Here is a 70,764-nt window from a genome sequence, read left to right as displayed (position 1 = left end):
CGGCATGGGAGAGTCTTGCCGTGGCGGCCGTGGGCGACCTGTTCTACTTGCACGAGCGAGGTCTTCGAACGGCAATCCTGGTCGTTGCTCTTGCCGGCACGGCATCGATTGTGGCTATTATCTCCGGCGCCATGTCGGAGGGTGTTGGCTGGGCCAGCCTCTTTGTGGCCCTGCTACCCATTGACGTGGTGTGCTTACTGCTCACCGTGTTCCTACTGCCCGAGACGCAATTTGCGCGCAAGACACAATCGACCGCCGTACTTTCAGACAATGTTGCCGAGAAGCCTGGTCTGGTAGTCCACGCCGAGATGGTCCATACGAATACCAGTGCACAATCCGCATCGTCCCCAACACATGCCCGCAAGTCTTTTGGGCAGCGGCTTCGACCCTTCTCTGACCGTCCCTTCACCCAAGAGAGTGTATTTCACCTGCTCTTGGCTGCCGTGGCCCACCTCGGCAACCCGGCCGTCTGGTGGATCCTCTTGGTTAGCGGCGTGCTCGTCTGCTTCTTTGTCGTCACTGCCTACATTCTGTCCCAGATCTTCTCTGTGCCACCCTACAACCTCGGCGTTGCTGCCAACGGTTTCTTTTATGTTGGCCCATTCATTGGTGGTCTCGCCGCTGTCAGCATCGGTCCTCTGTGTGACTGGACAGCCCGTTTCCTGGCGCGGCGGCACAACGGGATATTTGAAGCTGAATTCCGCATTCCCGTCAATATTCTGGGCCTCTTGTGCTGTGGGCTTGGATGGTTCCTCTTTGCCTGGCGGGTTGACCACGAGGTGGCGAACGGCTACTATCTGGCTTCCTTTTGCTTCGGGCTCGTGTGTTTTGGTGTCTCAGTGCCATCCACCTCGGCGGGCCTGTATATTTTGTGAGTCAAGCCAATACCACCATACCTCCATACCTCACAAAACACAGTTGTTGTTGACAGACGTCAGGGACTCATTCCCTCGACAATCCACTTCGCTTTTTGTGCTCCAGATGATGCTCAAGAATTTCATCTTCTACGGATTCTCCATGTTCATCAACACATGGGCCGCCGTTTCCGGTCCCGGCGCCGTCTTCCGCACATTCGGTATTGTGACAATCGCGCTGTTGGCTACCTGTATTCCAATGTGTAAGTGGTTTCAGAAAGTGTATGATATGATATTCATTTAATTGTTTTTCTGACGCTTCATCATTGTAGATATCCTTGGGAAGGCCAATCGCAGGTTTATGCACGGCATTTATCGTAAATACAAAATCTTCCGAGTCATGGATTAAGGGCTGCCGTTCGAAAACAATTAACAATTAAATTGGAGATACATTCCGAACAGTTGCTTCGAGAAACTGTATGCAAAGACAACAGTTGTATTCAAACTGTCGAAACAAGCCACAATTCAGATATGGATTGTTTTCATTGAGGATGCATTGACGATGCGCGCATCCAGTTCGCCACTCCTTGGTTGTAGATCCATCTGCGAGGAATTGAGGCCAGGCCATGCCTGGACTGTTACACCAAGCCCATACAGGCAGTTGGAACACCCAGTCTTTACACGCGCTCGTATCAAAAATATTCCAAATTTTCCGGACCATTTCTGAACTAAGACGTCGTCTACATAAATTTTCTGCTCATATATTTATGAGGTATGAAAATCATCCAGTATCGTGTTTGCAACGTAACTTATGCTAGCTGCACTTGGCAAGACTAGAGGGTTTCAAGATGAATGCCGGGCCCGTCATTTTTCCACAGTTTAAGCCTTCTCGCTGATCTCGGGGCCGTGCAAGGTGGCTCTCCGCTTTGCCTGCTGGCGAAATACCTCGCTGAAGCGGCCGTGGCACATGTTGTTGACGTTCTCTTTGATACCCGCCCAGTTCTCCCGGACAATGCTCATCGTCGGGCGCTCAAAGACCTCGTCAATCTCCTCGAGCGTCTTGTCCTTGGTTTCGGGCATGAACAGCAGCTGGTATATCTCACCCAGGACTGCAATTCCTCCGTAGAAACCAAGCACAAGTCCGGTCTTGCCCATGGCGATCTGCATGGCCGAGAAATTGTACGTCACGGTGAAAGACATTAGAAAAAGCAGCGCGTCAGACGTTGTCATGCCGTAACTGCGCAGGTAAGTCGGGTAGACCTCCGATGGAACAACTAAGGGACGGAGCGATGTTAGTTTGTAAGGAAGGCGCGCTAAAGTTGGAAACCAGGCGAATGGAAACTCACCCCACGTCAAACAAGCGTATGATCCGAAAAAGCCCATGTACAGGACAAGACCCGTAAAGTACAGTCCCTCGACGGCCACCAGCTGCGTGTCCAGCGAGAGCTGGTAACTAACGCCGATGAGCACCAAGCCAACGAAGAAGCCAGGAAGCGTTATAATGGCCCAGAAACGACGACCAAATGTCTCCATGAGAAAAATAGCGGGAATTGTTCCGAGCAGAAGAGCACCACCACCAACGAGAGACATGTAGTTGGCCGTCTCGGGGTCGAACCCGATCTGGTTGAGCAGAATTGACATAAAATAAAGAATAGCATTTACTCCTGTCAGCTGACCGAGGAGAATCATGATGTTGGCGTAGATGAGTGCACGGCGGGCTCTCGGGTTTCTTAGAAGAGGTGTTAACAAGTGTCATGGAAGGGGGCTGAAGATGGTCTGTGTGGAGGATGTACGTACGTAAAAAAGTCCATCCACGGAAAGCGTTTGTTCTTCGCTCCTTCCTGGACAGCGTTTTGCTCTTCGCGGACACCAGCTGTCATAACGAAGAATTCTTCTCTGGCTTCAAGTGACTCGACACCGCGAATACGCTTCCACACCTTGTAAGCGTCGAGCATGTGACCTTTGTGGATCAGATAGCGCGGACTCTCTGGTAGGAACAGCATGCTATTTAAAGTAAAAAAAAAGAGAAGAAAAAAAGAAAAGTTTAGCGACATGGGCAAAATGTGAATAGCGTGTCGCTGAAATACAGATAATCTTACCCGATGAACATGATTGTGGAAAAGACGAGCGAAGAGCCGAGGATATACCGCCAGTTTCCAGGAACGCGTACGAAAATGGCCGCCACAGCATAGCCAAGAACTTCGCCGAGAGCAATGTTGAACTGGTAGAGAGATACAAGGTTACCGCGAAGGCGACGCTCCACGGTTTCAGCCACATAGATGGGAACGGTGCCGCCCTCGAGGCCAACACCGAGACCGAGGATGACACGGGCAGCAACAATCATAGCTAAAAAGACAATGGAGGTTAGTATACTCGCCGCCAACTTTCCAGATAGGGCGACATAGGACAGACCAAAATTGATCGAACCAGCTTCCAAAGCGGCACCGACAGTGTACAGGATGATGGAAAGAATGATGGCGTTCTTCCGGCCGAGATATTCGTTGGCGGGCGACAGGAGAAGGGCACCGCCAACAGCACCCAAGGGCATGCCTGAGTTGACGAGGCTGTTCTGATGTGTATCGAGGCCCAGGTCTACGGGCAGGTAAAGGTTCGCACCCGAGATCAGACTCTGGTCCAATCCGGACAGAAGACCGCCCATACTGGCGAAAGCCACGAGCAGCCATGTGAACTTCCTCGGGTCGTCGAACGCAATGTGGAAGACGCCCGTCTCCAGCCCACCAGACTCGTCAAGAAGTCGCTCCATGTCTTCGATCATGTCATTGACCTGGGCACCGCCGCCGCGGACGACCTCCATGGCCTCGGCCAGGCGTTTCTCGTGCTCCATCGTGTAAAGGGCGAGGAGACCGGGTGCGGGAGTTGCAAAACAAAAACAGTTTGAAAATTGAACAAATGAAGATAAGATGATGAGAACCCGGAGTCACCGATATTTTGCAGATCGGGGGGGACTCGACATCTTTTATCAGCGACGCCGTGTAACGGTCGTTGGTCGGCTTCTCCACATTGTGATCGTCCTCTACTGAGTACCTTCCTGTCACGCGTCACTCTTGTCTCGCCACTGTTACCTCTTCTCCGAGAGTCTCCCTTTGCTCCCGCACTTCGCCCACGCTCTCTCACATCACTTCTCTCCACACTCCGCACTCCAACCTCCAGCGGAGTTGCTCAAGTTGGACATGCAACTGTGGAGATCGACAAAGATGCCCATTGCGACGATTATGTGGTCTTACGTCCTTTTGTGTGGATGACCTATCGAGTAAGCGTGTATTTCTTGTTCTCGGGACAACCGCATCACCCGTGGTGGCGAATTGTCTTCTTTCCCCCATTACAACTGCGTTTAGTTGCCATTCTTGCTTCTAAATAGGCTGCAATTACCGAAGCAGTGGTGGCCGTTTGACCCTCAAAAGCAAAGCAAAGCGTCGATGGGACGCGCTTTTTTCCAACTGCGATGTGTTTTAGTCCATGTGTTGTGAAGAAAAAGGACCGACTGTCTGTCGGAAGTAAGGCGTGTGTGAGAAGTGGAGAAAAAATGGAACAAAAGTTGCCAAAGTCGCCCAAGTCACCAAAGTCACCAAAGTCAAAAAGCGATCGTTGCTGGCTTCGTGGCTAAACACTTATCCACGGCAACTCCGCTGATCTACGACCCTAAACTAAGTCAAGGGATGCCGCCGCTAACAGTGCAACTACCGCCACTAGCAAACAACCCATGTGCCGCCAGTGTTTTGTTAAGTCGCTATGGGCGTTTTGAGTCACAGCGAGCAAAACAACGAGCCAACACAAAGGGCACAAAGGGACGCAAATCGTAGACAAGCAACTAGCGGAAAAGATGCCCAGAATTCTAGAAAACATCTAGTGGGATCGAGTTTGGAGAATCTGGGGTGTGCGTGCGCGTGCTTGGTCCATTGAGACGGAGTTCAACATTGCAAGCTAACACATCATTGACATTGTACAGCACTACCACCCCGACTGTGCAAGCCGCAGAGCCATATTGTATGCGTGCCTCTTTTGGTTTGTCCAGTGTTTCCGACGGCCAATAGCATTGCTTCCTCTACCTTTGCAGGTGTCTGAGCCTCGAAATATTTTGTTACAAAGATGACACAAAGGAATCACAATTTACTTCTACCGCAAAAGGAGGACAACTACAAAACGTCAACGACAATCCATCTTGGACTTCTTCATCTGAAAAAGGACAGCACACAAAGACAATAGCTGCCTTCAATGGATTGCCTTGCAAAGCTCGTGCGCGCACTGAGTGGGCTCTGTTCGGTGGGCCTAGCAATTGAAATCACTCGGTAGGCGGCCTGTACACACCAGCACCTCAGCAGTGGAGTATGTCGACGATTTATTCAACTTCCGCAGCCGGGCCACTGGACCCCGTTCCGCCGAGTGTTGCAGCGAGAAGAACAGCGAAGCACTGGATCCATTACGAAGCTCAGTTGTGTTGTGTTTCTGATTCGTGAGCAGCCCTGTATTACTCTACGTCGTAGAGGGTCTAGAGCTATGTATGTTGTAATTATTCTGTAACTACAACAGGGCATGCGGGGCCTCTTTGGTGTGAAAGCTGCGGAGCTGACGTTTCGAACTTGAGGAGTGAAGACGTCACGGACTCCTGTTCGGCGAACATCAATGTGAACATACTCCGTGCGCTGCACGGCCTGACCTGTAGGAGCAATATCGTAACTTGACTGCCAATCGAGAACCCCGACACTCGTCTGATGTCAAGGCTGTTTGAGAAGCCGGTACACTGCTGTTCACCAGCATTTGTTCTTCCCCGATGCTGAATTCCAAATCCTTATTCTTAGACGACAATTCTCAGTAGTCGTCGTTTCCGGGAGATGAACTAAACAAACCGCGCACACGCTTCCGGGTTTGTGAGTCGGGCTTTTGTGAATCAGTCGGCGTGAGAACGCCTTTAGAGAGGGCTAGTGTAGTGCGAGTAGATATTGATAGTGGCTATACTAACTTCCAAACCTGTCATTCTCTCGTTAAAGCCGTTGCTAATGTCGCCAATTTCGTTGTTGTTTTCACTGTCGGAGACACTCCCGTGTTGAGTAGTCCGTTTAGACATTGGTATCGACTGGAAATAATCGTTTAGTTCTATTTTAATCTCCTCCTCGTCGAACTCTTCGTTATGCTGTTCTTGCAAGCTATCCACAAGTGCTTGAATACGATTATGATACTCCTTTTCGAGCCTCTTTTCGACGACGTCGTCCTTATCGTAGGTTAGATTGGCGTCGTCTTCTAAAGCGACTTGGAGGGCCTTTTCTGCGTTGGCGATCCACTTGTCTCGGGCCTCTCTCATTTCTTCAGTATAATCGGGTAGCCCCTTGTAAAGACGCAGCGCCTCCTGGTCATGGAAAACATAGTCTTCGGGCGAGTGGGCTAGAATGTACTTCGTAGTGTGCCCCAGCTTTGTGGAAATCTCCGAGACCTGGCTTCGTTAAAAGAGAAGCACACATGCTGTTCGTTTCTAGGATAATGTAACAATGTCTTAGTTTGTGGAAGCAGGAGTTAGAATTGGGGTCGGGATTTCGTAGTGTAATTACTAAAGAACTTTTTGTCCTGGAAAAATTCAACCGCGCGTATGTACTACCGCGTGTGCTCTAGAATCACGTTAGAATAAGACGCAAAGCAGTAATCAAAACAAGCCAAGAAGGGATGCGATTTTCTCACCCTGGAAGACAGCGTTGCGCCTGGAAATCGGGAATGGACCTCGATTGTATTCCTTTTGGTCGGTCATCGTAACAAGATAGGTCACTCAGGGGAGTAATACATTGTTGAGGATGACAGCACTTTGAGCTGTCTTGTTGTCGAGTGGGGAGTGGCCTGGCCAGGTCGATCGATGGGTGATTGCGAAGCGCGAGTCAAAATGGCAAGGGTGGAGTTTGTATGAAGATACACTGGCCATACAAGCGAAACCAGACTGTGCCTTAGCTAGTTAGGAGCTGCCAGGGCTGTCTCCACTGTTGCGGTTACTTCCTTTTAACTAGTGTTGGAATATTTCTTTGCCAGCAGGCACTCACCCCGTCCGTTGTAATGGCTGCCAAGCGCCCCAATACGTGCTGAGGGTGCTGGATACAAGGCGTATCCTATTGTCCTCCGGATGTTAAATACAGTTGCATAGCCAAAAATGAGTGCACTATTATGTGCGTCTGTGGAATTCTCGCCAAACCCATAAAATCTTCACTTCCTTGGTTTTGTCTCTTGAGTCCTTGAATTGTGGGTCACAAGTGCTGGTCACATGTTATATCTCGTGACCCTTCTCCTTCTACAGCGTTATCATTGGGCCACCTGACACTACTGACACTGGGTAAAGCGACTTGTAAAGATATGAAGCCGGGCTGCCTCATTGCCATCCTCCCATAATAGGACATCCAAAAATGGTGCTGGTGCCGACCTTCCTGTAACGAAAACGATTGACGGGGCCGTAAAATACTTAAGGGGACTAAAGGCCCGCAAAATACTGGGTATTCTTGAATTTGACACGTTTGTTTCTCCCCTTAAATTTATCTCGTTTACAAAACATCATCGCCAATTGATAACTAATCGATCATGCCGTGTTAAGCAAAATGAAGACATGAGAGACTTGCACCACAAATATGTCGTCAAAAACAACAATGTAATCCTCACAAAAGACACGAAGTAAGAAACCAACCACTTCGTCTGTGCTTCTAGACTCCAGAAGCCACACGCTGTGACATCCAACGAGTGCCGGGACCAGCCGGGGTCGGTCCCGCCCCCGCACTTCACATGGGCTTCAGCCCTTGTCATCCTCAGTTCCTGGCTCCCAGTTTGTCAGCTATTCTTTTCTTTTTTTTCCGTTTCATTTCGGGCTTTCCCACACTACATTTTTTGTCTTGCCCTCGCTGCCCTCTCAGAGCTTGGCCCGGGAACACGTCCATACAAACTCACCTTTTAGTGGGATGGGTGCCAGTCGCCTTGGCCGCACTCACGCGCCTCTGGCACACTATGCTATAGTTCCCAACCGTTCAGCAACTTGCTTGCTACCTCATGCATAATCACAAGGAAAGCGAGTATAGATGGGATGATTCGGTGCATTTTCTCGGACGCTTTACACTTGTTGCCCTGTGTGCATCGGGCCACCATACCAAATTTGGGTGTACGTGCGAACAAGCGGCGACAGTTTGTCCGGAGCCTTGAAGTGAGAGACGTTTTATCCTATCTCAGTGTTTAACCGTCGTCACGATCTCACTCCGTTCCATGTTTTGGCTAGTAATAGCTTTTCTCCACGAGGAAGACTCATGTTACCTTATTCCAGCTATAAAATGCCCATCACGAGCCGACGATCATATTCTTCATGCCGAGGCCTCTGCGTGGATAACGATACACGTCATGAGATTTGAACGCACCCCTGTCCGATAAATACTAATGCTATATTGTCCGTGCACCATTTGCTTCCTCTTTGGGCATTTCTTTGGACTTTCCATCGCCTTATTTTCCAAGCCATCAATCCTCCACATCCTCCACAGACGGCCCTGACAGGAACCCCGTGGGGAAGTGGACTAGACATGTGAAGACGACCTAGCAACGATCTGCAAGCACAACATAACGGTCCGCCTGCCACCACGCTTTAACGTTCATTATGTGAAGCTTAAAAATGATCCCAACCCCGGTGGAGTGACGGACAGGTCAAAGAAAAACACACTCCTTGCTTGCACGCACAAAAAAGCAAAGACTACTTGCGGCAGACAACGACAAATCAACCTGAGCAACAGGGGTCTATCTGGACTAGATGACTGACGGACCGCGGAGACTTTGACAAAAAGAGTAACATGTCCACGATTAGGAAGGAGAATAAAGGCGAAGCGCCAAAAAATGATTTAAATCACTGCAAAATTAACCACAAGTGTATCCAGCTGCGGTTTGATCCCCCCTCACCAAAAAAAAAAAGGTCCAAGTGATCCCGTCGATCCCATTAGCTCCATGAGTCTAAGATTTCTCGTCTGGTTCTAAGTAAAAGAATGAGGAGGTAAATATAAAACAATACGTGGCTAGCGAAAAGTGATCATGGGCCTTGTGAGAGTCCCTGGTTTTCATGAGAATACGACTACGGCCGAACGTATAAGACGACTATTTAAGAGGCGACGATGCGCCGTTCGTGCAGCCTCACCCTGCCAAGAACAGACTAGTTGTATCCCCTTGTGCTTGTCACCAAACCTGTTTTCTATATCCCAAACTGCATCATGGCGGGTTTCACTGCACGTCTTACGCTCGTGGCGCTTGCTCTGGCTAGCACCGTGACGGCCGCTCCGCCCCCTACTCCGGCCATCAAGGAGCGTGCCGCGCAGGTTACCATGGTGCTGCCACTGGGTACCGTGATCGGTGCGTCGTCGAACGGCGTCGAGTCGTACAACGCGATCCCCTTTGCCCAGCCTCCTACTGGAAATTTGCGTCTTAAGCCCCCCGTTAAGCGGACGGCGTCCTACGGTGTGCTCGACGGCACCGGTCCTGCCGCGGCCTGCCCACAGTTTGTTGAGAGCACCAGCGGCTCGCTTCTGTCTTCGGTGATTGGTACACTGGCCAACAGTCCGTTTATACAGACGGCGACAGACCAGACTGAGGACTGTTTGACCATTGATGTCTACCGCCCTGCGGGCACGAAGGCGACTGACAAGCTGCCGGTCCTGTTTTGGATTTTTGGTGGTGGCTTCGAGGTATAGTCCACCTGCACTAAAATCAAATTGGTCTTGTTCCTCATTCCCCCAACGTTAGTGCTCTAACACGACATTTTCTGTAGCTGGGCTGGACTTCCATGTATGACGGCGCTGGTCTCGTAGCCGACAGCGTTTCCCTTGGCAAGCCCATGGTCTTTGTTGCCGTCAACTACCGTGTTGGTGGCTTTGGCTTCCTGCCGGGTGCTGAGGTCCTGGCTGATGGCGCGTCCAATCTGGGCCTGCTCGACCAGCGCATGGGACTCGAGTGGACGGCCGACAACATTGGCTATTTCGGCGGTGACTCCGGCAAGGTTACCATCTGGGGCGAATCGGCCGGTGCCATCTCGGTGGCTGACCAGATGATGCTCTACAACGGCAACAATACATACGACGGTAAGGCCCTATTCCATGGTGCCATTATGGACTCTGGCTCGATTGTGCCTGCGGACCCCGTCGACTGCCCCAAGGGCCAGGCTGTTTACAACCAGGTGGTCGCCAAGGCGGGCTGCTCGAGCTCTTCGGATACGCTGTCCTGCCTCCGCACCGCGCCCTATAATACATTCCTAAACGCCGTCAACTCCGTGCCGGGAATTTTGTCGTACAGCTCCGTCGCCCTCTCGTACCTGCCGCGTCCAGATGGTGTCGTCTTAGTTGACAGCCCCGACGTTTTAATTAGGAACAACAAGTATGCCGCCGTGCCGATGATCATTGGTGACCAGGAAGACGAGGGAACGCTCTTCTCGCTCTTCCAGAGCAACATCACCAACACCAACCAGCTGGTGACCTACTTATCCGACTACTTTTTCCACAACGCCACCACCGCCCAGATTCAGGCCCTTGTCGCCACTTACCCCGACAACGCCAGCGCAGGCTCGCCCTTCAACACTCTGCTGCTCAACGAGGTCTACCCAGAGTTCAAGCGCCTGGCCGCCATCCTCGGTGACCTTGTGTTTACCCTGACGCGGCGTGCCTTCTTGGCCGAGACCAACAACCTCAACCCGTCCGTGCCTAGCTGGTCCTACCTCGCCAGCTACGATTACGGCACCCCCGTTCTGGGCACCTTCCACGCCAGTGATCTGCTGCAAGTCTTCTACGGCATCCTGCCGAATGCCGCCAGCAAGAGCATCCACAGCTACTACTTCAACTTCCTGTACAACCAGGACCCCAACAACGCCTCCGGCGGTACCAGCAGCACTGCTAGCCGGGTCAGCCTTAACTGGCCACAATGGGGTGCGGGCAACCAGCTGGTGCAGTTCTGGGCCGCGACGTCGAACCTGTTGGCCGACAACTTCCGCAACTCCAGCTACACCTGGCTCGTTTCCAACATTGCGTCGCTGCACTTCTAAGGGAGACGACCACTGGGTATTGAAATTTGCAAACGCCAAACGCGACGTGTTCGGAAAGTGGATGAGAACAAGACCTCTTTGGTGGATTTAATGTGTTTCGGTACATTTTGTGCCCAGTTTTCACTCTCTGTTTGATTTATTCTATTGCCCCTACTGGGTGACTCAGCTGTGGGGCCGAATTATTGTAAACGCAGTGATATTATGTTGTAACTTGAGAACAATAAACCAACGAAGTAGTTATTACGGAATTGCTCTATCCTTTGTGAGGTTACAGACTGCATTGGGGACGACTCTGCCCCTGTAACGTGGCGATGTGCATCGTTGACAAGAACCTCTTAGATAATGCAGGCACTAAATTTAGAACAACTCCACGAAGAGAGGCAGCTTCTCATTTCCCTGCAGGCTCAACGGGAATGAAAGCAACAAACTTCAGTCTCAGATGCAATTGTCGTTTCAGTCCTCACTTCAACACTTGACAGCGGCTTAGGCTCGCTGCTAGCCTTTATTTTGATACATACATGGTCCTTTGAATTTCCCAAAGCAATTTTCCCACCTATTCGAGCCATTAGACTGGCCTCTCATTGGTATTAGTAGTCTTCCATCAGACCACCCTATTCCTTTTTGCCGAACAAGCCCTTGAGCCACCCCATACGGTCACGCTCGCCATCATCTCCATACCGACGCGCGCGACGTCGGACCGCCCGGCGCCCAACGCGCGAGTTCACGTCAACGAACACCATAGGCGCGGTGGGATCGTGCATCGCCGCCTGCCGTTGCATGCGCCCAATTTGCTGGCCGGCGTAGCCGCCCACGACGGCGCCTGTAATCATATCCCCGCCGCCGCCAGCAACCAAGCCACCGACGACACCGATCTGTTGACCCGCCTGCTGCATCTGGTTCTGTTGGCGGCCAGAGAGCGCCGCGACAGGGACGGCAACCATGCCCGGTGGTGGGTCGGGGTACGTTCCCGGCGCGATAAAAATCGGCGCCTTGATGTCGCTGGACGACTCCTTGGACATGTTGTGACGACGAAGAATTTGGTTTTGTGGATTGGAGTGAGTGGGTTTGGTTTCGGCCAAGGCCGATTTTGGGCCGATATTTGTTGTTGTGACGGGGGACGAAACGATGTGTAATAAAGTCGGTAGGGGGCGTCTATTGACTAACGTTCGTCGCGGGGTAAAAGTCTTGTCGAACTTGGCAGAGAACTGTAGGGCTGGCTGGCCCCTTTTTATGTCACGGGCATCCAAGCCAGCGCCTCTCCATGGGAGGCCTTGACACGATCGGGAGGACGATTGGTTGTTGTTCCCCTTGTCCTGAGTTCCCAACCGTGTCGACGGGCGTCGGAAAGCTGAAAAAATAAATGAAAGGAGAATGTCCCCCTACCCAGACAAGGCGCACAAGAGTCGCCCAAAACGACACATTGTCAAAGATACGAAGTACGAGGTTCGGGCCCGACACTCTGAGAGGCCAGACGGGATGCCCTGCCCCACTCGACTGCAAGGATTTAAAATAAGCTTCTCCATGGCTGTGCTGCATGCACCCCGGCACATAACACGCTGAACGAGGCCGTGCTCCACACCCACGCCGGACGCCTCTCTCAAAAGCCTTTAAGGCCACTCGGCGTTCGTTCAGTTCGTTTATTGATTCAGTTGCAAACAACGCATGCTGCCAGTGCAAGTGGAGTCTGCTGCATGTTGTTTAACGGACCAGCCGGTGTTCAATAGACATATCGGACTTCTTTTACTTCGTATTCATTTTCAGCATAGGTACTTCTGCGTCCCTCATCAAAAGCTGATTCCCAGGCTCAGGGTCAGGAGCGTCTTGCAGAATGAAGCCTAACTGAAATTTGCCAGCGACGACGGAACTGCCCACGCCAGACTGCGCGACTGACCCACCCGCCAAATGCAACCATGCAGTCGGGGCTGCCGCTTGCGCGATGACATTGGCTAGCATACGATACAAGCAGGATTCTGCAGCAAAGGTTGTTTCCCGTACTGCGCTGACAGGACGTGTGGCGTTCTGGCGATCGCTTATCCCCCGTGGTTTGTCACCTGGTTGGCAAGGTATTCAGTATCACGACCGTCATTTTTTCATAATTTAGCAAAAGGGTCCTGGGCAGATTAAAGATGCCTCCCATTTATGCACATATGGAGCGTTTTCCTTTTCGCTCAGTAGTGATTGTCACTGTCAACTTACATGCCAGAACCCATTTATGACTTTCCGCCTGTGAAATAGGAGAACGGCCTCATCATAGGCAGCTCCGACTGTCGTCACGGCCTTCTGCATCTCATCCACGGCGAGTACTCCATCTCAGCACCGTTGCAGCCAGCCGGCAGCGCTGTGCCCGCGGCTGGTTTCATAATTGGCCCTGTGCTGTGCTTCATCATCAGCGACCGCATCGGCCGCTGCAGCGCCATGGTTGCCACGTCTGTCATGTACCTGGTTACCATCGTCATTGAAGCGACGGCCAACTCGTATGCACAGAGTGTCGTCGGCTGGCTCCTCAACTCCATTGTCACCCAGTACTCCCCCTTTCCCCCTCCTCTCCTTCTCTTTATGATTTAGGCGGAGCATATTGCTGGATAACACTGTGTGGTTCTTGGAACGTGCCAAGCGGTTTGTACGGAATGTCGTAGCCATAGTCGTGCGGGCCGCCGATCTCGATGCCGCGCCCCGTATCTGTCCAGCGCGGCGAGCAGGCGATGCCCAGCACGACGACATGGCAACCGTAGCGGTACTCGGGGACGCCGACTGGTTTTCCAGTGTCACGATCCAGCAGCGCAATCAGGTCTGGGACGGTAGCAATTACCTTTGACGAGCCATCAGAGCCATCGCGAGCGTGCTCCGCGAGGATATTTTCGTTGACAAAGGGGATGCGAAGGGTTCCGCCCGTGGCTACAGGGGTTTCTCTGCCATCACCTTCGTCGTCATCGAAAGTGGCCGCAATGTGCAGGACACCGACGGACAAGCCCTTGTGCAGTGTCCGCTCGATGGAGGTGATCTTTCCGCGGAAGAGAATGCGTGCACTCGTTGCGCCGCCGAGCTCGCGGACCACCGTCTCAGCGGCGCGCACCGCGTCATGGCGAGCCACGGAGAGGGCAATGGCACGTCCGATGCGCCAGGCCAGAGACAGGCTGCGTTGCACGGCAAATTGGCGAACAGCAGCACCCGTCGTCGGCGCAGGCGCCAAGCCCACGAGCGAGCCCAGCTCCGACAAGGCGCCCCGCAGAGGACGGTCGACATCTTCGTCGCGTGGGGCGCGTGTCAGCAGCAGGGTGCGGCCGGTGCCCGAATCAATGGCACACGGGCAGAAATGGCCGGGCTGGTGCACGGTCAGGGTGGTCTGCCAGCACATGGGGTTGGCGCGGCCCATAAAGTCGGCATCGAGGACGGGGCGGTCAAAGAAGCGCGACGAGCCCCACAGCAGCGGCTCGAGCCCGTTGGCACCGCCAATCTCGAGCCCGACCACCGCGTCCAAGTCGTCGTGCCGCAAGTAGTCCATCAGCGCGCGGATCGCGAGCACGGTCTCATGGGCCTGCAGGCGTTCCGCGATGGCCGCGGGCGAACCCATGCGGCCGCCCCAGTAGACCCGGGCATTGTCGGCGACAGCAGACACGTCCGCGGCATCCACCACCCTCACGCGGTGGCCAGCATCTAGCAGATCATGCAGCTGCAGACGGCCGGCGCTGGGGTTGCCCCCGCCGCCACACCCGAGCACGTAGCAGCCGTCGGCCAAGTAGTCAATGTCGGCCTTGGTCAGCAGCCATTCTGCGACGCCCGTGGTCTTGTCGCGCACTACGATTGGCGTGTACGATTCGACGTCAACGGCGTCCTCCCGCGTCATGCTAGGTCCTTGCTCTTCTCTCGTTTGAAACTGGGCCTCGGTCTCTGTATAATCTTCGACGTCGACAAGGCCGGCTTGTGACGCTTGTGAGGAGGCGGTTGGTGCGGCAGCCGTCAGGTCCAAGTCGCCAATGCTCGTCACAATGAAGCGTATGCGGTTGTCGAGGTAGGGGATGGGTATGGCGTCCACCTGGGCAATATACACAGAGTCTCGCACGGCGCCCTGCGCAACGGCACGATCCACGGCCAACTGCGCTACTTCCTCCTTTATCTCGATAGAAGATTTCTCGCTGGTGCTCCGGATTGTGTCCACGGTCACGCCAATCCCAGAACACGCCGCGCCGACCGCGTTGGCCACGTCATAAAACGGCGGCCGGATTACCTCTGACGCACCAGCGATAACACCCGGGGCCAAGATGGACCCGCCACCGGTCAACAAGACGGGCAGTGGCAGCGGTGACGTTTTGACAAAATCGATGGCCTGGCTGAGCATGACACTGACGCGCTCCAGCACCGCATCTACCAGGGTTCTGTCGAGGCCGGTCACTGTAGAAGGCACGTCTGATACAGATGCAATGTGCGCCCGGCCAGCAGCGACGGCAATGTCGGTGGCTGTCGTCGTCCCGCCACCGAAGACAAGACTGCGCTCAAGATGGGCACCTACGGACGCCGGTCCAACAACTGCTGGGCCATCCGGCTTTGCCAGAGCCACCAGCGAACCGCCGCCGAGACCGATGGAATGCAGATGTGGCAGGGCGTAGTTGACGCTAACACCACCGACAGACACATATGTGGATGCCGGTCGTGGAAGACCTGACGGCAACAAGACGCCGACATCGGTGGTTGTCCCGCCCATGTCCACGACAATCGCGGCTTGTCCTGCCAGACCCACCGCATCGCCGCTGCTTTCCTCTGTCTGTGCTGATCGGGAGAGGCCAGCAAGATACGCCGCACCGCGCATGGAATTCGTGACGCCCGAGGAAAAGGTACGGATGGGAACACGCGACGCCGCGGCCACGTCCAGGACGGTACCGTCGTTCTGTGTCAGATACAGCGGGCAGTTGGCAAGGCCGACGTTGCGCAGGGCCTGCTCGAATTGCCTGATTGACCGACGGGCGAAGCGTAAGATGGCCGCATTTAGAATGGCCGCATTTTCTCGCTCGAGGAAGCCTTACGTAGGGCTGTTAGAAAACGTTAAGTGACCAGCCACCTGTACAAAAATGGGCCAAACTGACTCACCGATATTGGCAACTTCATGCGAGCAGACGACGTCCACACCCGGCAGCTCGCGTTGCAAGATCGTCCGGACTCTGTCTTCCTGACGGAATGTCTGGTCAATCGGTGCGTACACACCAGCGACGACAATGGCGCGCAGACCGTGCGCCCGGAACTGACGACTCTCTCTCACAACCTGGCTTTCGTCAATGGGCGCCTCTTCGGACCCGTCAATGTTCAGGCCGCCGTCGACATAGCCGACGTAGCCTTGCACAAGCGCCGCCAGATCCGCGGGCCAGTCGCTCAGTGGCGGGATGTCGCGCAGGAAGCTCTGGGACAGACGCAGCACGCCCACGCGCTCCAGCCGGCGGGGGTTGCGCTCAATAACGGCATTCAGAAACGCCGTGGTGCCAACTGTGACGGATGCAATGCGCGACCGATTGATCTCGGACGCCTCCAGCACGGCCTTCAACGCCGTCGCAATACCGGACGTGGCGTCATGGGTCGTGGGCGTCTTGTGGAAGGCCAGCACGCCGCGGTCTGGTGCTGCCCGTTGCGCCGGATCCAGGACGACGGCGTCCGTGTTCGTTCCTGCATGGTGAGGCAGGTTAGTCGCCTGGTCAGCCGTTTGTATTGCCGGCTACAAATGTGTGCTAGTATATTTATGAAAACAAATGACGAACCTCCTACGTCGATCCCGATGCGCACTGGGCGATTTAGTGATGCCATATTGTGCAGTACACGGGGTGGTGATTTGTATGGGAAATGTTGGGATATGTTGGGATATGTCGGGGTGTTTGTATCCCGACCATCAGCCGGCGTGGTTTCGTTTGTTTCCATCCAGAGTTTGCGTTGGGTACCGGTAAGCTGCATGTCGTGTTACCCTGTTAATCCGCGAATAAATTGCCGTTTGGGGGCAGGCGCCTCCGCGCTAGGGAGAAGACTAACGCGACGACGACGCATGCTCCCTGCTAGTCCGGTTGCCGGCTTCCGGAGCGTGTCCGGAGCATGTCCGGGGAGCCAGCACGATATTTACAGTCACAATGTCGCCATCGCAGGATTTCATTCATGATTGGCATCGATGCTGTTGAGTCCACATGGCGCCCAGGACGCGACCCGACCGCCTGGTTCCTTGCATAGCACTACCACCTTCTCGTGAACACCGGTAAATGTCGACATAGCGAAAGGTGAGAAAAAAAATGAAATAAACCGAATAGAGAATTAAAATAAATAAAATAAAAGGACAGGGGAGTGAAAATCACACGACCCGTGCCAAAACTCGATGCATCACTTGGTGCAGCATAATACATAAGCGAAACCGTGCCCGGTGTCCTTCTGCATCATTGGACGTCAGACCTCCGCCCATTTTCAATTCCTGCACCCATCCCATCACGAAACATGTCCGTCCTTCGCTCTGTCTCGCGCCGGCTTGTTCTGCACCAAGGCGACGACGACGTGCCCCCAGACCGCTGGCAGAACCGCGACCTTGTGCCGCTTCCGCCCAGCCGGCGACTCTGGCAGGACGTGGATTTTGTCAGCCTCTGGAGCACCGTCTTCCTGACTATCTATGCATGGCAAGCGTCCTCGGCGCTCATGTCGTACGGCCTCAATGTCTGGCAGTCTGTCATCTGCACTGTCATTGCCCGCGTTCTGATCTACGCCGTGATTTTGAGTCTGGGCTGGATCGGCGGCGTCTGGCACATCTCGTACACAGTGCAGTCGCGCTACACATTTGGCATCTGGGGCTCGCTGCTGCCCATTTTCCTGCGCGTTGGCGTTACATGTGGTAAGCTGCCGCGGCCCTCTTCCGTGTTTCCGTGTTCTTCCTCTGTATATCTTCAAGGCGCTATTTTGTTTTCGCATCCTCGCGACATTCACTGACGCGTGCAGTATGGTATGGCGTACAGGGCATCACAGGCGGGCTCTTGGTTAGCTGCATCCTGTCGTGCATCTTCCCGTCCTACCAGAACATGCGCAACACGCTGCCAGAATCAACGGAGATGACCACCAAGGAGTTTGTGGGCTTTGTCGTGTACAACATCATCGCCCTGCCCATCTTGTACCTGCCACCCGACAAGATGCGCAAGCCGCTGCGCGTCGCCCTCGTTGTCAGCACTATTACCATCTTCGGCCTGTCCATTGGCCTGATGGCAGCCGCACACGGTGCAGGCAGCTACGTGCGCAGCCCGGCCAGTGCAGCCTCGGGCGGCCCGCTTGGCTGGGCCTTTGTGCATGGCATCACCACCTTGCTTGGTGGCAATGCCGTCGGCATGACGAGCCAGACAGACTTCTCGCGCTTTGCACGGCGGCCGCGCAACATGATCTGGGGCCAGGCCATTGGCGTGCTCTTCTTTGGCCTTGTGGTGCCCGTCTTTGGCGTCCTCGGCACGTCTGCGGCCGGCCAGCTGTACGGCGATGTCACGGAATTGGGGCTCTGGAACCCGCCCACCATTCCGCAGATCTGGCTCAACGAGCACTACCACGAGCCCAAGATGCGTGCCGCCGCCTTTTTCGTGTCGCTGGGCCTGCTGCTCAACATCTTGGCACTCAACTCCGTCGAGAATGGCGTGTCTGGCGGCATGGACTTTGCCGGTCTATGGCCCAAGTACATCAACATTCGGCGCGGCTCCTACCTCATTGCTGCCGTCGCCGTGGCCATGAACCCGTGGTACATTCTCGCCGACGCCGCCAACTTCACGTCGGCGCTGAACAGCTTTGGCATCGTGCTCGGCCCCATCATGGGCGTCTACACTGCCGACTACTACGCCGTGCGCAAACGGTTGGTAAAACTCGGCGACCTCTACCACGACAACCCGTCGGGCATCTACTACTTTTTCCACGGCATCAACCTGCGCGCGTTTGTCGCTTGGATTGTTGGCTTTGCACCCGCCATCGGAGGCATGGCATCGGTCAACCCCCAAAACAATGTGCCCGACGGCCTCGTCAAAGTTTTCTACCTGGGCTTCCCTCTGGGCTATGCGTTGTCGTTTATTGTACACTGGGGCCTGAACGTTGTGTTCCCACCGCCCGGCTTGGGCCAGGTTGATTCGTACGACTCGGTGAGTTTTGGCCACTCTGATTCTTCCATAATTCACTCTTGCCTTTGCTACATCCACTGACATTTATTAGTACGGCACGTTTTCGACCGAAGAAGCACTTGCTCTGGGTATTGAACCTAACGACGGCAACCGGGACGAAGGGGATCCAGAGTGGACCTCCAAAGAAGCCAATGTCGCGGAGGCTGCACTTTGAGAACCCATTAGTAAAGAATGTGAAGAGCGGCACCATATAGTCATTTCCAACTAACAGTCTTTTTAACTTTGCTTTAAATGTTTGATATAAGTGTATAAATAGCATGACTAAATCGATATAAGTCTGTGCATGTAAGGTGTCTCGTATGTGCTCCGCCGCTTCCTCCAAGACGTGAGAGTAATTACTCGTTCTGTCCTAGTCCACTGAGTCTGTTCAAGACGCCGTCCAGGTTCTTGATGGCTTCGAGTGTCGGTGGGTTCGGTACTCTCTCCCGCCATGTCTCTTTGCCATTTTCGTACACAACGAGTGTTGGCCACCAAACGACCTCTGCTTCTTTCTGGACGGTCGTACCAGGCTCAACGAGTCCATTTATCTATCGAGCAGAAATAGAAGAATTAAATTACCGTCATTTTATTGTAACGTTTTGGTCCTCTTTCATCTCTTACCTTAAAGAACCGAAATTTTGCGTTGCTCGCCTTGCCTGCCAGTTTCTCGTAGTGCGGCGCAATAACCTGCATTATGTTCGGTGTAAGCAATTTTGGTCTGAGCTCTCATCGCATATACACTCCTCACCTTGCATGGCGGGCATTGTGTCGAGTAAAAGTCCAGCACGACCACGCCGGGCTTTGCAAGCTCTGCCTCGTATGCCGTCAAGTCTGCTAGCTCAGCAATCTGTGTCGTCATGGTGTCGTCTGTGTGCTCTGTGTGCTCTGTGTGCTCTGTATGTTCTTTGCTGTCGGGTAGGGAATGCCATTGATCAAAATGCAGGCGACAGAGTGGTTTCCCATCCAGCTAAACTTATTATACCGCTACAGGAGCGGACAATTTGTGTTGGCCAGCGAATGGCGACATCGCCCTTGCACATTTCGTCGGCTTCAACGGTCTTTAGCGGGGAATGCTCCGTGCTCGGGGCACTAAGTGGGACTCGTCTCTAGGCTTGCATGGCCATGTGGCGGCAGGCAATGTTGTCTCGAATAATTAACTTTACGGTTGACTGACTCTGCGCGAACGACAATGCATCCTTTGGCTCCGACCAGTTGTGGATTACGGCCCTCACAACTACTCTACAACTTACAAACGGATCATTTGACGTCTCTGCTACGATCCATACACTAGAAATGAGAAATGTAAGGGAAGAAGCTTGTGTCATACATTGTTTAGCGGATGCTGACCATTTCGAAATCCTGCATGGGCCCAAACCCGATCGAGGGTCTCGTTGAAAGCCGTCCATCTCCGCACGGCAACAAGGGTAGCTAAGTGACGCTTGAAAGACTACGGCACATAGAAACGGCATTGTATTTTTCACGTTCGATATTTCGGTCTGCAGCGACTGGAATTAATTTGGATCGTGTATTTGAACGTCCAAATCACTGCTAGACTTGGCGATATACCTCTGTTGTTGTTGCTTAAGCTAAATGGCTATCGTGGACGTCCTGCCGGGTAAGTATTTGACCACCGACTCTCGGCTTTCCTGGGATCAGAGATTCGACCTAGACACCATACGCAAAGAACAGCTACATGGCGCAGTCGACCAAAAGTCCCTCCGATACAAAGACCAAAAATATGCACAGACGCCGATAACGACACTTGGGATCGTTGTGCACAAGGAGACAGGCAATGCTGGCTTCGCAGACGCGAAATGTCCACACTGGATCGTAAGTAAACCGAACTGTAAATGGCACTTTTACAGTCGGTGAGGATAGGATGGTGCGCCTTCATGTCACGCTGGTCGGCCACGGTATGACAGGCTTCAATACGTGGACCACTAACCCAGAAGGCTCGATCTGATGCGTTGGCTGTCTCCAAGAACGGTATTACTTTGCTGGAAAAGTAGTTTTGTGGCATGACACCTCCACATAGTATCGATACACACTCGCACAGCAAGACCGCTCTGCCGTTATGAACGTCATCCAGGCCGCTTTAAGTGATATCTAGCAATATAGTCCACGCACAGTCAACAACGACCTTTTAGATATAATTATATTGCACATAATTGCACATAATCTCGCTCTGGTATTCCAAACTGTCGCAATAACTTGTGAATGGCCACCTTGTCAGCATGCCACACGTTGAGATACTGGCAGATGGCGGGGATTTCGTATCGCGTCCGAAAGGCAATCCACCATTTGCACTGCGCAGCTTTGCCATACCAGAGGCAGAGAAGCAGGAGAGCGACTGGATCGCGCTGGTGCAGCAAGACTTCGAAAGCGTCGTGCATCTTGCTGGCCACCATGAGGACTTTGCCGAGAGAGGCGTTGTCGTAGGAGAGTGACAGGAGTCGTGATAACGAATGGGCCACGACAAAGTATGGGTTGGTTTCGCGTGTCGAGTACTCGTCGATGCCACAGATCCGGGCCAGGTCCGGCAGCAAGCCCTCGTTGCCCATGCGCGGCATTGGCGCCGATTTCCCGTGCAGGTCGCCGAGCACCTGAAACATGGGCCGGAACACACTGCCCTCGCGCATCGGATTGAGCATATGCCACAGCGTCATCTTGCCGGCGCCCAACCGCAGCCACTCGAGGTCGGAGGACGGCTCCGGCGGGCCCAGCGGCCACGCATCTTCAGGTCTCCTGGCTGTCGAGGATGCAAACGTGAGGATGGACAGCATACCGGCGCCCGACCAGATCGGGTCCTTGCGGTCCTCGGTCATGGGCTGGCTGAGCCAGTCGTTGAAGAGCGACGTGCAGCGGGCGACGTGGAAGAGCTCACGACCAGCCCGTGTGCTTGACCTGCTTGGCCAGTACGGAGCGACGGACGTGCTGCTCGGCTCGTCCAAGAGATAGCGGTCGTGCACGGCGGCAACGGCGAGCGTGCCGTGCATGAGGAATGGGTGTGTAAAGCATTTTTCGAGCATGTAGTTCTCGTAGATGTCTACCATGGCTTGTCCGCCGAGCGAGTAGAGAGTCCGGTTACGGAACTTGGTAAAGAGAATACAGTCCTGTGTGTCGAGCATGTACTGCGTGTGGCCATCGTTGGCCCAGATGCCATTGCTGGGCGCACTTCGGATGGTCGGGGGCGGTCGTCGGCGAAGTTGCAGTGCGTGTTCCGTGTTGTTGGACGTGGTACTCGGCTTGTCTGCAGTTGCTGCCTCTCCTGCGTCCCCTACAATCTCAGCCAGCTGGTGCTTGCTTGGGCCGCTTCTCTTCTCGGATATGGGCTGCAGATCTGGAACCGTAAGAGTGAAATTGCACAGGACACCGTACTTGCTGCATTTCGTGCAGTGTGGCCGCGTCTCATCACACTGGGGCAGTGTTAGCGGGCTGTGGAGGGGGGTTTGATACGTAGGATAGACAATGTAACGGAGGACAATGATGACCAACCTTGACCTTGCGGAGCTTGCAGTTGCGGCAGCCAAAGCGGGATTTGCGCCGGGCAAATAAATGCGGATTTGTCCGAACTGCTACCGTCGACATTCTATGGTGCCTTGCACTTCGAGAGAGAGTGTGAAAAGCGGTACACAGTGACAGAGAACACGAGAGTATGTGCGTGTGCATGTGCGTGTGCATGTGCGTGTGCGTATGCGTGTTGTGTGCGTGGTGTACGTCGTCATGATTGAGACGGACCGCAGGGAGAGACGATGTTTTCGTAATCCGCTCAACTGGAGCACCGTCAGTCGATAATTCCGTTCTTGGTCCTCATAAGTCCGGGCCAAGACCGGGGCGGTAATTCTAAGGTTGCGGTCGGACTTCTGGCTGGACCCACCCTCTTTCCTCGTCTCGGGTCGAGCCGCACATGATTGGCCAGAACAGGATGTCGCGGACCCACCTTTGATCCGGCAATGGCATCACTAAGCTGTATTTTGTACTCTATGCGTCGCTCGGACACGGCAAGAGGCGCGACAAGCAGGACGCAGGCGATGCGCATTCACGGACAGCGGACATCCTCAAACGCCGACATGCAGAAAGCAGAAAAGTATATAACAAGGCATGCAGTCGTGGCTGGCTGAGGTATAATCTTGCCACAATCCCGTCACCTCTCTCCCATACTCTTTGCCCTCAACAACATTGTTCCTCCCAAACATATCAAGTTTCACCACCAACGTCAAAATGCGTGTGTTCGTCACTGGATCGACGGGCTTTGTCGGCTCGTCCGTCGTCAAGGAATTCCTGTCGACCGGCCACTCGGTCGTTGGCCTCACGCGCAGCGAAAAGGGTGTCGAGCAGCTCAAGGCCCTCGGCGCTGAGGCTGTGAACGGGACCATTGAGGACGTTGCTCTTCTCGAAGCGACGGCCGCCACGGTGGATGCCGCTGTCCACCTGGCGTTTGTCCACGAATTTTCCAAGTTTGCCGAGGCCTGCGCCACAGACCGGGCCGCCATCACGGCGCTCGGCAATGGCCTCGTCAAGGCGGGCGGCGGCGCGCAGCGCTCGCTCGTCGTGACGAGTGGCACCATGCTCCTTGCCTCAAGCAAGCGCGGCGAGGTGCTCACCGAGGCCAGCCCCTTCCAAACAGCCAGCCCGCTGGCAGCTGCCCGCGGCCCCTCTGAGAAGGTCTGCCTCGACTTTGCTAAGAAGGAGAACGGCGGCCTGCGCGCCAGTGTCGTTCGTCTCCCCCCGGTGACACACGGTCCCGGTGGCGTGTCCGGGTTCGCGGGTCACCTGGCGTCCGTTGCTATCAAGACCGGCAAGTCGGTGTACGTCGGTGACGGCCAAAACCGCTGGTCAGCCGGCCACCGCGACGACGCGGCGCAGCTGTACCGCCTGGCTGCCGAAAAGGCCGAGCCTGGCTCCGTCTTCCACGCGTCCGTCGAGCAGGGCGTGCTGGTCAAGGACATTGCCACGGCCATTGGCAAGCAGCTGGGTCTGCCCATCGAGAGCCTCGAGGGCGACGCGGTAGATGCACACTTTAACTGGTTTGCCATCCCCTGCAGATCCGACAATGTCGTGTCCAGCCAGGTTACGCAGGAGACGCTGGGCTGGAAGCCGACTCACGTCACGCTCATGGAGGACCTGCCTGCTATTGTTGAATTTGCCAAGACGGCTGCGGCTGCAGAGACCAAATAGACCAACGTGGGCAAAAATGTCCACTCCTTGGGCGAGTTCACATAGGAATAGCATATCACCATTATATAGTAAATCGTCCATTTCAGATATTGCACGATTGTGCGACGTACATCTACCACGGCATGTTTTGTGAATCGGCAGACATGCCCGACATGTAGTAGTCAAAGCTCCAATCGGCCGTACCGGTTCCAAATGTGCTTTCGATAGCGTTGCTGGTGTTGTTGGTGTTGAAGAATTCGAGGACCAGAGGTAGGATGGCAGGCGGATTGATAATGTCGGCACGTCCATCGTACATGTCCATTCTCCCCCCGGAAAAGGCCGCCACATCAAGTTCCAATTCGGATGCAAGAGTGGCAGCGGCTGGCTGCACGTCTGGTGCGGGTGGAATAAATAAAGGACTGCCATCGTATGGCCCAGGGAGCAGTGTATTGGGAACAGCCACGTCGGGTCGAAGAGACTGCCGCTCCAAGTGAGAAGCAGATGCATTCGTTGTATGACGCTGCATTTGCACACGGCGCAGACCGAGATCATCGTTCGGCTGTTGTGCCACGCAAGAGTTGCGCTTGCTGCCGCTGTCTCGTGGCGCTTTTGCTGACGATGTTCTCTGTGGCTCTGCCGATCCGCTGCTTTTAGATGCCACACCGCCATACAAATCCCCAATAATACCCAGCCACCGTCGCATCGTGCCTGGCGTCTGGCGCTCGTCGCGGTGCTTCCGTGCGAGATCGGCAGATTTTTGGAAGAGGCTTCGGGTCTCCGAAGCGGCGGATACTTTTCGCTGCGCCGTGTCGCATATGAGGCTCAAAACGAGAACCAAGGTGGCCGAGTACAGATAGTACACATCCAGTCCGGTCTGTGCATTGAATTGGCCGAGCTCGGCGAGTTGGAGCAGCAAGACGATGGCCTCCCGACCCGAGTCCTGGCAGGCATCCGCAATGGCCGTGGCCGAGCAGGGGCTCGAGAGAGTAAGTGCTGTGACGCTGTCGCTGGGCATGCCGCCGTCGTATCCAAACGGGGAGTCCGACCTCGGTCCTCCCTTTTGCAACGACGTGTATCGGGACAGCAACGCATGGCGCGCCACAAGGCACACGGTATAGTGGTACTGGATGTGCAGAAGCAATGTAGCACGCTGGATGCCCGGCGGCGCATATCGCACGGCGTCGATGCATAGGTGAGCCGGAAGTGCTGCGTGCCACCGCGTCAGGTCACGGAGGAGAGCGACCGCCGGCGCCAGGGGTCCGCCGTAGTTTGTCCGTACGGTCTCAGGCATGGCGTTGGCCCGTCCCAGTAAAAGCGTGAGACGGCTTGCGTGCTCGGCGTGTCCGTATCGCACCGTACTGGCCGGCGGCAGAGGCTGCACGTGCCGATTCACTACGGCGCTGGGTCGGTCATGCGACGACACCTGCAGCTGCTCAAAGGCGTACAGTGTCCACCAAATCGTTTTCCGCATGGCACGAAGAAGCGGCGGGGTGGATGCGGCCGTCGTATCGTTGTCGACGAGGCCAGGGCGATGGAGTCCAATGGCATAGCCCAGACGCAGAGCGGCACCCGTCAATGTCCAGCAGACGTCGCGTGAATTAGTGTTGTGCAGATGCAGGCTGGCGAGCAAGAGGGCTTGGATGGAGGCGAGGCTAGAGGTGAAGAGGACCGTGGGCAGAAGGGCCTCAATCTGAGCCCAGAGCCACAGCGCATCGGAGTCATCGTCCGTGCGGTTATGGGTGGTGGGAGTGGCGAGTGATACGTGCAGCCGCCCAAGAATTATGACACAGTACACGATACACAGCCAAACCCGATCAAGAGATGCCCTTCGGGGTGTCCCTGGGCCGGATTGCGTCTTTGTTTTCATGACAAAATCCAGTGTTTCCAAAAACAAGACTTCATGCAGAACTGGGAAGTCGGTGTTGACATGCTCGAAGAACGCATGGACGCTGGAAAGCACCTCAGCTGACTGCGGCCCTGACAACAGCTCCATTCCTGCTGCAACGGCTGCTGCAGCTGCTGGTTGCACTGCGCCACAGCGACCAGACGACAAACGCCGGACTCGGTTGGCTGGCGGGTGGAGATCTGTCATATCTTCCGTAGCCAATTCCGCAACAGCCTCTGGCGATGTCGTTGCGTCTCGCATGGCATGTGATGCCGCTGCCCCGTGCTGTCGCAGGAGAACGTCCTTCTTGTCGACCGGATTGGGGCCAAACAGCTGCATTTGGCCGGCATCTGCGCTGCGACCTCCACCCACCAAAGTCTGCAGGTGGATCTGGAAGTAGTATGAACTGGCCTGGCCAATGTACTGTTGCTGGCCTTGGCGGTCCTGGACGAGGGCTTCGCTGTGGCTGCTCGACGTGGACGACATGGCAGGCGACGAAGGTGGTGGCGATGTATAAAACGCGTTTGTGACTCTGCTAGGCAACGGCTGCGTTCGTCTGGGTGTTCGTCGCATCCCAGAATCTGATGGCACGCACATCGATGCATGGAGTGTGTTGGTCGTTGATGCATCGTGGTCTTGAGCAGTCGTCAGCTCTGGGCTGTGATTCCGTGACGCATCGGACGACAGCGGGATCCCCAGCTCCCTTCCCACGCAATGAAGGCTCTCGAGACTCGTAACGTCGGCCTCTGGCACCAGCCCCTTGATCAGCTCCTCCATGGCCTCCATGCGCGCACTGTACGCTTCGACAAGCACACCGGTCGCGGTGGCAGCAGCAGCGGCCGCCGCTGCTGCCGGTGGCAAACGGGGTTTGCGTGGTTTGGTGACGATGCATTCATAGCCGTACTTTTCGCAGTGGCAGCAGCGGTCCGAGTCGGCGCCCGTAATGCGGCGGCATTTGTGCTTGCGCGTCTTACAGCGGTCACAGCTGTTCTCGGTGCGCTGCCGCAGCTCGGCAGGCACACGCCGGCTCTTGCGGTTCGTCGATGTCGAGCCGACGGTGCTCATGGTGGGATGGGGCTAGGACTGCGGCACGACGCAGTCGACGTCGTCGTACTTCGCCCATCTGTTGCTTGGCATAAAGGAACGACCTGGTTCAATGGTTCCCAGTCTGTCGAATCCACCGGCCAGTCCCCTGCTTCTTCCTCAGATTGTTCATTGAAGACTTCAGAATGCAGATGTTAAGTTGGAGGTCTCTAGATTGCTTGTCCCCAGAACGGAGGCTCGGAAGACGGGATCCATATATCAACAGCCACGCGAGATAGCTTGCCTGTTTGCCGTCATCCGTTGTCTCCTCATTTATCGCATTTGGCTACTTTAGCGCATATTTAGTGGTTTTGTTACCGTTCTGCTGGGCGTTTGCCGCTGTTTGGTGATATCGCCGCGGCTTGCCTGTCATCCGCGCTCCACTTACAGCGGGGCTTAGCGCCTGGACGGCAGGCCGACAGGGCATCTAGGTGTCTTTACGGCTGAACTAAACCTCCAGCGACGGGCGGGGGAGCGTAACGTTATCAATGCTGCACCTGTTTGGTATCTGGACAAGCAAGTCAAGTCAAGGTCGGCGACACAACCGTGAGGGGATGAGGGCACAGCGATGATAATATAAAGGAGGCCGTGTCGAGTGTGTCTGGGGTAAATATGAGTAGTTGGACACGGATTCCATGCGCACAAAATTTTGGGATCCTCTACTTTTTTTTATGTTCACCACCTGAGTCTTTGTTACCTGTCGACCAGAAAATGGGCCAACCCGGAGCCATAGATATCCAGGAGCAGCCCTCCTCCGAGGACTTTCGCTCCGAGAAGCACGACAAGCCAGAACCCGCGTTCCTCAAGGCCACCAGGGACGGCATCCCGCTGCATCCACAGCCCAGCGATGACCCGGAAGACCCGCTGGTAAGAGGCCAAACACAACTCCAACTGCTTTCAGTTTGCCGGAGCCAGGGACCCGAGAAACTAACACGGCGTCTCCTTACCTGCAACGCACAGAACTGGAGCCCGCTCCGCAAACATGCCGCCCTTGTCGTGCTGGCCATGGAGTCACTGATCATCAAGTTTTCCAATACCGTCATTGTGCGTCACAGCACCCCGGATAACACTCTATTTGCCGTCTAACATGCCGTGGCTAACACACTGGTGGCTTACTTTACCCTTAGGCCCCTGGTGCCCACACGCTCGCCGCCCAGTTCGGCACAGCTGCGTCTACGGCATCGTACATTGGGTCCGCCCCGTCTGTGCTCTACGCCTTCGCCCCGTTCTTGTGGATCCCGCTCAGCCACCGCCTCGGTCGTCGCCCGGTCTTGTTGGCCAGCCACTTGGTCGCGCTGTTGGCCGCCATTGGCGTCGGCCGTGCCCAGTCGTACTCGCAGGCGCTTGGCTGCCGCATGCTGATGGGCTTTGGCGGCAGCGCGGGTCTCTGCATCAGTACTGCGGCCATTTCTGACATGTTCTTCTTGCACGAAAAAGGCACCCGTCTTGGGCTGAACGGCATGCTCTTTGTGGTTGCGCCGTACATTGGCGGTGTGGCGGGTGGTGCAATCCAGCAGAACAAACACCTTGGCTGGCGCTGGGCCATGTACATTGCCGCCATCTGCTACGCCGTGCAGCTGGTTCTGCAGTGCCTTCTCGTGCCGGAAACCATCTACGACAAGGACGTCGCTGCTGCCGAGCCCCCCGAGGCTAAAGCGACTTTGTACCGCCGCCTTGGTTTCCGCACCCCAAAGCCTGCACCGGGCGAGACATGGGCTGCCACGTTCCGCATGCCGTTCTCCATGTTCGCATACCCCGCCGTCGTTCTGCCGTGCTTCTGGGCCTCTACTTGCATCATGACCGAGGTGGCCAACACGGCCGGCCTGAGTCTCAACTTTGGCTCTGGCACGCGCTTCGACTTTTCCGTCGCCCAGGTGGGCTACTGCTTCTTCGCCGGCCTGATCGGCTCCTCCCTCGGCGAGGTCTGTGCCGGTCCGCTCTGTGACTTGACCGCCAAGCGCAGTCTGCGCAGCGGCGTCGCGTGGGTGCCCGAGAAGCTGCTCAAGCTGTTCCTGTCCGGCCTCTTCACCACGTTTGCAGGCCTGCTTGTCTACGGCTTCACCCTCGAATACGTGCAGACGTCGCAGTGGGCAGTGCCCCTCGTCGGGCTGGGCCTCTTTGTGTTTGGCCAGGAGATTGTCGTCACCGTGCTTCTTGCTTACATGACCGAGTGCTACCGGGACCGTGCGGTCGAGTGCACCATCGTCTTCCAGTTCTTCCTGAACCTCATGTGCTTCCCGCCGCCCTTTTTCACGCCGCTCTGGATCGCCAAGAAGGGCGGCGCCAAGGTACCCTACATTGTGTATGCCCTGTTGCCGGTTGCCTTCTTTCCGCTGTGCATCCTTCCGTTCATGCTCAAAGGGCAAGCTATCCGTAAAAGGGGGGGTGTCCTCGCTTTCTGGAAAAGGCGTCAGTAGGCGTTGTGGCATGTAGCATCACAGGTGATGGGTTCGTCCATTTCGACCATAATCAGTGTCACGGGTACAAATTAATAGTTGCCACAATTAAATAGACAGCAGCATTTCTCAGATACTTTAATTACAGAGGTCAACCACCTTGAAAAGTACCGCGAGAAATTACATGTTCATAACATCTTCCATTACGGTCATGACATAAAAACATATTGTAAGGCATTCTGGGATGTGGACAGTTATTCAATTCAAATATTAGTTACAAGTCGCCTCCACCCACTGACAGCTTCTCTTGGCTTTTCTTCTTTTCCCGAAACAGCTGACAAACGGATTCCATGTCAGCTGTCAAGTCGTGCTCCCAAATCCACAGGAAGCGCACGTTGAGGTTCTCGACGATCTTGCCCATGTCGTCGCCGTAACGCGGGTCCGAGCAGGCATACATGGCGCCCAGTTCTTGGCTTGTCTGCACGACGCGCTGGGCGCGTGGCCGCCGCACCGCATCGTAGGCCGCAAACGCTGCCTCGAGATCCTGCCAGCGAGCCACGCGACCGAGCACGTGCGAAAGGATGAGGGCGTCTTCGATGCTCATGCCGGCGCCCGAGGCCTGGTGCGGCGTTGTGGCGTGGGCCGAGTCGCCGAGAAGGCACAGCAGGCCATTGTAGTATGTAGATGTCTGGATGTGATGGTGGAGCGCCCACTGCACGGGCTCGGCACATTCGATGAGCTTGACGAGACGATCGTCGACATTGAGGAAATCCATGCGGATCGTCTCCAGAGGAACACGGCGGGTCCACTGTGGGTGTGTCCACGGCCCATCCACAAAGCGACACGCCACTATGTTGCATTCAGTGCCGGACGAGATGGGATACGTCATGATGTTGACACCCGGCCCGTTGAAGCACTTGGCATCACCGGCATACTCTGCGCCGAGCACGGTCTGAGCTGTGGCCATGGGCACGATCGAGCGGTAGGCGTACTTGCCGCTAAAGACGGGAGCGACTTCCTCGGGGTAGCCAGCCGGAGCCAAGACAAATCCGCGCGAGGTACCCTTCACGCCGTCACAGCCAATGACAGCCGTAGCCGTCGCCTTCGTGCCGTCTGAAAAAGACAGGACACACCGACCTTCACTTGCAAACTGCTGCATGTCCGTCACGCGCTTGTTGAACTGCACGGCATTGTCCGGGATTTTGCTGGTAAGGATGTTCAACAGGTCGCGGCGATGTGCGCTGGTCCGCTCGTAGCATTCGGCGCCAAAAGGTCGAGGTGTCCATCCGCGCGTCTCGCCGAGCCCAGGCTCCGCATACATGGCTTCCATGGCCACGTGGAGCTTCTCTTCCGACAGGTTGCCCGAGGAAATGGTGTCGTAGAGTGCCCGCAGCTCGGGGCTGATGAGATACAGGGCCCGGAGAGCGTTCGGGCCAAGACCGACGCCAGCGCCGATGACGCTGTACTGTGCGGCGGACTCGTATATGGTAAAGGCCACGTTGTTGCGGAGACAGCCCACGGCCAGGGATAGACCGCCAATGCCAGCTCCGACAATGGCAATGTGAATTGGTGGTGGTGACGGCTCCGGTGATCTTGACTCGGACGACTCGGCGGACTTGGCGTCGGAAGTTGTGGACTGCCTCGGCACAGTCTCGTTCGGCGCATATCGACGACCAACGAGCCGACGGAAACGGGACAGGACGACGCCCATTGTGATGAAGTACTATTGTGATGGTAAATGTCAGCTTGGTTGACGTCCTGTTTCTGAACTGTTGCCGTCGGTGATCCTGCCTATGGTTCATAATCGATATTGCTGGCTCGGCCAAGTGAGTTACAACTAGCCATGGGCAGCCTCGGTCTCGTAGATAAAGGCATGTTTGATAAGTCAATTAATTATCCTTTCCTGACAGCAACAAGTCTTTGCCACGGAAATACTGAACGACCATCGCAGGATACCAGGCAAGCGGCGTCTGCCCGTTCTTGGCTCTGAGCCCCGGGAGCCAGCAGTCCGCAGCGTTGGACACTATCAGTGAATTGTCTTGGCCCATCGCGGGTTCTCTGGCAACCCGCGCGACAAACTCATACTAGCCACAGGTAAGAACATCGGAACAGAGACAAAGGAGTCACGCAGCAACCTGAATCTGACACTCGTATGAGTGAGAATGCTTCACGGTGTGAAAATGATCAAAACGAGGGAAATTTGGGCGGCGAGGGGAGGTGCAAAGAAAAAAAACAGCACTTGAGGCTACGGTGCCATGTAGAATACAAAACTCGAAATGATGTTCGTGGGACATGGTCGAACTGAAGTATGCCACTGGTGTTTCATATCTTTTATTTTTTTTCTCATTAAATTCATCTTCCTCCGTATCGTTACCGTTGACAGATTTATTTGTACGATTTCATTCCGATCTAATAAGCGATTGCGTTCCTTATTTTGTTTTTATTGTTCCTTTTCCTTTTGACTAAATTTTTATTAAATGCCCTTGAATTTTTTTATTTTTATTTTTTATTTGTTTTCCTGTTCTTTATTCCATTACGATATGTTTTGTTACGTCTAGTCTTGAATTCAACTTAAATTTAAACTACCAATAAAAATTTCTCGTAATTTTTAAACCAACTGTTTAATGGTTATTCGTTTCGGTGATTTTGAAAACATGTCATGCCACAAAGATGGCCTTCGCCGAGACAACCCGACGACATCGTGGACACTTCTAGAACTGCAGCGAACCGAATCGCACAGTGTCTTGGCGATTTGGGGAGGTTCGGAGTCCAGTAAAATGCCATTTTTTCCTGGCAATCGTGCTGTTTCGCGCTGTTCGCACTGTAATTCCAGTAGACCACAGCCCTGTTTGCACTATTTCCGGCGCGTTAACCCCGCAGGTCCATGGCACGTGAACAGCGCCGATGACTTAAGCGGCCAATTTGTTGTACCTTTTGTGGCCTGCACGTCATTGCGGCGTTTGCCTCCCCACTTTGCCATCTGCTCCTGCGCTGATAAAAGCAGCTATTTAGAGCCTTTTGCTTTTGAACGGCGATTTTGCCCTCTTTCATCATCGCCATCACCACATCCATCAAGACAACCATCACAGCCACACCATGATCGTCTTACCGCCCGCCATGGGCCCGACCGCACTGCGGCGCCTAGCGCCCCAAGTCGTCAAAGCGTCGCCGTCGGCACTGGGTATGCGCGCGTTCCACCACCAGTCGGCCGTCAAGAACAGCTTCTTCACGTCGCGGACGACCATCGCCAACGCCGCGAAAAAGATCTCGACAACCACCTCCTCGACCCCCGCCGCCTCCCTCCTGACCCGCCTCGCGGGTGCCTCGCGGTCGTACTACCAGCAGACGCACCAGACGGTGGCCCAGGCGTCGCCGATGCGCAAGCTGCTGGTGGGCGGCGCCATCTTTGGCGGCACGCTGATGGCCGTCAACATGGTCTTCAACCGGGAGACGCGCGAGGACGGCGGCATGCCGCTGTTTGAGCGCGAGTACCTCAACAACACCTTTTTGCACACGGGCCTGGGCGTCGGCATCATTGCCATGTCGGCGCGCGCCATGATCCAGTCGGGCTTTGTGTTCCGCATCATGACGGCCAACCCGTGGGCGGTCGGCATCGGTGGACTGGCACTGTCGTTTGGCACCATGATCGGCACGCGCGCCATCGACCCGGATAACTACCTGCCCAAGTACGCTCTGTGGACGGCCTTCAACGCCACGCAGGCTGCCTTTGTTGCCCCCCTCCTGGCCTTCGCCCCCGGCGCTCTGCTGGCCCGTGCCGGCCTGTACACCGTCGCCATGATGGGCTCGCTGTCGATTGTCGGTGCCACGGCCAAGCAGGAGAAGTACCTGTACCTCGGCGGCCCGCTGCTGGCCGGCTGTGCCATCGTGCTGGCGTCGGGCCTGGCGCCGCTGATCATCCCGGCGACGGCGGTGCGCACGCTGGCTTTCACGGAGAACATTTGGCTCTGGGGCGGCCTGGCGGTGTTTGGCGGCTTCACGCTGTACGACGTGCAGAAGGTGCTGTACCACGCGCGGCTGGCGGAGCGCGGCGTGATCAAGCGCGACCCGGTCAACGAGAGCATCTCGCTGGAGCTGGACTTTTTGAACATTTTCGTCCGCATGGTGCAGATTCTGATGATGCAGCAGAATCGGCGGAAGTAGAGGAGAAAAAGCACAACAGCTTTCTGGCCCAGATAGAATAGCTTAGCAGTCGACAGACGCTGTACAACAATCTCAATTCATTTCATACTGACTCAAGCAAAGATACTGCGGTGATATTATGTCTATTATGTTCAATTTTCTCAGTACGTGACTCGTGAATGCCAACAAGCAACTGACTTTCTTATGTCCATCGTTCTGCCTCGCAACACGTCCGCACGTCACTTCAGCGCGGGAAACGATCGCACGTAGTGGCTCGCGCACACGTAGCCGTCCGGGTTGTTCACCAGGTACAGCTGATGGTAGTCCTCGGCATCCCACCACTGCTTCGCCGGCAGGATTTCGGTGACAATCTTGCCCTTCCACCACTGCTCGTTGGCCTGTGCCGTCACCTCGCGCGCAATCTTCTCCTGCTCGGCGTCGTGGAAAAAGATGCCGCTGCGGTACTGCGTGCCGCGGTCGTTGCCCTGCTGGTTGCGTGTGGTCGGGTCGTGCATCTTGTAGAAGAACTCGAGCAGCTGCCGGTAGCTGACTTGCGCCGGGTCGAAGGTGATTTGGGTCGCCTCGGCGTGGCCCGTGTTGCCGCTGCACACGGCGCGGTACGACGGGCTGGCAGCGTCGCCGCCAATGTAGCCGACGCGCGCATCGTACAGGCCCTTGCCCTCAAAGTGCTTGCGATACTCGTGCTCGACGCCCCAGAAGCAGCCGGCGGCGATCGTCGCCTTCTGGGCGCCTGCGGGAGCGCTGGACGCCAGCGCGGCAGCAGCGGCCGCGGCAGCAGAGGGCTCGGCGGCAGACATGTGGAAAGAGGAGCGGAAGCGGGTAGAGAGGCGGGCGAGGGACGAGGGGATCGAGAAGCCCATGAAGGTGAGTTGGTGATGGATGCGATTCGTTGAAGTGAATTGGAGTGCGCACGTTGCTTGTGCTGAAGCGAGCTCGGTCTTGATTGACTTGATGTTCAATTGCCAGCAAATCCGGGCATGTCTGGAGGATTATATACGTCGTATGTAGGAAATGTCAAATGTCAAAACGGTCCAACAAAGCCTCGACCGGTTACTACATAAGCCGAAACCGAGTGTATTCGTCATACGTTATTTGCCCCAGCAGTTCCGTGGGGTAGTTTGTAATCTTACTACAGTGGGTCTGTAAAAGTGACGCGTCTAAATCAAAAATCCCGCTAACACCAAAAAATTCTTGACGCGACAAGAAAAATATCACGATTTTCAACAACCATAGTGTTATGATCGATTCGTGGCCGAAGGCCACGAGTCCAGTGACTAGGCTTACCTAATAGGGCGCGGTGTGGTCCTTAACCACACGTTAGCGCCACGTTAATAAGAAGCCTTTCTCCTTAAATAAGAGGACTCCCTTCTTCTTAAAGGGAAGAAGGGGTAAGAATTAGTCTCTGTTATAATATACACCTACCTTCGTCCTCGAAACTAGTGTTTTTTATTAACTAATTTATTGTGAAGACTTATTTTATAACCATTTATAATATATAACGTATTTAATTATACTTTAAATATAGTTAAAGTCGAATATAGTCTTTATAAACAGACTAGAATTATAGTTTTAAAAGAATCCGGGTATTTTTATATATAAATCGTAAAAGTCGAGGACGTAAACCCGAAGTTAATTTTTAATATAGTTGTTACGTTTATACGTATTACGTGTTATAATCGATTCGTAACCGAAGGCTACGAATTAAGTAACTAAGTTTACACTTATATAATAAGACGTAGTATAACTAGTTCCTAACCACACACTAACACTACGTTAGTAAAAAACCTTTCTCCTTAAATAAAAGGACTCCCTTTTTTCTACCGGGAAAAAGGGGTAAGAATTAGTCTTTATTATAATATACACTTACTTTCGTTTTTAAAACTAATACTTTTTATTAATTAATTTATTATAAAGACTTATTTTATAATTACTTATAATAATTTTAATTCTTTTTTTACGGATACCTTTTTACAATAATTAAAAGAAAAGAAGTAATAAACCTACTTTTTACTGGGTCGAGTCGAGTTATACGTTCGTATTCGTAAAGTCTTATAAGTCTTTCGTAAGTAAACGTCGACTTTATCTCCGAAAACTTTAACTTATAATTAACGGTCGAAGACTCGACCGAATCTTCGGGTATTAAAATAGTAATAATAGTACTAATTAATAGTAGAAAGGGAGAAAAAGGTAGTAAGATTAGTACTATTACGGAAAAATAAGTAAAAAAGAAAAACGACGAAGAAAAAACGTTTAAAAAAAGGTTAGTAACGTTTAAAAGAAAACGAACTTTTAAAGAAAGAATTACGGTTTTAAAGGACGTAAAACGTTAACGAGTCTTTCGTTAAAGTAAAAAGATTAAAGATAAATTTACTACTTTTTTTTTAATTCTATTATTTAAAGAAAATTCTTTTAAACCGAATAATAGTTTAAAAGTCGACGGAGAAACCTAAAAAGGTCGTAAGTTAAAAGATTTAAAAATATAACTATTATTTAAAGTTTATAAGAATTATTTTACTTTTAAAGACTAAAAATTTTAAATTTTAAAATTAAAAATAATATTTAAAATTAAGTCGTATAAATTCTCGAATTTTTATAATCGAGTCGTTATTATTTATAATTATATAAATAAACTATTTAAAAGGTAGTAAAATTAATATATACGTAACGTTAAAGATTTTAAAAAACGTCGACGACTCGAACGTTTTTAAAATAAATTTAAAGAGTAAATAACGATACTCGTTTTTATTATAAACGACTCGTTGATATAAACTTATAAGTTATATAAAAAGGTACGTTCTTGACTTAATTAACCGTTATTTAAGTTTTTAAATTACTTACGTTTTTTAAAAGAGTAAATAACGTCTTTTTTAATAAATTTAAAAAAGAAACTTTTTACTTTAAGTTAAATAATTAACTTAAGTATACGTTAAATAAAGTTATCGATTATAAAAAAATTAACCTTCGAGACTTATACGTAAAAACCGAATTATTATTTATATAACGAGTAAGAAATCGTTTTATTAATAATACTCGTAATTCGTAAAAAAGTCGTAAACGACTCGGTAATAAATTATAAAAAAACGTATTTTAAAAAAGGAAGTGTTAATACCGTTCGAATAGTTATAAAAATCGTAAAAACGATAAAAAGAGAAATATAATAAACTTTTAACCTTTTCGTTTATAAAATAAAAAGAAGTCGTAAAAAAACCCTCGGTTATTTACTTTAAGTATAATAAAGTAGGATATTACGTAAATAACTATTTAAAAAACGTACTTATTTAAAATACTATTATTAAAAAGTCCGTTAAGTTAAAAAACCCTTAATTACCTTTTTCGAGTCTAAAAAAAAAAACGATAAAAATAAAATATAAATTATTAAGGAACGTATTAATAATATATTATAAAAGAGTCGAAGAAAAAACGACTATTACTTTAAACACTATCGTAAAGTTAAATATTATAAGTATTTAATTTATAAAACGACTTTAATTATAAAAAACGAAATATCCCGATCCGGTAACGCGTTTAATAAACACCTTCGAAACTTAAATATTTAAGATTTAAAACGTCTTTATTACTTTTACGGATTTCTATAAAAGAATTAAAAAGACGATTCGTTTTTATATCGTACTCGATAAATCGGAGAGTTTAAATATTAGTCTTATTTTATTAAGTATTATAAATTTAAAAACGTTAAATATTAATATTTTAATAAAAGTATTATAACGTTTCATATATAAAACCTTAAAGATTTATATTAAGATTTTAAAGAAGTTTACGAAAATTATACGAAACGAAACGGTGGTATATACGGTTATAACGTTTTAATAGTCCCGAGTAAACGTCTTTATAAAGACTATCCTTTCGATACGGAAAAGTAAAAGAGTCGTAAAAAAGTCGTATTACCCGTTAAATTAAAAGACTATTATAAGTGATTGTAAAATAGGTCTTTATAATGGATTAGTTAATAAAAAGTATTAGTTTCGAGGGTGAAGGTAGGTGTGTATTATAATAAAGACTAATTCTTACCCCTTCTTCCCTTTAAAAAGAAAGGAGTCCTTTTATTTAAGGAGAAAGGCTTTTCACTAACGTAACGTTAACGTGTGGTTAAGAACTAGTTATACTACGTCTTATTATATAAACCTAGTTACTTAATTCGTAACCTTCGATTACGAATCGATTATAATAATTATCCTCTTTTTTTAATAAACTAGGTTTTAGTTTTTCTTACGACTTCTTTTAATTTTTTTACTTTTACCCGAGTAAAAAGTATCGAAAGTTATAATTAGTTCTTTAATTATATACGATAGTCCGTTAATTCGTATATAAGTTATTTTATAATCTTTTATATTATATAATAGTCCGGTTTATCGATTATCGACGTAGTATAAGGTTTAAAAGTATTAAACGTATTTAAACTATTTATTATTAAACGTCGATATTTAAATAAATATTCTCGTTTTCGGTTAAATATTATTTAACGTCGTCGTTTTCGTAAAGTATATTAATAATTATATAATAAATAAGTAACGGTAAATGTTCGTAGGTTATTCTCACTTAAAACGTTTATTCGTAAATATCGTTTTTTTATAAACGTTATTTACCCTTATCGTTCCTTTTTTATATACGAGTATAAAACTAGTTACTCGATTAAGTTTTTATTATAATTTACTTTTACTCTTTTTACTTTTTACTTATTTTTAATTTAACGAACGTTTTTTAAATAAATTATTTTTTACTCGTAAAAGAATCGTAACTCGTTTTCTTTCCTTTTTTCTTTTAATACTTCGTAAAATTATCGACTATTTATCGTTTATAAATCGTTAATCGAACTTTTTTAATAACTTTTTTTTATTCGTTAATATATTATAGTTTATTCGTTCGAAAGTCGTTTTTAATTAATATTTTTTAATATACTTTTTAAAACTCTTTAACGTTATAAATACGGTAAAGATAAGTCTTTAAACGATATTATAATAAGAATTTCGTAATTTTTACCCTTTATCTTTTTATTTTTATATAATAACGTAAATAATTCGGGTTTAACCGTTTAACGTTTATCGACCGTATTAAACCGTACGTTTATTCGACGTATTACGGACTTATTTCGTTACTTACTTACTCTTTTTTACACTAATTAACTTATAATATTAAAGGTTAAAGAATACGTCCGTATTCGTATTATTACTCGGTATATTAGTATTAATTTACTTATAAGTCGTTCGATAATTATTAAACCTTTTTAACTTTAACTTAATATATTACGGTTTATTTAATAAGTAACTTTACTACCCGTAAAAGAACTTTAATTACGTCCGTTCTTTTCGGGTTTATCGTTTAACTCGTTTATAATTTTATTTATTCCGTTTTTTAAAACTACTTTTTTTATACTTCGTTTTTAAATTATAAACCTTTTAAACTTAAACCGTTTTTAACCGTTTAATAACTTTACGTTTTATAACGTAATTATAAGTCTTTTAAATATTAATCGTTTTCGGTTTATTATAACTTTTATTACTTTTATAACTCGACTATATATTATTAATAATACTACTCCCGTTTTTTTATAATATAAACCTCGTTTACGGTTTTTTAACACTTTATTTATAAAACGTCGGACTATAATACCTTTAACGATATATATTTAAATAAAAATAGTAATATAATAAATAATAAATTTAATAACGAGTCGTTAAAGATTTAAAATAACGACGACCCCGAACCGGAGTTTATTACCGACCTTTAAGTTTATACGTATATTACTTATCTTTTTAATACGGTTAATAATCTTTAAAACGTTAACCTTCGTTAAACTTTATATTATATATATAAAGTAATAACGAGATATTAACGATATAAGGTTTATTATTATTTTTATAAGAAGGTTTTTATATTACTTATAAAAAACGTTCGTATCGTTTTTTATATTATTATTAAAGTAATCGATCTTTCGTTAAAATTAAACAAGGAAACGTTTTTAATCTTATTTTATATTATAAACGAATTTATATACCGGTTAATAGTATTTATATAAGGTTATAAAAAAGTTTACCGATTAACTATTAACTTTAATAAAATAGTAAATCGGGTTATTTATAAAAGAATCGTAATAAAGTTACGGGTTACTTACGACCGTATCCTTTTTATTACTAATAATAATAAATCGAACCCCGAACGGTTTTATTTATAACTCGGGTCCGGGGATCCTTTATATTAAAAGTAATTAAAGGATCGTCGTATTTTTTTTAATTTAATCGACCGGAATACGATTAAAAAGGGCCTTTTTTTCACTTACGTAAAACGTTATAAACGTTATTTTAACCCTTTTCTTTTTTAAAACACCTTCGTTATATATCGTTCGTTTATTTTTATTAAATCGTATTAAGTATTAATAATAGTTTTTTTTTAAGTTAAACGTTACAAGTACGTAATTAAATCGTTTACGTACCGAGTTACTCTTTATATTCTTTTAATTAAGTAAACGTTTTTAATATATAACGTTTATATATCGTTATAAAGTCGTTGTTTAAATCTTTCTTTATTAAGTAAACGTTTTTAACGTATACCGTACTTACGTTTTACCGTAAAGTTATTAACCGAATTTAAATAATAATTTTATAAATCTACTTTCTTTTTTACAGAGTAATTTTTTTATACTTTTTCTTATAATTTTAAATAACCTCTTTAATATATTTTATATTTTTTTTAAACACTTACTAATTATATTTTACGGGTTATTCTACTTATTTTACTAAGTAGTAAACCTTTTTATTACGTTTCGTTTTATTTTTAACTACTTTTACTTTTTATTCCTTTTAATCCTTTTTAAGTACGAGTAACGGTATCTTTTTTACCGACTCTTTTTTTCGGGACTTTTAAAGTTTTAATAAAAAAACCGAGAATATATTATAAATACGGTTATATATTTATAATAACGTTAATTTATATATTTATAAACTAATTTCTTTAATAACTTTAAAGGGTTTAATAAATTTCGGTACTATTTTCTTTTTAACTATTTATAATTTAAGATTTTACGTCGATAATACGACGAGATCTTTTACTTTAAAAACTTTTAATTAATACTTTTTATTATAGTATTTTTATACGTTTTTTAAGTTTTTCTTTAATAATTCTTTATTTTTTTTTAAAAGTATAAATTTTCTCGATTTTATTTACGATAACTAGTACCCTTCTTTTATAAACGTCGGTTTTAACGTTAATATATATATTTAAATTATATCCGTATAATATATTAAAAAGTGTAACCTTAATAGTTACGTTAATAATATTATTAACCGTAAACTTTACGTTTTATAAAAGTAACGGTTAATTCGACTACTCGTCGTTAAAGAATACCCGTAAATAATATTTTAAGGTTTAGTTTATACGTTTAGTTTATTTATCGGTTTAAAAGTAGTATATTATTAAAAGTCTTCGACGAATTAATAACGTTATATATATTTTTAATTAAAATTAACTTATAAATACACTTCCTTTATTAAAAATAATTCTTTTAAGTATTCCGTATTAGTTTTTAATTTTAATATATATTATTCGTACTAGTCTTTCGAACGTAATAATAATTAAAATTAAAAGGAAACGACATATCTTTGTATATCGGTCGACTATTATTAAGATACTATTTACTAATTCTTTTTAATAATAAACAATAAGTAATCTTATAATAAAATTTATAAAGATTTTTTATTAAAGTCTTTATAAAATTAGTAAAAGTTATAACTTTTTATATAGTTTATATAATTTTATAACGATTCGTTAATAAATCGAACACGAATCGATAAATTTACATATATTTTTAATTATACTTAATTAATAGAATTTTCTTTTTATTATTTCTTTTATTTTAACCCTTTTAAAGTAACCCGTTAAAAGTTTATTATAATATCGGTTAAATATCTTTTAACGTATTAAACTTTTTACTAAAATATAAATATAATAATAATACTTTAATAATCCGTTTTAGTTTAGTTTTTATTAAAAGTCTCGTAACTTTCCCGTTTACGTAACGTTTCGTTTCGTTATATAAAATAAATTATTAATTTATAAAGTTAATAATAAGTCTTATAACGGAGTAAAAGAATTTATTAACGTAACCTTTTCTTATATAATTATAGACTATATTAAAGTCTTTAAAATATATTATATTATAAGTAGTTTTAGTTAAAAGTTACGAGTTAACGACGAGACTTTTAAGTTCTCCGTTTAAACCTAGTTTTTTTAAAAGCGAGTTTAAATTTATTAAACTTATAAAGGTTTTTCGTTTAACTCTCGTTATAAAAGTACGACCTTTTCCTTGTAGTTTTAATTATAAACTTATTAATACTTTTATTATAAAATTAATACTTATTATATTACCGTTAACCTTTATTATAATATAAGTAAAAGGTCTTTATAATTATAATCTTCGTCGTTAAACTTATAGTCCGGACGATACGACGACGTATCGACGAGGTTTTTTTTTCCGGTTTAATATTTAATCTTAAAATTAAATAATATTAAAAATATATATTATTTAGTTTATCGGTTATTTAACTTTTATTAACTTATAAATACTTTTAAGTTAGTATAGTCCGATAAAACTTCGACTCTTTAACGACTTTTATTTAAGTATTATCGTTAATATTTAAAACTCTTTATAATTACTATTATTTTTTAATTAAAAGTATTATAGTTTAACTTTAACCCCTTTTATTTTTTTAATTAAAAAACGATTAAGTAATATTTACTTTATTCGTTTAATTAAAATAATACCTCGAAACCACCCTTTTTTAACGTGTCCGTTTCGAGTCGGGTTTATAGTTTAAAATTAAAGTGTTTTAATAACGACGTTTTTTTAAAATATACTTTAAACTCGTCGAAAGTTTCTCGTTCGTAAGTTAAAAACGTAACTATTCCCGACTTCTTTTTATTTTATATACCTTTTAAAAGGTTATTAAGTAAAGTTATAATTTACGAATACGTAAAGATAAATCGTTTATAAAAGTTATAAAATCTTAAAAATACTTATATATTACGGTAAGACTTCGACTTTAGTCACTTTATAATAGTAATTATTCGTTCTAAGTTTATTTTAACTTTATAACGTATAAGGATAAATTTTAAGAATTTTATTTTATTTATAAAAAATTTATACTTATATAAATTAATATATAATTAAACTCGTTTAAGTCTTTTTAACACTTTATATAAATATCGTACGTACTACTCCCGGAATTAAAAGAATATTAAAACGTTATTTATATATATTATATATATAATATTAATTAACCCTTATAAAGTTATATAAATATAATATTAAAAGGTAGTAAAAGTATTAATTAAGTCGAAAAAAAGAATTATATACTCGAAGTAGTTATATTACGTACGAAACGTAGTCTTTTACTTATTACTCTTTTTAATCCGGATTTAATAATAAATATTTTTAATATTAAGTTTAAAAAAAAACTAGACTTTATTTATTCGATTTAAAATCTTAGAAATTAATAAAAGAGTATACCGGTTCTTTACGGTAACTTTGTTTAACTTACGATAGTCGACGTAAAATTATAACGTACTATCCTTTTTTAATATAAATAATATAAGTACGTCGGTTAACGACTTAAAAGGGCGGATACGTCCGTTTTATAAGTTTTTTTTTAATATAAAGTCGTAACTTTTATAATTCCCGTTTAAATAACGAGTAAATCGTTTTATATAAAGGTTACATATTCGGTAAAAGATTTATAATATAATTAGTCTACTTAAACGACGGGATAATTATCGTTTTAAATATATTAAAGATATCCGTAAAGTTTTTTAACTCGGTAGGTAATACGACTTCTTTATAAGTCTTTTACTTTTCCGTATTAAAAGAATAGTTTTTATAAAAGTATTTACCCAAGACTATTAAAAACGTTATAACCGTATACACTACCGTCTCGTTTCGTATAATTTTTATAAACTTTTTTAAAACCTTAATATAAATCTTTAAGGTTTTATACGTAAAACGTTATAATACTTTTATTAAAATATTAATATTTAACGTTTTTAAGTTTATAATACTTAATAAAATAAGGTTAATATCCGGACTCTCGGTTTATCGAGTGTAATATAAAAACGGATCGTCTTTTTAATCCTTTTATAAAAATCCGTAAAAGTAATAAGGATATTTTAAATTTTAAATATTTAAGTTTTAAAGACGTTTATTAAACGCGTTATCGGATCGGGATATCTCGTTTTTCGTAGTTAAAGTCGTCTTATAAATTAAATATTTACGATATTTAACTTTACGGTAGTGTTTAAAGTAATAATCGTTTTTTCCTCGACTCTCCCGTAATATATTACTAACGTATTTCTTAATAGTTTATATTTTATTTTTATTGTCTTTCTTTTAAACTCGAAAAAAGTAATTAAAGGTTTTTTAACTTAATAAGTTTTTTAATAATAGTATTTTAAATAAATACGTTTTTAAGTAGTTATTTATATAGTGTCCTACTTTATTATACTTAAAGTAAGTAACTAAGGGTTTTTTTACGACTCTTTTTTATTTTATAAACGAAAAGGTTAAAAACCCGTTATATTCCTCCTTTTATCGTTTTTACGATTTTTATAACCGTCCGAACGACGTTAACGTTTCTTTTTTTAAAATATATTTTTTTACGGTTTATCGTCGAGTCGTTTACGACTTTTTTACGAATTACGGACGTTATCGGTAAAGTGATTTCTTACCCGTTATATAAATAATAATTCGGTTTTTACGTATAAGTCTCGAAGGTTAATCTTTTTATAATCGATAGTTCCGTTTAACGTATATTTAAGTTAATTATTTAACTTAAAATAAAAAGTCTTTTTTTTAAATGTATTAAAAAGAAACGTTATTTACTCTTTTAAAGAACGTAAGTAGTTTAAAAACTCGAATAACGATTAATTAAATTAAAAGTGTACTTTTTTATATAACTTATAAGTTTATATCGACGGGTCGTTTACGGTTAAAACGAGTGTCGTTATTTACTCTTTAAATTTATTTTAAAAACGTTCGAGTCGTCGACGTTCTTTAAAATTTTTAACGTTACGTATATACTAGTTTTACTACCTTTTAAACGGTTTATTTATATAATTATAAGTAACGACGACTCGATTATAAAAATTCGAGAATTCGTATAATTTAACTTTAAATATTATTTTTAATTTTAAGATTTAAAATTCCCGGTCTTCGAAAGTGGAATAATTCTTATAAACTTTAAACGATAGTCGTATTTTTAAATCTTTCGACTTACGCCCCTTTTATACTTCTTTATTAACTTTTAAATTATTATTTGGTTTAAAAGAATTTTCTTTAAATAACGGGGTTAAAAAAAGGGAAACGGTAGATTTATCCTTAGTCTTTTCGTTTTAACGAAAGACTCGTTAACGTTTTATATCTTTTAAAACCGTAATCCTTTCTTTAAAAACTCGTTTCTTTTTAAACGTCGTTAACGTTTTTTTAAACGCCTTTTCTTCGTCGTTTTTCTTTTTTATTTATTCTTTCGTAATAGTATTAATCTTACTATCTTCTTCTCCCTTTTTATTATTAATCGGTACTATTATTACTACTTTAATACCCGAAGATTCGGTCGAGTCTTCGACCGTTAATTATAAGTTAAAGTTTTTAAAAATAAAGTCGACGTTTACTTACGGGAGACTCGTAAGGCCTTACGAACGTAAACGTATAACTCGGTTTAACTTAATAAAAAGTAGGTTTATCGTTTCTTTTTTTTTAACTATCGTAAAAAGGTATCCGTAAAAAAAAGAATTAAAATTATTATAAGTAATTATAAAATAAGTCTTTATAATAGATTAGTTAATAAAAAGTATTAGTTTCGAGGACGAAGGTAAATATATATTATAATAAAGACTAATTCTTACCCTTTTTTCCCTTTAAAAAGAAGGGAGTCCTTTTATTTAAGGAGAACGGTTTTTTATTAACGTAACGTTAACGTGTGGTTAAAAACTAACCATACTACGTTTTATTATATAAGCCTAGTTATTTAATTCGTGGTCTTCGGTTACGAATCGATTATAATAAAGACTTTACGAATATCTTTAATATATTTAAAGTAATAATTATCCCTTCGTTTAAGTAAACTAATTATATTATAAATCTTTTATTAAATATATAACCTTTATACGGGACGATTTACTTATTATTTAAACGGGAATTATAAAAGTTATAACTTTATATTAAAGATAACTTATAAAACGAACGTATTCGTCTTTTTATTATAAGTAATTATAAAATAAGTCTTTATAATAAATTAGTTAATAAAAAGTATTAGTTTCGAGGGTGAAGGTAGGTGTGTATTATAATAAAGACTAATTCTTACCCCTTTTTCCTTTTAAGAAGAATAGAGTCCTTTTATTTAAGGAGAAAGGCTTTTCACTAACGTAACGTTAACGTGTGGCTAAGGACTAACCACACCACGCCCTATTATATAAGTCTAGTCACTTAATTCGTAACCTTCGACTACGAATCGATTATAACACTTTTTAAGTCGTTAACCGACGTACTTATATTATTTATATTAAAAAAGGATAATATATTACAACTTTATATTAACTATCGTAAGTTAAATAAAGTTACCGTAAAAAACCGATATACTCTTTTATTAATTTTTAAAATTTTAAATTAAATAAATAAAGTTTAATTCTTTTTTAAACTCGATATTAAAAATACTTATTATTAAATCCGGATTAAAAAGGGTAATAAGTAAAAGACCGTATTTCGTACGTAATATAGTTACTTCGAGTATATAGTTCTTCCTTTCGATTTAATTAACGTTTTTACTACTTTTTAATATTATATTTATATAACTTTATAAAGGTTAATTAATATTATATATATAATATATATAAGTAACGTTTTAATATTCTTTTAATCTTAAAAGTAGTACGTACGATATTTATACGAAGTATTAAAAAGACTTAAACGAACTTAGTTATATATTAATTTATATAAGTGTAAATTTTTTATAAATAAAGTAGAATTTTTAAGATTTATCTTTATACGTTATAAAGTTAAAATAAACTTAAAGTAAATAGTTATTATTATAAAGTAATTAAAGTCGAAGTTTTACTATAATATATAAGTATTTTTAAGATTTTATAACTTTTATAAACGATTTATCTTTACGTATTCGTAAATTATAATCTTACTTAATAACCTTTTAAAAAGTATATAAAATAAAAAAAAGTCGGGAATAGTTACGTTTTCGACTTGTAAGTAAAAAGTTTTTAACGAGTTTAAAGTATATTTTAAAAAAACGTCGTTATTAAAACACTTTAATTTTAAACTATAAACCCGATTTAAAACGGACGTGTTAAAAAAGGGTGGTTTTAAGGTACTATTTTAACTAAACGAATAAAGTAGATATTATTTAATCGTTTTTTAATTAAAGAAATAAAAGGGGTTAAAGTTAAACTATAACACCCTCGATTAAAAAATAATAGTAATTATAAAAAGTTTTAAGTATTAACGATAATACTTAAATAAAAGTCGTTAAAAAGTCGAAGTTTTATCGAACTACGTTAACTTAAAGGCGTTTATAAGTTAATAAAAGTTAAATAATCGATAAATTAAATAGTGTATATTTTTAATATTATTTAATTTTAAGATTAAATATTAAACCGGGAAAAAAAACCTTATTAATACGTCGTCGTATTACTCGGACTATAAGTTTAACGATAAAAATTATAACTATAAAAACCTTTTACTTATATTATAATAAAGGTTAACGTTAACGTAATAAGTGTTAATTTTATAATAAAAGTATTAATAGGTTTATAATTAAGACTAAAAGGAAAAGGTCGCGTCTTTATAACGAGAGTTAAACGAGAAACCTTTATAAGTTTAATAGATTTAAACTCGTCTTTAAAAAAACTAGGTTCGAGTAAGGAGTTCGAGAACCTCGTCGTTAACTTACGACTTTTAATTAAAACTATTTATAATATATTTTAAAGACTTTAATATAATTTATAACTATATAAAAGAAGGTTACGTTAATAAATCCTTCCACTTTATTATAAGACTTATTATTAACCTTATAAACTAACGATTCGTTTTATATAATAAAACGAAGTGTTACGTAAGTGGGAAAGTTATAAGACTTTCGATAAAAACTAAACTAGAACGAATTATTAAGGTACCGTTATTATATTTATATTTCGGTAAAAAGTTCGGTGTGTTAAAAGATACTTAACCGATATTATAGTAAACCTTTAATAAGTTACTTTAAAAGGGTTAAAATAAAAGAAATAATAAAAAGAAAATTCTATTAATTAAGTATAATTAAAAATATATGTAAATTTATCGATTCGTGTTCGATTTATTAACGAATCGTTATAAAATTATATAAACTATATAAAGAGTTATAGTTTTTACTAATTTTATAAAGACTTTAATAAAAGATTTTTATAGATTTTATTATAAGATTACTTATCGTCTACTATTAAAAAGAACTAGTAAATAGTATTTTAATAGTAGTCGACCGATATACGAAAATATATCGTTTCCTTCTAGTTTTAACTACTATTACGTCCGAAGGACTAGTACGAATAGTATATATTAAGATTAAGAACCGGTACGGGACACTTAAGGGAATTGTCTTCGACAAAGGAAGTGTGTTTATAAGTTAATTTTGGTTAGAAATATATATAACGTTATTAATTCGTCGGAGACTCTTAATAGTATACCACTTTTAAACCGATAAATAAACTAAACGTATAAACTAAACCTTAAAATATTATTTAAAGGTATTCTTTAACGACGAGTAATCGAATTAACCGTTACTCTTATAAAACGTAAAGTTTACGGTTAATAATATTATTAACGTAACTATTAAGGTTATACCTTTTAATATATTATACGGATATAATTTAAATATATATATTAACGTTAAGGTTAACGTTTACGAAAAGGGGGTATTAGTTATTATAAATAAAATCGAGAAAATTTATACTTTTAAAAAAAAGGTAAAGAATTATTAAAGAAAAGTTTAAAAAGTGTATAAAAAATACTATAATAAAAAGTATTAACTAAAAGTTTTTAAAGTAAAAGATCTCGTCGTATTATCGACGTAAAATTTTAAACTATAAGTGGTTAAAAAGAAAATAGTACCGAAATTTATTAAACCTTTTAAAGTTATTAAAAAAATTAGTTTATAAGTATATAAACTAGTATTACTATAAGTATATAACCGTATTTATAATATATTCTCGGTCTCTTTATTAAAACCTTAAAAGTCTCGAAAAAAGGAGTTAATAAAAAAAATACCGTTACCCGTACTCGAAAAGGATTAAAAGGAATAAAAGGTAAAAGTAGTTAAAAATAAAACGAAACGTAATAAAAAGGTTTACTACTTAGTAAAATAAGTAGGATAACCCGTAAAATATAACTAGTAGGTATTTAAAAAGGATATAAAATATATTAAAAAGGTTATTTAAGATTACGAGAAAAAGTATAAAAAAATTACTTCGTAAAAGAGAAAGTAAATTTATAAAATTATTATTTAAATTCGGTTAACGACTTTACGGTGAAACGTAAGTACGGTGTACGTTAAAAGTGTTTATTTAATAAAAAAAGATTTAAATAACGACTTTATAACGATATATAAACGTTATACGTTAAAGACGCCTATTTAATTAAAAGAATATAAAAAACGACTTAATACGTAAGTAACTTAATTATATACTCGTAACGTTTAACTTAAAAAAAAAACTATTACTAGTACTTAGTATAACTTAATAAGGATAAACGAACGATATACGATAAAAGCGTTTTAAAAAAGAAAAGGGTTAAAATAACGTTTATAACGTTTTACGTAAACGAAAGAGAGACCCTTTTTAATTATATTCCGGTCGATTAAGTTAAAAAAGATACGACGATCTTTTAACCACTTTTAATATAAAGGATCCCCGGACCCGAGTCGTAAGTAAAACCGTTCGGGGTCCGACTTATTATTATTAGTAACGAGAAGGATACGGTCGTAAGTAACCCGCGACTTTATTACGATTCTTTTATAAACGGTCCGACTTATTATTTTATTAAAGTTAATAGTTAACCGGTAAACTTTTTTATAACCCCGTACGAGTATTATTAACCGGTGTATAAATTCGTTTATAATATATAATAAGATTAAAAACGTTTCTTCGTCCGGTTTTAACGAAAGGTCGATTACCTCGGTAATAACGTAAAGAATAGTGTAAATATTTCTTATAAGTAACGTAAAAACCTTTTTATAAAAATAATAACGAGTCTCGTATCGTTAACATCTCGTCGTTACTCCGTATACGTAACGTAAAGTTTAACGAGGGTTAACGTTTTAAAGGTTATTAATAACGTTAAAAAGATAAGTAATATACGTATAAACTTAAAGGTCGGTAGTAAACTCCGGTTTAAGGTCGTCGTTATTTTAAATCCTTAACGACTCGTCGTCGGATTTATTATCTATTATATTATTATCCTCGTTTAAGTATATATCGTTAAAGGTATTACGGTTTAACGTCTTGTAAATAAAACGTTAAAAAACCGTAAACGAGGTTTATACTATAAAGGAAACGGAAGTAGTATCGTTAATAGTATACGGTCGAGTCGTAAAAGTGACGGGAGTTATAATAAGTCGAGGACGATTAGTATTTAAAGGGTCCGTAACTACGTCGTAAAACGTAAGGTTATTAAACGGTTAAAAGTAGTTCGAACCCGAAAAGTTTACGACTTAAAAACGAAGTGTAAAAAAAGTAGTCTTAAAAGACGGAATAAACGGAATTATAAACGAGTTAAGTAATAAGTTTAAAAAAAACGGGTATAGTTAAGATTCTTTTACGAGTAGTAAAGTTATTTATTAAATAAACCGTAATATATTAAACTAAGGTTAAAAAGGTTTAACGACTATCGAACGACTCGTAAGTAAATTAACGTCGACACGTTAAGTAATAATACGAATACGGACGTGTTTTTTAACCTTCGATATTATAAGTTAACTAGTATAAAAAAGGGTGAACGAGTAACGAAACGAGTCCGTAATATATCGGATAAGTGTGTAGTTTAATACGGTCGATAAACGTTAAATAGTTAAACCCGAATTATTTATATTATTACGTAAAAACGAAGAGATAAAAAACGAAGACTATAAAATTTTTATTATAATATCGTTTAAAGACTTATCTTTACCGTATTTATAACGTTAAAAAGTTTTAAAAGGTATAATAAAAAACGATTAAATAAAAACGACTTTTAAACGAACCGATTATAATATATTAACGAATAAAAAAAAGTTGTTAAAAAAACTCGATTAACGATTTATAAACGATAAATAATCGATAATTTTATAAAGTATTAAAAGAAAAAGGGAAAAAAAATAAGTTACGATTCTTTTATAAGTGGAAAATAATTTACTTAAAAAACGTTCGTTAAGTTAAAAACGGGTAAAAAGTAAAAAGGGTAAAAGTAAGTTATAATAAAGGTTTAGTCGGGTAACTAACTTTATACTTATATATAAAAAAAGAGTAATAAAAGTAAATAACGTTTATAAAAAGAACGATATTTACGAATAAACGTTTCGGGTAAAAATAGTCTACGAACACTCACCGTTACTTATTTATTATATAACTATTAATATATTTTACGAAAACGACGACGTTAAACGGTATTTAACCGAAAACGAGAATATTTATTTAAATATCGACGTTTAACGATAAATAGTTTAAACGCGTTTAACACTTTTAAACCTCGTACTACGTCGGTGACCGACGGACCGGATTATTATATAGTATAAAAGATTATAAAGTAACTCGTATACGAATTAACGGACTATCGTATATAGTTAAAAGACTAACTATAACTTCCGATACTCTTTACCCGAGTAAAAGTAAGGAGATTAAAGGAAGTCGTAAGAAAAACTAAGGCCTAGTTTATTAAAAGGAGAGGATAATTATTATAATCGATTCGTAACTAAAGGTTACGAATTAAATAACTAGACTTATATAATAAGACGTGGTATAGTTAGTTTTTAATTATACGTTAACGTTACGTTAGTGAAAAACCTTTTCTCCTTAAATAAGAGGACTCCCTTCTTCCCACCGGAAAGAAGGGGTAAGAATTAGTCTTTGTTACAATACACACTAACCTTCGCTCTCGAAACCAATGCTTTTCATCAACTAATCTATTGTGAAGACCTATTCTATAATCACTTATAACAACTAAGAAACTAAAAAAGGTATTATTAAATTCTTATATATATTAACCGACAAACAAGAAACAAATAATTTAATTAAATATCTATTTATATAAAAGTATAAAACCTTTTTACGTCAACTACTTATATCTATTAATAAGTAATTTTAATAAATTAGGGGGGTGTATTATGTGGGACTAGATTAGTAACCCTACTTATTTATGTATATATATATAGATTTTCCTAACCGATCCAAATGGATTTAAACTTAGTTTAATTAATACACATTTTCTTCTCGTTACTCTAGGTATTTAAACGGCGCCACTTCGGTAAAACATTCTAAACCTAACACGAAACCCAAAAAGTATATAATTAACGACCAAAGAAGTTAATATCCCAAAAAAAATCTTTTCCGTAATATATCTTTTTTTAAGACAAAGAAGAAACTCTTAACAAAAGACACGCTTTTCTCTCTTAACAACGGATATCTAATTACGATAGGATCATCCTGTAATATATACGGCGGCAACCCTAAAGGCGTTAAATGTGGCGTTTGTAGAGCGAGCCCTAAAAAGAAACCAAGGTATATCAACCACATAACCGAAAAAATCTATGTATGTATTAACAATGAACGCAGGCATTTTGCCTACTGCCCCTAGGGCCTTGGACGTTCCGGCAACTTTGCGGTCGGGATATAAGACGGAGGGAAAATGGAACACTCAGAGAATAAGTAAGATAGCGCCATTTATACCTCTCATGAAGTGATTTAAACTGCTAAGGACAAATAAGATGGTGTTGTAATTGTTGAAGGTTTCGATAGTGTATTAACCAGTTAAAATTACAAATATTTATTCGTTTAATACAAAGAAAGCTGTAATATCGTCTACTCCGTGTGTTTACGTAGATGCTTTGTATAGCGTGTTTGGGTGCGTGGGGTATTTGGGTATTTGGGTATTTGGGTGTATGTGTTTGGGTATTTGGGTATTTGGGTATTTGGGTGTATGTGTTTGGGTATTTGGGTATTTGGGTATTTGGGTACTTGGGTGTATGTGGTGTTTGGGTAAGCTAAAACCGTACAGAGCTACTCCGCCGGTAGCTCTGTGGAGTTATGGGGAATTAACAAGCCACATACTCATATAGATCTCTCTGTGGTTTCGAGAGTAGGGGAGCCGCACACTGTCTATCCGCCAGCTTCGCACGAGTAAGCGGGAGACGAAGGAGCGACGCCGCCGAAGTTGTTGTTGCCCCTTTCTGTGGAAGATGGTGGTGGCAGTCAAGGCCCACATCGCGACCGTGTCGTAGATTCGAAAGCCCTCGTAACCTTCACAGTCTAGATATAAAGTGCCGTCAAGCGTGTTGGATAGGCTGTACCCTCCGTTACGCCACCTGGAACGGATGACCTTTCTCAACCTCCTACAAGTCTACGTAAAGTGTGGCGGGCCAGGTGGCTGGCGCTTTTAGTAGTTGAATATTTTTTGGTTTCTTTCCGGGAGCGGACCGAGCGGCGTCAATTTAAGTTGTATTTATTGGCTGAGTAAACTTATTCATCCCCACTATATACCAATTGATCATCCTAAGGCCGTAAATTTAAAGACCGGCCATTTCTAGTTCAGTGTGCGGAAGCTAAGGCACGATCAAAGACAAAATATTATTGATACTGTCATACCCTAGTCCGACGAAGGGGGCGTGTTGCAAGCCTCTGAACCACAGTTGTACGAAAGAATGATTCCATCACGGTACGTTTTTAGACAAGTTCCACCGGATCCACACCCCACAGTCCGTACGCGGTAGATATGGCCGCAGTTGTAATAGTCGGTATACACAACACATATAATTCTGACAAGTAATTAGACGAACTCTTCAACCTCCAGACTTTTGGTGATTACTTACGCAGTTGCCTCTGAAAGGTGAGGCTGGACCAATGTAATGTAGGTTTATGGGTTTTTTTGTGGAGGGGGGATATCGAGGGAGTAGGATGTGGTTCTGTCTATACTAGCGTCTGGAGAAAACGAGAAAAAATTGTAACAGCCACGCTACTTTATACTTCTTATGTTCCCCTCCGTCTTGTAGGCAGTAGTAGCCAGCCACCCGCCCGCTTCCCCAATAGCCCCACTTTCCCCGCCCGACAACTGGACAAATTTGCGCTGCCCAACCACTATCTAAACTGCGTGTTTTCTTCTGCTTCTTAGAAATGCAGTATCTCTTCTCACAATTGTACATCAACATGGCTCTCAAACTCCATATACCAGCCTGCATACACGTCCCTGCTCATACCCACCATCCACCTTCTATTGAGACCCCCTTGCGTATTAATATTGAAGGCCCCCTCTCTTCCATAAAGAAGCTGCTCCCTAACGTCGAGTGGGAATTGAACAAAAGCCCAGTAGAATTCCCACAACCAGCCGGACCGAAGCTGGCAAAGATCGCCTACAAGGCCATCTATGGACGAGATCCCGAAACCACCAATGACATGATCGTTGTGGATGAGTATCTAGGCTGGATTCATGAGCCGACACTCTTGAAGTATACTACCCATACGTATATTGGCGTCATTTGTTCACTACTAACCACAGCGAGACAAGCAGCGAGATCGACTACTACGGCGTAACTTTTGATCACCGGATCTCCCCCGAAGATGCGAATCCCAATGTGCTACAAATCAACATAAACGAGGTGGACTACGATAACGGGGAGTACGCCAACAATAACTTGCTCTTCGAAGTGAACCATTCCGATTATACGGGACGGGCGGTGCTCGCGGTGCCACGTTGCTGCCAGAGGCGCAGGGGGACGACCGACCGGCGGCGGGTCAACAAGGGCGTAGCGCACAGGCAAGGAATCTTATAAGGAAACAGGGTCTCAGTCGGTGGTCGTATTACTGGCCATAGTTATACTACTCTTTACTTTTGGATATACGCTGTGGAAATGCACGGATGTTAAGACTTAGCCGCCCTGTCGCCAGTACATGCTTAAAATAAAACCAATTAGCTGCACTTTTTTAGTATTTCGGCACACGCTCGTTAGGTGTATGGTTATTATAAGGACCGCGGTAAAATCCAATCACGTCGAACTACATGCCTTAATATTTGGGTGTTTGGGTGTGTTGGTATTTGGGTATTTGGGTATTTGGGTATTTGGGTATTTAGGTATTTGGGTGTTTGGTTTTTGGGTATATGGTTAGTGTCTAGTAGACATGAATGATTCTCTCTAGTGACCGAGATTTAAATGACAAGATGCCGGCGATTCAATTGACCAACTGTCAGCCTTATGTCTAGAGGCTATGTATTTCGTATAAGACTAGTCTACGTTATGTTGGTGTGCACGTCGGTGTGCCGGGCCGATTCTGTTTAACTTCCCCACGTAGAAGAAAGATCCTCTCGGTAGTATCGTTTATATGTATCCTACATTATTCAGTTTCGTGTAGAACCAGCCACTTTTGAGATGTGAGTATTATGTCACCGATGTATGTTCGGTAGCGATTTGGATGTCTTTTCTCCAAACGTCGTTTGTTTTTTAAAGACTCTCACTTGTCTCAAAAATATTGAGAACATGAGTTGCATACGCTTTAATTTCCAACATGATCGGTTACCTCATACCCCCCACACCAGTTGATAGTTTATAAGATCTGGGTTGCCAACGTAGAAGCGGCTGGGAAGACAGAAAACTCTAGTATATGTAGTTAGTTGGATAGGCCGTGAAAGAACTCTACTACTCTCTGGAAAGGTCAAGGCCATAACCATCGTTGATCTACGACAATATAAAATTGGCACGTACACTTGTCCTGATGTAATAGTTAAGGCCGTGTATTAGCTCTTTGAGAATTGCCAACGTAGAAGTAGCGAGTCTGGTGAAGGATTCTTAATGCGTACGGCCTAGGAATATGAGAATTATATTTAACTTCGTGTACTCCGTAGATGCCGTTACAATGTGGCCTCCGAGTTGACTTTTATATTTTGGTGTGTTAAAAAGTATATATAAGAATACTTACTCTCTTTAGTTGAAGTTCTTCTTTTTATGTTCCGATTACCTTAAAATCTGGTCCTTCCACGAACCTTACTAATCTTGTCCTTGTTATAAGTAAGGCTTTAATCTCTATATCTTTATAGTCTTAGTTTCGAGTAGACTACTTAAGGAAATATAAGAAAGTGCATTTCCTATATTTATAAAGAACTAACATGGCCCTCCCGCCCTCCTTCGTCGGACGTACGGGTACTCCTATTAACTTATTACTACGTTATACAGGGTTAATTCTGCCTAGTACAATTCGCTTTCAAGGTTGCCGGGGTGGGAGATAGACAAACAATAAAAGTAGTTTTAATCCGAAAAGAGATGAAACGTAATGTTAATATTAAAGTGAAAATATACGTAATAGTTAAAAGTTAATAATAATTCACTTATACGACCGTAAGAAAAAAGTAAGACGAAAGTATAGTTAAAATAAAGTAAAACGTGAAAAATTTCACGAATCGTCGGATACGACGAATATAATCGAAATAACGGTCTTTAATTAGTTTAATTTTATAAAGACTTATAAAAAGTTTACGACGAAAGAGACGAAAGGTAAAGTAATTTAAAGATTTAAAAAACCCTTTCTTTTATAATAATAATAACGATAATAGTAACGGTACGTATTTAAAACGAATTTACGTATAATATAAACGATACGTGTATATTTTACTACGTTTAAAAGTTTTATACGGTTTAAACGAATTAAACGATATTAAAATTTTAAAGAAATCTTATTAATAGTTTACTTTTCCGGTCCGTTTTTATAAAAAGTCTTAAATTTTCTTTATAAAATAATACTATTTATAATATTATAATATTATTTATAATACCGTTAAGTGTTTTTTACCCTTTTTTACTTATTAAACGTAACGTATCCTCGACCTTCGTAACGTATCCTCGACCCCGATTAATATATAAACCTTCGTAACGTACCCTCGACCCCGATTAATATATATAGTTTATAACGTAACCTTTCACTTACTATAAAATATAAGAATCCTCTTTTCACTCTTTCTTCGAAGAACGAAGATTGGAATCTAATCCTTGTAATATACAACCAATTCCGTATATAATTTATTAATTTATCGATTCCTTTTTATGTTTTTATTACCGAGTTTATTAAGATTTATTAAATTAACCTTTAAAACTTATATAGTAGTAACTTCGATTATTATTTTTTACTACTTTTTATACGGTGTTATATATTATATTATACTATAGTATATACTATATTAATAATATAATAAAAAGACTATTAAAACATCCGTAATAAATTAACGATTCCGACACTACCTTTTTTATTTTAATTCGATACTTAGTGTTTATAATAAAAAGGAATTTATATAATTAGGTTAAAATTCGAGTATAAAAAGTTTATCGGGTTAAAAGATTACGAAAAATATCGTAAACGTATTTAAACCTACCTTATAATAAATAAGTGTAATAACGTCGTTTTTTATAATTATAACGAACCTTATAATATTATTTTAAACGTTAAATTTACTACATTTATTATACTTATACGTAGTACGTCACTAGTTTCGAGATACTAAGTAACGGAACAAGAAGTGAAGTCTTACATATATCACGATTTAAAATACCTTATAATAATATAAGTCTTAAATAATAGTATAATATAATATATAATAAATAATTGTTAATTTTATAAACTATTTATATAAACTTAAGGTCGGAGAAAAGGTCTAATATAACCGTTATATTAGTTAAGTAGTACGTAACTTAATATAATATTAAACTCCCGTAAAGGGAGTTTATACGTAACATTTATTAAACGGTAACGAAAAATAATTTTCGTCCTTTACTAGTAAATATTATTACACTTAAACGTAGTACGTTACTAACTTCGAGATATTAAGTAACGGAATAAAAAGTAAAGTCTTATATATATCACGATTTAGAATACCTTATAATAGTATAAGTCTTAAATAATAGTATAATATAATATATAATAAATGATTATTAATTCTATAAACTATTTATATAAATTTAAGGTCGGAGAAAAGGTTTAATATAGTCGTTATATAGTTTAGTTAAACGGTACGTGACTTAACGTGATGTTAAACTCCCGTAAAAGGAGTTTACGTGTAATATTTATCGGGTAATAGTGAAAAATTTTCGTCCTTTACTAGTAAATACCGTAATATATTACTTAATAAATAAAAAACTTTATAAGAAATAAACGGTAATAACGTATAAAAAGACGGTAGTTTATATTAAATCCGTTAAAAAAAATAATATTAAAAATAAAGGAAATAAACGGAGAAGATAAATAATAATACGGTTTAAATATCGTTAATATTTATCTTTATAAACGTTAAGTCTTAAAGTACGAGTACTACTAGTGTAATAATACGACGTTATAACGACGTCGTCGTAAACGGTCCGGTCTAATAGAAACGTAAGGAAGGACGGGGTCGGGTAAACGTAGTAACGGTCTAAACTTAAAAACGTATTAATAAAAACGAACGGGTAGTGTCTCGAAGGTTTTATTACGATTAAAAGTGTATTAAACGGTTTAAAAAGACGGTTATATATTACGTAAACCGATTACTAGGTTAGTTCGTCGAGTATTACGTTAATAGGTTCGTGAATATTACTATTTAAGTTAAAGTAGTTAATAGTATACTTTAATAGTTATTTAAAATATTTTAAATCTCGGTTACTTTATTTTATAAGACTTATACCGTATTACGGACTCCCGTAACGTCTTTAATTATTCTTTATAAGACCGTAACGTTATCGAGTGTTTAATTTAATAAGGTTTATAATATTTATTAAATCGATATTAACGTATTAATAAATATTATTTCCGTTCTTATTTAAAAAGTGTCGGTTTATTTTTAAATTACCGTATTAATAAACGATAACGACTTTTAGTTTAAAACGGTGGTTTTTTAAAGTTTATTTAACGGTATAAAAAACGGGTTTCCTTTAACGTTAAACGTCGTTAAAAAGTATCGGAAATTTATATTAAATAAGTTTATAAGTATAAAGGACGGATAAGAGAACGATTTATTAAAGATTTTAATAACGACTATTATTATATAAAAAGACGGGTCCACCGTTTTTTTATTACTAACTATAACTTTGTTTTTATATATAAAAATACATTTATAACGGGTACGTCGAATAAAGGTAAATTAAAAGACCGGTCGACCGTTTTTAAAGACTTTCGTAATATATTAAAAGACCGTAATAATATTAAAAAGTTTTAAAAAGGGAAAGGTTATTTTAATATACGTAAATATTTTACCTTTATAAAACGTATAAATTTAACCGTTACTTATTATATTAATAACGATAAACGGTTTAAATTATAATATAACGTTTATAAACGACTTTCTTTTATCGGTTAAAAATTTCCCGGTAGTTAAACGGACCGTCGTACGGTTTCGTAAAATAACCGGGGTTTATTAAATCCGGTTAAAAACTAAGTTTAACCGGTCGTTATTCGATTATAAATCCTCGAAAAAAGAAAGATAAAAATAATAAACGTTATAAAAGACCGTCGTAAAGTATACCTTTTTTAACTTACGTTTAATAAGTATAATTAACGTAATAGTCTTTATAATAGTTTAACCTTAATTATCGTACTCTTCGTTATAATTATCGTAGTTTATATCGATCTCGTTATTATTATCGTCTTTTTTATAACCCGTACTATCGTCTTTATTATTATTACCGACGTTTTAACTATCGTTAACGTTATAGTCGTTATTATTTATAGATTTTATATTAAGGTCGTTTTAAACGATTATAATTAAGTTAATAATAACTTTATCGACGATTACGGAGACGGTTTAAACGATATTAACGATAAACGTAATAGTAACTATTTTATTTTAATTAACGTTTTAATTAATACTATCGTTTTAAAAGGTTATAATAATAAGTAAAGATAAAAGGTTTAAAAAGAGTTTTAGTTTATTATTTTATAAAGTAAAAGGAAAGACTTTTATATATTATATTTTAATAAAAAAAAGAGTGTAGTAAAAAGTACGGGATATTATAGTATTTATAAACGACGTAATAGTTATATTTTATTTAAAAAGGTACGATAATAAATATACGTTTTTAATAAAAAGGTACGTATATTTAAAAGGTTATAAAGTATATAACGGTAAATAAAAACGGTAGTATAAAAGTAAATAAAAAGAATATTTAATAAATAACTTGAAAAGGATTATTTAAAATATAATAATATAAATTTAAGTATACGTAAAAAAGAAGAATAAAAGAGTAAAAGGTATAGTAAAAGAATAAATAAAGTATTAAAAAAAGTTTTATTATATTAAATAACCGTATTATAATTATTCGTAACGATAACGGGTAGTATAAGTTCGTTTATTTATAAAAACGATATAAAATATAAGTAAATATATAAAGTAAACGGTAATAAATTACGTATAAACGGTATTAAAATATTATTATTCTTTATATAATAGTTATTAATATTCTTATAACGACTTTTAAAGTAGTTTAAAAAACGGTAGTTTATTATTAAAGGTTACCGTTTTAAACGGTCTTTTTCGTTAACGTTTAAGTTATAAAAGTATTATATTAATATTCCGTTACTCGTTCGATAAGTTATTAGTATCGACGACGTAGTTACTTATATTTAATACGTTTTATAAATATACCGTAATATTAAAGTATACCGTATTATAATCGTTTACTAATTCGTTAACGTTATCGAAAAGTAACTTTTAATTAATAAATTAATCGTTATAATATAAATAGTTTAATTATTTAACTAAGTAGTTTATTATAAAAGTCCGACGAGTATAAAAGAGTCGATATACGATAATTCGTTCGACCTTATAATGGTTATTCTCGTTATTTATACCGAGTACGTTATTTTACGTTAAAAAACTTAGTAACGGTATCGTATATTTAAAAGAATCCGGTCCGGTAAAGGTTTTATATAAGTATATTACGTTAAATATAAAGTGGATATTTTATACGGTCGGAATATCGAGTCGGTATACTTACTTCTTAATACGTTTAAAGATTTAAAAAGGTCCGATACGTTATTAATTAAATTTTAACTTTAATCTTTTAATAAGTAGTAATTATAATATAAGTAAATAAAAACTTTATTATCGACTACGTATTTTATTAAACGGTGTTTTTTATTATATCGAAACTTAATTTACGTATTTACGATATTAATAAGATTTATAATATCCTTTTAATAAATATAACGTTAAATCGTTATTATTTTAATAATCCGTTTATTCGTTTTTATAAACGTTATTAAATTAATAAAGTTAAACGGACGGAAATTAAATACGAACTCGTTTAACGAGTAACTAATAACCGATAACTTTATATTATTTAATTAAAATTATAATACCGGAATAATATTTACTTATAAAGTATCGGGACTTTTAATATAATAAAACTATAAAACGATCTCGATAGTTTAATTCTTCCTTTCGAATAATCCGTCGGTTTAAACGTAATATACCGTAAATATAAGTAATATTATACGTAAACGACGAAATATCTCGTATTATACGTTTAAAATAAATTTTAAGTCTTTATCGTTAATAATTCGTTTTAAAATACTTTAATTTACGTATAAAAATACGTTAAAAAGTTAAGTGGTTTAGTTTATAATTATATAATACGTATTTTTAAGTATTAAAAACGTTTTTTTAAAAACGTTATAAAAAATAGTGTATAAGTTATTTAATATATCGTAACCTTATACGTATTATAAAGTATAAATTACTAATACCTTTAGTATAACGACGATAAAGTTTATATTTATAGTATAGTATAGTAATTCCGGTGATTAAATCGAGTAAAACGACTTAACGGGTTTTAAACGTAATATTTAGTTTATTTAATATATATAATAATATTTAATATACTTCCGGATCTTCCTTCGTTTTTTTCGTATAAAGAAACCGTTTAACTACGTTTTTATACGTTTTTAATTAAAGTAATAAAAATTATTATATACTAACTTTAAAATTTAACGTTTTAATACCGTAAGAATATAAAGTTCGGGGTTATTATATACGTCGTAGTAATATAATAACCCGTTTTATAAATCTTATAAAAAACCGTAAATATTAATTTATAAATCTTTAATAAAGTTTTTTAAAACGGTCTTTATATTAAAAAGGATTTATTTAATAATACGGAAGTTAAAGTCGGTGTTATATACTTTTAAAAGGTTATAACGAAAGGTCGTATCGTATATAGTTACGGATTCGTCGTTAATTAACGATATTATATAATACTAGTCTTATAAGTAAGTTTTAATATATAAAAGTAGTACGAGTAACGGGGTTTACGTAATTCGTAACGTATTATATACTTCGTTATTTATTAATTAAAACGTAATAAGTGATCTTAATACGTTATATCTTTAAAAATATCGTTATCTTTTAACGGATCCTTTTAAACTTACGTTAAAAACCGTAAAAGGGTATCGGGGATTATATTTAGTTTATTAAAGATATATAAGATTTATAAACGAAATTAAAATATTTAATTAATTATTAATACTAGTTTAAGGTTTACTTTATTTAAGTTTAACGTTTTTAATAAGGTATATATAATAATATTTTTAATTAACGTATAATCCGTTAAAACTACTATAAGGTTTTTATTAAACTAGACTATCTTTTATATTTTAATAAATACTTAAGTAATATTAACGACTTTAAACTCGGATACTTCGTATACTTTCTCGTAAAATAAAAAGACGTGTAAAAGAAAAGTAAAAGAACGTATCCTTTTTTAAAGAATATCTTTACTAAGTATCGATATACCGTTTTAAGACCCGAATAATTAAAAAAAGAATATATCGAACCTTTTTTTATACGAATTTATTTAATAAAAAAGGTATATTAAAACGTTATAATAAAATAAATGTATTTATTAATATAACGTATATTAAAAGGACTCGAAAGATTCGAGTAACTTCGACGTAAGTTCGAAGGTTAATCGTTTAATAATAACCTTTTGTTTATTTTAGTTAAGTCGGTTTTCGAGACCGTAATACTTAGTACTTTATTTCGTTAATACGGTTTTAAGATTTTATAAAGGTTTTACTTTAACGTCGAACTATATAATATTAATATGTAAAAATTCTATTAATTTTAAGTAATAAAATAAGTCCGTTAATAAGGTCGGGAAAGTTATATTAAAAAATACTTTAATACGGTCGTTTATATAAGTAATACCTTTTTTATTAATTATATAACTTAAAAGACGTATAAAAGTAAAAACGAAAAAGGTTTTCTTTACGGATACGTAAAAACGGTTAATTATAAAGAGTTTAAATACGGTCTTTAAATATTAAAGATAATCGTTAACGTTATCGTTAAAAACGATAATATCGTTAATATAAGTTTTTATAAAGTCGTATATAAGTTTTAAAAAACGGTTTATAAAACGTTATATAAAGGCCGGGGTATTTCGTAAACTTATTAAAACTACGTTAAAGTATTTAAGTCCTTTTTTATTAATAACGGTAAAGTGTTAACGGTAGTTTAAGTATACCGGTAATTAATAAAAGAATATTATTATATTATATATTAAGTAAAGTTTTTTACTTATTACGGTTTATATTATATTATTTTAATTAAATAATAAGTAAACGTTAAAAATAGTAATTTTATTTAATAAATATAAGTTAACTACGATATGGTTTTTACGTATATTATTAACTATCCTTTAAACTATGAATATAAAGTAAGTAATAAAAACGTCGTTACGTAAGTATTTTATTTTACCGGTTTTTACTATTTATTATAAAAAACGTCGACTATAACGACGTCTTTAAAGTTTAAAGGATAAAACTTAATATTTCGTTATTAGTTTTACTAGTTATTTATAAGGTCGATTCGTATTTTATATTTATTTAATATAAATATAATACTTCGATTACGGAATATTTCCCGGTATTATAAAACGAGTATTTAATATTTAACTTTTATAATAAGGTTTATTACGTAAATAAAAACACCGTTTTAAGTTTTTATAATTAACGTAAACCGTAGTATTTTTAACCCGTATAATAATACTAATCGATTTACGTAGTCTTATAAAAGAAACGTTATATTATCGGTCTTGTAATTACGAGGAGTAGTTAAACCGTCTTTAAAGTTATTATAAGTTCAACCCGTACCTTTTAAAAACGAGAAAAAGGTATAGTTTAACGACGACGAACGTAATACTTTATAGTATTCGGTTACGAGTGTATCCGTATCTTCGTTAAATTTTATATTTTATTATTCCCGAATTTAATATACGGTATCGACGTATAATTAGTAGTATCCCGTATTTATTATATTTTAATTATTAAACGTTTTAATATAACCGAGTATTATATTTTAATTTATTAAAACGGGTCGGTCGGTATAATTATAAAATAAAAACTCGTAATTATACGAGTGTAAAAGGAACGTATTAAAAGTATATATTTAAAAGACGGTAAACTAGTATTCGATAACGGGTAATAAAAGATTATTTTTACTATTTAAAAGAAGGTCGTTATAATTAATTAAAATATTATATACGGTATATATAATAAACTATAAGTTAGTATTCGTTCGTACTTTATATATTACGTATTATTATAGTCCGTAACGTTCGATACGTCCGTATAACCGTATATTACGGAGTCTTTTATAATAGATCGTCGTAGTTTAAACGTTTATAATAACGTTAAAGTCGTTTAATACTTTATTATTAATAAAAAGGTTTAAACTTAGTTTATTAACTACGTTAGTTTAAATAATAACGTAATTTAAAACTTTTATATAATTAATAGTATTAAAAAGGTAAATATTAAATATTATTTTTTAATAGATTTTTATATCGTTATTAATAGTAATAACTATATTATTATACTTTATATAACGAATATTTATAGTATTTTTTATAAGTTATATACCGACGACGAGGTAGTTTAATACGTCCGTATCGACGTATATTTCGTATTTAAAGTTATTCGTCGAGAAGTATACGAGGACTATAAGTAAAGTATACTCGTCGGACTTCAATAACTTTTTATTAAATAATAACGAGACGTTAATAATATCGTCGTTTAAAATTTCCGTAAAAAGGTATAAAAAGTCCGTAACGTTTAAAAGTATTATATTTTTAAAGGTTACGGTTTTAAGTTAAAGTTTTATTAATACTTTAACGTTATACTTTAATTAATATAAACGTAAGTCGATATATATACGAAGGATTACGACTAATTTTACTATCCTTTTATAAATAATATATATTAAGGTTAATTAAAGTGTTACGTTAAATTAAGTATATATTACTATTTATAACGTTTTAAGTGTTAAAAGGTTACCGTAAAAGGTATTATAATAGTATAACCGTAAAACGGATTTTTAACTCGTTTATTTTAAAGTAAAGTTATTTATATCGTTATTTATTTAAAATAACTGTTTTAAGGTATAATATATAAATACGGTTATATTTATATTAGTAGTGGAAAAGATATAAAAGACGAAGTGAAAACCTTTTTAAACGAAGGTAGTTATACGGTTTATAAATACGGGATCGTTATTATAATAACGTTTATATAACGGTGAATTATTTTAAGTAAATTTAACGAAATAGTATATAAATATATTATTTTTAAAAAAAAGTGTTATAGTTATAAAATACTAACTCGTAACTTTAATAGTCTTTATTTAAAGACTTATCCCGTTAATTATAGTTATAACCGTAATTATTATCGTTTTAAAAGTCTCCTTTTAAATATACGTTTATACGACCGTAAAACTTATTTACGTTATAATAACGGTATAGTTTATAACCGTCTTTCGAGTCGTCTCGTTTATTTTTATCGTCGTTACACCGAAATTCTTTATTTTAACCGTAGTTACGTTATTAAGACTAAGATCGGTAATCGTTAACGTTATTTTTAAAACGGTTACGACTTCGGTCGTAAAAAGGCTTATTATATTATTTATCTCCGTTAAAATAAAAGTAACGGTCGTTAAAACGATCGTTTTAAACTAGATTAATATTAAACGTAACGTTAGTTTCCGGTTAAGTGTAATTAATAATAATAAACGATACGACTTATTTAATTTACTTATACGGTATCGATAAAAAAAAGACGATACTTAAAGAAAAAGTACGGGTTTAATACTATATAATAACGATTAAAAATTATTTTATTTTAATAGTCGGGTAGTAATATACCGTAAAGTAGTTCGTTAATAAATAATTAAAGTTTATAATATAATTAATTATATAACGTATTTATAACGGTCTCGTTATTTTAATAGTTTACGAAACGGTTATATTATATTATAAACGTAACCTTAAGTTTAAATGTTTTTACGGACTAAAAGTTATCGAAAGTGATTATATGACGTTATAATTATTATATAATATTAATAGGTTTAATATAAAACTTATTTTTAAAGAGAGGCTTTTTCTAAAGTAAACTAATAGTTATTTAATACTTTATTTATATTAATAAACTTCGGTATTATTCGTATACTTTACTACTAAAACGGGTTTATAAGTCTTTAACGATAGTTACGTTAATACGGTTAAAAGGATTATATATTTTTTAGTTTTTTATATTTTAAAGGAAGTTATTTATAAAACCGGTCGTATTTACGTTGTTTTAAAAAACGGTAGTATAATTAAAAACGGAGATAAAAAGTAGAATAGTTTTAATATTTTATTTATTATTAATACGAATACTTATATTCTTTTACTTATTATATTTTTTTATACGGTTAATCGTAACGGTTTATTTAATTTATTCTTTAAATAAAGAGTAATATTACTTAACCTTAAAGTCTTTCGTATAACGTTAAGTAAAAGAAATCGTTTTTTATATTAACGTTAAAAGTTATTAAACCTTCGTAAAACGGTGACCGTCGGATACCGTAGTTTAAACTTATTTAAATAAGTATACGTTAAGGTTCGTAAAAGTTCGGTAATTCGTCCACGTTAATAACCCGTCGTTTTACTTCGAAATACGTAAACTTATATCTTCGTATCTCGTTTTTAACTAACGTTATACGACGAGTAGTTAATAGTATAATAATATATTATAAGTATAACGTTTAAAGACGGTTTAACTAGTTTTAAAACCTTTATTAAGGTAAACTTTTAAGATTCGAACGATAACTATTATTATTAAAGAGTTCGTCTTTTTCCTCGTATAAAAAACCCGTTACTTAGTTTAAAAAGACGGATATTATCGGTAAACTTATTAACGTTAAAAAAGTAAGTAATAAAGTTAAAAAAGTTATTACTTTACGAGTCGTTATAATTATTAAAGTAAACCGGTGTTTCGTAATAAAAGTTAAAGGTTAAAAACTAACGGACTAATTTTAAAAACGGTTTTTTATTACACGTATAAAACCTTTAAAAGTTAATTATTACTATATACGTTCGTTTAAAGGTGGGTCCGACGTATACTTAATTTTTAAAATAATTAAAAGGTTTATTAAATCGGTTAACTCCGTTTTTTTATACTTTTTTAAAGTTTTAATAGTATTTACGGTTAAAAGTACCGTAAAAGGATTATCGTCCTCGTCTTTGTTATTAAGTAACTAATTTATAATAATTATAATAAAAGTTAAAGGTTACGAAATATCTTTATAAAAGGTAGTATTATTTTATAATATAATTATAATAGTTTCGTCGATTAAAAGTTATTAAAGTTAAAAAGTTAATTAATAATAAAAAATACTATCGTTTTTCGTATTTTCGTTACTCGTCGTAATTAATACCGAATACTTTATATTAGTAGTAAAATACCGGTTTATAAACTCGTCGAAGGTTTTAAATACGTTTAAAATATTTTAAAAACGGTTCGACGATAACTCGTCGTTTTTAAATCCTGTTACGACGTTAATTAAGTTATTTTTTAAAACGTCGTCGTCGTTTAAAGGTCGTATCGAGTATTTTTTACGGGTTATTTCGTTATATTTAAAGTTATTTATTACTTTTTTCGTATTACGAAACCGTAAAACGATAAGTAAAGGTTTTATTAATAAAAAAAATTAACGAGAGTTTAACCGTTTATAAAAGTTTATCGTAAAATACGTCGATAAAAGTGTACTTAACGTTTTTATTACGTTTTAATAAAAAGTTACGGATTATTTATCGTATTTCGAGTAAAAAAGGTTTTACGTAACCCTTGAGTAAACTTAATAATCGGGGTTACTTAAAAATAAAAAGTTACTATTAAATATTACGTTTAAACGTAGTACGTTATTAACTTCGAGATATTAAATAACGGAATAAAAAGTAAAGTCTTATATATATTACGATTTAAAATACCTTATAATAGTATAAGTCTTAAATAATAGTATAATATAATATATAATAAATGATTATTAATTTTATAAACTATTTATATAAATTTAAGGTCGGAGAAAAGGTTTAATATAACCGTTATATAACTTAATTAAACGGTACGTAACTTAACGTAATACTAGACTCCCGTAAAAGGAGTTTATACGTAATAATATTATTAACTTTAAGATATTAAATAATAAAATAAAAAGTAAAGTTTTATATATATTACGATTTAAAATACTTTATAATAGTATAAGTCTTAAATAATAGTATAATATAATATATGATAAATGATTGTTGATTTTATAAACTATTTATATAAACTTAAGGTCGGAGAAAAGGTTTAATATAACCGTTATATGACTTAGTTAAACGGTACGTGACTTAGCGTAATACTAGACTCCCGTAAAGGGAGTCTACGCGTAATAATATTACCTTTTCCTTTTACCGGAAACTTTAATTCGAATATTAATCCGTCGTTTTTAAAAATTATAATCGATAAAAAAGTTTAAAAAGAATTTTTTTTAATAAGTTTAAAAAAGGTAAATAACCGGAAAAGGGTTAAATTAAATATTTTAACCTTAAACCACTTAAAAATTAAAAGTTTCGAAGGTTTATTTAATAAATCTCGATAAACTCGGTAATAAAAATACGAAAAAGAATCGATAAATTAATAAATTATTATACGGAATTAGTTGTATATTACAAGGATTAAATTCCAATCTTTGTTCTTCGAAGAAAGAGTGAAAAAATGATTCTTATATTCTATAGTAAGTGAAAGGTTACGTTATAGACTATATGTATTAATCGGGGTCGAGGGTACGTCACGTTTAATAGGTGAAAAAGGGTAAAAAACACTTAACGGTATTATAAATAATGTTATAATACTATAAATAGTACCGTTTTATAAAGAAAATTTAAGGCTTTTTATAATAAATAAACCTAATTTAAACACGAAAACGTAACTAAAAAATACGACTAAAAAGTATAAAGGTTAAAAATAGACCAAATAAACCGGACCTATAAAAACGGACTATAAAACCCCCCTTTAACGAATTAAATCGATTTTACGTTAAAAACTAACGAAAAAGTAGAGTAAAAAAACGATTCTAACGAATAAAAGAGCTTAAATAGGCGAAAAACTAGGGGCCGTTAACGTGACGAACCAATCAGGCTACAACAATCTGCAAAGTCTCCAAACAGCCAATGAACGGAGCGGATTCAAAAAAAGCGGGCCTAAACGGACCAATAGGAGGCGGCTCTCAAAACTTCTTCATGGTACCTTAAGATACCCTCAGAACGCCACAACAGGGCAGTGCCAGTGTGCCGCAGCGGTTCCCAGTACGCCGGTAAAGCAACCAGGGCTTTTTGCTCAGTTGGGCCAGGCCTTTCCGTAAGCGCCAACGACTGTTCGAGCCGCCTGGAATATTTGTAAACTAGAGGACAGAAATTGGCAATTCTGATCAAGTCATCAAGGACCGCTATAGGCTTCTTATCAGGCCTAAAATACAAATCACATACAATACAAAATTACAAATACGTCGTACAATATATGAAAAATACAAATACATGAATACAAATCACAACGCTCCGTGACCCCCCAAGTTCTGGTAAATGTAGGCTCTCCAAATGACATCATTGTTCACTCACCCAGTCCGGTCGTCCGTTCCGGCAAACTTGACGCTCTTGCGCCGTTCACGTTCGCGTGGTTCAATGGGCGGAGGATAGTTGGCACCGCTGCCGCCGCTTCCGGCCAAGACGGAGCTGCGGCCGGGGCTTGAGCTGAGGATTGTGCGGCCAGAAGCTGCGTCGCTGGAGCGACTGCCTCCACCGCCCGGCCCTCGCAGCGACTCCCGCACCATGTCGACTGCCCGACTTTGGCCGACTTCGTGGCCGTCCGCGCGGACCCGGGCCGAGTCGGGTGTGGGAGCATCGTCTGGCTCCCTGTCGGTTTGGGACGTACTGCTGCCAGCCACCGCCGACGGCAGTAGGTGTGCCGCCCGCGACGCCACCTCGTCGCTCCGCTGCGCCATTGTCTCGGTCCGCCACTGGCCGGGGAGACATGCATGGCCGCACCCGTCGAGCGGGCAGCAGCCGTCTGAAAACTCGGCACCCGTGCCGGCGTCGGGGAACGGTGGGAACGACCCGAGACGGGGGCTACCGACCGGTGCATCCTGCGCGTGCCACTCTTCGAGACACGACAAGTGACCGCCGTGGCTGCAGCCGACACAGTACCACCACGTAGAAAGCGCGCCGCCGGAGGACGTCCTGCTCTTGTCGCCGCTGCTGTTGTCGCGCCTGAGGTTGTCCACTGCCGCCACGTCGCGGTGGCCGCACACCGCACAGGGCGCCATGACGGTCTTGCAGCGGTCGCACCGCCACAGCGACTCGGTTCCGCTGCCGCTGCCGGGGCTGTTGTGGTCGACTTCGCGGGGCTTCTTGCAGGTGACGCAAATGTACGAGGCCGAGACATTCTTTTTGGCGGGGGCCACGATCGACGC

The 70,764-nt window shown here is 40.9% G+C and overlaps 15 protein-coding genes across 15 annotated transcripts in view; 7 read left to right on the top strand and 8 right to left on the bottom strand.

Annotated features, from left to right (window-relative positions):
- SPBR_02679 (uncharacterized protein) overlaps positions 1-875 on the top strand; it is a gene marked incomplete at both ends in the record, with an annotated part of 1,658 nt that extends 783 nt beyond the window's left edge. The window contains one exon of the mRNA XM_040760982.1: positions 1-875. This exon is cut by the window's left edge and continues 161 nt beyond it. Coding sequence (XP_040621255.1) covers positions 1-875 — 875 coding nt within the window.
- An 858-nt stretch (positions 876-1,733) lies between these two features.
- Positions 1,734-3,699, bottom strand: SPBR_02531 (uncharacterized protein; the record flags this gene model as incomplete). The annotated part of the gene is made up of 4 exons (XM_040760834.1): positions 1,734-2,128; positions 2,201-2,583; positions 2,652-2,858; positions 2,954-3,699. 4 exons carry the CDS (start codon positions 3,697-3,699, stop codon positions 1,734-1,736), a joined length of 1,731 nt encoding a protein of 576 aa, XP_040621254.1.
- A 5,374-nt stretch (positions 3,700-9,073) lies between these two features.
- SPBR_03315 (uncharacterized protein) lies at positions 9,074-9,550 on the top strand (the record flags this gene model as incomplete). Its single annotated transcript, XM_040761618.1, has 1 exon — positions 9,074-9,550. One exon carries the CDS (start codon positions 9,074-9,076, stop codon positions 9,548-9,550), a length of 477 nt encoding a protein of 158 aa, XP_040621253.1.
- A 92-nt stretch (positions 9,551-9,642) lies between these two features.
- Positions 9,643-10,890, top strand: SPBR_02886 (triacylglycerol lipase; the record flags this gene model as incomplete). Its single annotated transcript, XM_040761189.1, has 1 exon — positions 9,643-10,890. One exon carries the CDS (start codon positions 9,643-9,645, stop codon positions 10,888-10,890), a length of 1,248 nt encoding a protein of 415 aa, XP_040621252.1.
- A 611-nt stretch (positions 10,891-11,501) lies between these two features.
- SPBR_03344 (uncharacterized protein) lies at positions 11,502-11,909 on the bottom strand (the record flags this gene model as incomplete). Its single annotated transcript, XM_040761646.1, has 1 exon — positions 11,502-11,909. One exon carries the CDS (start codon positions 11,907-11,909, stop codon positions 11,502-11,504), a length of 408 nt encoding a protein of 135 aa, XP_040621251.1.
- A 1,535-nt stretch (positions 11,910-13,444) lies between these two features.
- Positions 13,445-16,677, bottom strand: SPBR_02258 (hydantoinase/oxoprolinase; the record flags this gene model as incomplete). Its single annotated transcript, XM_040760561.1, has 3 exons — positions 13,445-15,903; positions 15,973-16,539; positions 16,632-16,677. The coding sequence occupies 3 exons, from the start codon at positions 16,675-16,677 to the stop codon at positions 13,445-13,447; spliced, it is 3,072 nt and encodes a 1,023-aa protein (XP_040621250.1).
- A 669-nt stretch (positions 16,678-17,346) lies between these two features.
- SPBR_02576 (nucleobase:cation symporter-1, NCS1 family) lies at positions 17,347-19,200 on the top strand (the record flags this gene model as incomplete). The annotated part of the gene is made up of 3 exons (XM_040760879.1): positions 17,347-17,734; positions 17,839-19,007; positions 19,078-19,200. The coding sequence occupies 3 exons, from the start codon at positions 17,347-17,349 to the stop codon at positions 19,198-19,200; spliced, it is 1,680 nt and encodes a 559-aa protein (XP_040621249.1).
- A 181-nt stretch (positions 19,201-19,381) lies between these two features.
- Positions 19,382-19,884, bottom strand: SPBR_03305 (thioredoxin 1; the record flags this gene model as incomplete). Its single annotated transcript, XM_040761608.1, has 3 exons — positions 19,382-19,573; positions 19,647-19,712; positions 19,774-19,884. The coding sequence occupies 3 exons, from the start codon at positions 19,882-19,884 to the stop codon at positions 19,382-19,384; spliced, it is 369 nt and encodes a 122-aa protein (XP_040621248.1).
- Positions 19,885-21,178: 1,294 nt separating this feature from the next.
- On the bottom strand, positions 21,179-22,613 carry SPBR_02789 (uncharacterized protein; the record flags this gene model as incomplete). Its single annotated transcript, XM_040761092.1, has 2 exons — positions 21,179-22,441; positions 22,521-22,613. The coding sequence occupies 2 exons, from the start codon at positions 22,611-22,613 to the stop codon at positions 21,179-21,181; spliced, it is 1,356 nt and encodes a 451-aa protein (XP_040621247.1).
- Positions 22,614-23,246: 633 nt separating this feature from the next.
- On the top strand, positions 23,247-24,203 carry SPBR_03079 (oxidoreductase; the record flags this gene model as incomplete). Its single annotated transcript, XM_040761382.1, has 1 exon — positions 23,247-24,203. One exon carries the CDS (start codon positions 23,247-23,249, stop codon positions 24,201-24,203), a length of 957 nt encoding a protein of 318 aa, XP_040621246.1.
- Positions 24,204-24,315: 112 nt separating this feature from the next.
- Positions 24,316-27,132, bottom strand: SPBR_02313 (uncharacterized protein; the record flags this gene model as incomplete). Its single annotated transcript, XM_040760616.1, has 1 exon — positions 24,316-27,132. The coding sequence occupies one exon, from the start codon at positions 27,130-27,132 to the stop codon at positions 24,316-24,318; it is 2,817 nt and encodes a 938-aa protein (XP_040621245.1).
- Positions 27,133-27,861: 729 nt separating this feature from the next.
- Positions 27,862-31,077, top strand: SPBR_02262 (uncharacterized protein; the record flags this gene model as incomplete). Its single annotated transcript, XM_040760565.1, has 5 exons — positions 27,862-28,017; positions 28,111-28,194; positions 28,278-29,438; positions 29,932-30,528; positions 30,673-31,077. 5 exons carry the CDS (start codon positions 27,862-27,864, stop codon positions 31,075-31,077), a joined length of 2,403 nt encoding a protein of 800 aa, XP_040621244.1.
- Positions 31,078-32,642: 1,565 nt separating this feature from the next.
- On the top strand, positions 32,643-33,707 carry SPBR_02999 (uncharacterized protein; the record flags this gene model as incomplete). The annotated part of the gene is made up of 1 exon (XM_040761302.1): positions 32,643-33,707. The coding sequence occupies one exon, from the start codon at positions 32,643-32,645 to the stop codon at positions 33,705-33,707; it is 1,065 nt and encodes a 354-aa protein (XP_040621243.1).
- A 218-nt stretch (positions 33,708-33,925) lies between these two features.
- SPBR_03252 (peptide-methionine (S)-S-oxide reductase) lies at positions 33,926-34,567 on the bottom strand (the record flags this gene model as incomplete). The annotated part of the gene is made up of 1 exon (XM_040761555.1): positions 33,926-34,567. One exon carries the CDS (start codon positions 34,565-34,567, stop codon positions 33,926-33,928), a length of 642 nt encoding a protein of 213 aa, XP_040621242.1.
- Positions 34,568-69,909: 35,342 nt separating this feature from the next.
- The window catches only part of SPBR_02185 (uncharacterized protein), a gene marked incomplete at both ends in the record, with an annotated part of 4,701 nt that continues 3,846 nt past the window's right edge, over positions 69,910-70,764 (bottom strand). Inside the window, one exon of the mRNA XM_040760488.1 lies at positions 69,910-70,764. This exon is cut by the window's right edge and continues 3,846 nt beyond it. Within this exon, the coding sequence (XP_040621241.1) occupies positions 69,910-70,764 (855 nt within the window).

This window comes from Sporothrix brasiliensis (assembly GCF_000820605.1).
Source record: "Sporothrix brasiliensis 5110 chromosome Unknown Cont17, whole genome shotgun sequence".
Taxonomy (NCBI): Eukaryota; Fungi; Ascomycota; class Sordariomycetes; order Ophiostomatales; family Ophiostomataceae; genus Sporothrix; species Sporothrix brasiliensis.
Note: the sequence above shows the minus strand (reverse complement) of the source record. Positions and strands in the feature narration are given on the sequence as shown.